Source organism: Solanum verrucosum, unplaced genomic scaffold (genome assembly GCF_900185275.1).
Source record: "Solanum verrucosum unplaced genomic scaffold, falcon-dt-bn FXZP01000009.1, whole genome shotgun sequence".
Classification (NCBI taxonomy): domain Eukaryota; kingdom Viridiplantae; phylum Streptophyta; class Magnoliopsida; order Solanales; family Solanaceae; genus Solanum; species Solanum verrucosum.
The window spans coordinates 5,077,575-5,149,663 of record NW_026020231.1 but is presented as its reverse complement, the minus strand read 5'-3'; the positions used below and the strand labels follow the sequence as shown (position 1 = coordinate 5,149,663).

The window sequence follows — 72,089 nt, the reverse complement described above, 5'->3', positions numbered from 1 at the left end:
TAGAATAAAACATTTCCTATTAAACAATTTTTCATTCACAAAATTCAAACTCAATCAGGAATATTTAATCACGTCATCACATTTTTATAAATAGTAGTTCTCTTTGTGTTTTGCTTATGATGTTCACAAGACCTCCCATTAAAACCCTAGCCATTAATTGAGTCCACTAGTCCATCTTCTTTCCACTTTTTCTTCATTTTTAGCCATCTAACTTCTTCTTCATTGTTAAGCCCTTTTCCACAATTGATAGGATATTCATCTTTGCAAGCCACTAATAACTTAATTCTTCCTTTCCATATATACAAGCCGCCGCCTTTGCATTTCCTACACATTATATTGCATTATATATATATCCTTCAACTTCAAGTCCTAAAAAGTATAGTGGGGGTGGGGAATATTAATATATATATGTGGATTGTCCTGTTTAAGAATTTTAGACTGTCTGGCATTATTATTATTAGGAGAACCACAATAAATGGTCTACCTGAAGGGGTTGTCCTGGAAGTTGCTTTCACAAGTCTAGATAACTATGAACAAAAAAGGGATGATGTATAATGTACCATTTATGGTTGGGTGACAATGAGAGCTTATATTTCCCTATACTTCTAGTGCTTTCATTATTTCCTTTGATAAAGAAGGAAAAGGGGTGGGGAGAAGGTCTTATTCTTTCATCTACTAAGGGGCGGACCCACGTAGAGTCCGTCGGGTGCTCAAGCACCCATTATCCTCATCTCGGAATATATATATATATCTATGTAGAAATAATTAAGAGGTATTTGTATAAAATTAACATAGATCCAACACCTAATGAACAAATGATCCGATTGATCCATTAGCTCTTGGGTGGGTGTTTAAGGCTCTTTTAATGTTGTTGAGTCCGGGTTTGAATCTCACTGTTAACATGTTTTTTTATATTTTTGACTCTGCCACTTTCAGAGCACCCATAACCTTAAAATTCTAGATCCGCCAATAATTACTACCACTCCTTTTTGTACCATATGATACCTAGATTAATTTAAATTTGCATTATATAAGGTATATTCAAGCTAAGGGAGAAACGCTTGTAAACATATTCATGTGAAACATTAGCTTTTACACATGCTTTGTATAAATATTAAAAAAAACCATTAAGTACTTATAGATATTTGATCGTAAGTACAATTATTATTATATATAAACTAATTGAGGTCACCATAAGAAGTTATAAACTTCAAATCTGGGTCCCCCTCCAACTCCTACCAAAGGTTTGCATTCTCATGGGCTTAACCTCGAGATCTTTTAGAGTGAATGAATTTTATTCATTCCCAACTCAAGGGTGGAGCAAGAAAATTTCTATTAGAAATTAAGATTTTTCGCTATGCGAATCAATGAAAAATTTATATGATAAAATATGATTTGATAATATATTCTCATTGAAATACTGAACAACTTTCTATTTTTTTCCCTCTAAAAATACTACTTATTATTTTTTTCTCACTAATTCAATCAAAATATTTATAAAAATAGACATACATTTTTCAATAAGAAATTTGAATGGTAAAATATTGACTTTTTTGTAGTGGGTCATCTACGAGTTTGACCTAAGAGTCCAAACTCTGCATTTGTTTTACTAAAATAACAATAATATCACCAAACATGCACAAAACCTAAATCAATATCTTATTACTAACACTTGATATTACTATAGTAAAATTTAAAATCTATAAAAATTCAAATTCTGACTGCGCAACATACATTTTCTTGTGTAGCTTTTTTATTTTCTTTTGGAATTTCAGAATAACTCGCAGTTGCTATAACTTTTGTCCTTCAGGCGAGCATTTTGTGCGCGTTGGGTAAACCCCACTGTATAATAGCCTACAAACCACACAGAAAATGCAAACCGCACTAGACAAGCCTTATGCGACGGGTTCGACTCAGAAGACATTGAGGGGATGATCACAGTCCACCCTCCAAACTAAGTGAACCATCCCGAAGGAGTTGTCTTTGATTTATTTGTACATAATTCAGAATTCTTAAAATAAAAATAAAAAATAGTTATGGTGTACTGTTCCTTAATTTGTCTTACCTCTTACAGGCTGGATACAGTGCACCTTTGCACTGTGAAACTATAGCAGATGAACCAATTTCTATTCCTAGTAAAAATCTGTAACGGGATTGGTTTTCAGGACAATGATTTCTTACTTTGTCTCCTCATATAATTTTTTTTTTTTAAATTCTTTTTTTCTTCGAAGTTACATATTATTGATCCCTCATTTTCACAAAAATTTTCTTTATTTTTTTATATATATGTAGACGTATGTACTTGTTTTTACAGTGCAACTAGCCAATGGCCATGTTACTTTCCACGCGCATGCTAATGCTATCTTGTCGTCTTGACTCTTTAATTTCAATCTCAAATCCAAAAAAATTAACGACCAAAAAGTTGTCGACTCTAAAAAGATGAGTAAAATTTGAGTATATTTTATTTTTCTAAATTTTACTTATAAAATCATACTGAATATGTTATTACGTTAAGAATGAACAATGACATTTAAATTGGATCTGATTTATTTTAGGTTTGTTTTCTGGGAAACAATTTCGTATATTTCCTTGGAAGAGTAGTTTTACAAAACAGTTGTGGTTGGATTAGTTTTCTTTTCAAAATCAATCGTGTTATAAATTTAATTCAATCTTATGGCGGTTTATTAATAAAAAATACTTGAATTTTCGTTAGAAATGAAAATTCTTGACTTTTTAAAAAAGAATAAAAAAAATATGTGATATTTTCTAGTAATAAATTTTACTCCTGCTATAATATTTCAACTTATAGATTACAAAATTATTATGAAATTTTTACAGTTAAAAGTTTAAAAACTAGACTTTTTTAACAAAGAGAAAAATGAATAGTCGACTAGTCCTATAGACAATTAGACATAAAAGAAGTTTTAAGCTTTGAGGGGTGGTTTGGGGCAAAGCATAAGGTATAATAGTCCCAAAGTAGAATTATTTTATCATGCGTTTGGTTGGAGGTATATATTAGGCAATCCTTTATCCCATATACATGGTGGAATAACTTATCCCAGAATAATTTATGCTAAAATAGTAAATTCTAAAATAACTTTTTCCTAACCAAACAACCTCGAATTAGCCACATTAGTTTTCTTACCAAAGGAGCAATTTCTCTTGTCGCTGCTTTTAATTAAGGTTTGAGTTTTTCACTAGTAGTATCTTCGTTCTGCCAACAAAGAAGTCATTTCTTACTATATTTTTCATTTCCTCCCTACCCAGCCGAGCCGCCTCTCTTCACTATTTAATGTTCCACCTCGGAAATCAACTACGACGTTAATTTTGGTGAAGGTTTCGTCAGTTGAGCTAGTTTTCTCAAGCAATTTGATTTAATCTAACTCAACTGACTCACATGAATTTTAATATTTATCAAGATGATTGGTTGATAAAAAATAATTTTCTTTGAAAGTAACATTTCTCTTTTGTTTTCTTGTGCTATGGTACGATTGAACTGAAGAAGAAGGACCACTTTGCACAAAAATATTACAAATACAGCTATGGTTGTGATAATTTTGCAGCATAATGGACAAACTGAAGTTTAATCATTGTTACCTTAGCTTTTCCCTTTATACAGTAATTTTTTGTTTCTTCTTTTGCTTTTGTTTGGACGTCTAAATAGCAACGATATGCTTTGACCAAAAAAAATAATGTTCTGATGACTTGAGAGCTTTTAAAACGACATTACTTATTGGGGGATAACTTTTACTTTCAAAAACGTTTTTTTTTTTTTGGTTTCCCATCCGGTGTTTGGAGCTCCAACTAAATCCAGATCGCGCACTGCATGGCCCATTCGGGGGCGGCGCAACAGGATTTTCTTCATACCCAAGGCACGAACTCGAGACCTCTGGTTAAGGGTAAAACACTCCTACCAGTGCACCACAACCCATGTTGGTCTTTCAAAAACGGTTAATGTATATATATAATACAATATAATTTGATTTCTCCATCGTTTGATTATTTAATAAAAATTTGTCGGCTAAAGTGTTTTTTTTATTCTAATTTTGTAATATATAAGTTTTAGAGAACTCTTTCCTTGTCCAACATAAATCCGGTAAGAATTACATCATCTAACGTAAATTGTGTTAATTTAGGTATATATGGCATAACTTGTGATTTCTGAACTTAATTTATGTCTTTGTTTGTATAAGAGTCCATTTGAATTGGCATAAAAAAAAAGTAGAAAGTCAAACTTAAATGACTTTTAAGTCAAAAAAAAAAAAAGGGGAGATCCATTTTTGGTTTTAAACTTATTTTAAGTTATTTCTAACATTGTCAAACATTTTCAAAAATTAAAAATGACTTAAAAATAGATTTGACCAACTTTTAAATCAATCTAAACAGACTCTGAGCTATGTTGGAATTAAATGGCCCAACTTATTATGCCTCGTAAGATATAAACTTGTGTCATATTATGATACATAAATATAAATTTATGTCAACTGATTTTTATTTTTTTGCTATAAGAATATTTTCGACCACTTTTTTGTTACTTAAACTACTTTGAGGAAAAAAATAATTAAAAACCGCAAATAATAACAAAATTAAATTAAATATTACCCCAAAATATGAGCATTCATGCAAATGACTCATCCATTTCCTCCATGTCTAACAATAGCAATCAGTGCCAGGTCTGCAATGCTAGTCCAGTCTATTAATTCGGCCCATGTTGAATGTAATGGGCCAATAGATAGGTAAAAGGCCCAAAAGAGAAGTGATGGAAATATGTGAAACAATTTCATTTTCCTTGTGAGAACAGGGAGCTCACATAAGGAGGTAAATTTTCGTGAATTGTTCGTAAATATTTAGGAAAAATTATCTAAATGCATATCTTATTTTATCATAATCTCTAAAATTTCCTATCATTTAAAAAAAATATACAAAATCTTCTCACGGATACATTACTCTCCTTTCACTGATACATTCATATCCCACTCTCAAATACACTCCTCCCTTCTCTGATACATCCCTCACCTCTCGTATACATTTCTCACCTATGTATCTGGATGTCTGTTGATGTATTCGAAAGTCCAGTGATGTATTTGGATGTCTTCTCCCATCTCTGATACTCCCTCCCCTCTCGGATACATCTCTCACCTATGTATTTGGGATGTCTGCTGATGTATTCGAAAGTTCAGTGATGTATCTAGATGTCATAAAACCTCTCTAATACGTTCCTCCCCTCTTTGATACATCCCTACCTATATATTCGGATGTCTACTAATGTATATGGAAGTCCAATGATGTATCCGAAAGTTCAATAATTTATCCGTAAGTTCAATGATGTATTCAAAATCCATAAATTTTAAGGGATTTTTTAATTAAAAAATAATGTAATTAATTTTTAACGCTATGCGATTTATTTAAATTATACAAATATTAATTAAGTTGAAATTAGAAAGTAGTAATAAATTGTGCAGAAACCATACTTACAGGTCAAAAGTAATAATGTTGTATCATAAAATTATTATAGCTAATTTGTTTCATCCATCTATGCTTATGTTATAAATTTAGTATTCGGCTTGATAAATATTACTGGTCAAACATCTATTTTTTTAAATTTACATGTGTACTAAATAAGGTATTAGTAATACACTCTATCAAATGACCTCTTAAAGTAAAAGACAACAATTTTTTCAATATCTTTAAAAGAAAATTATTCGTCAGAAAACATTTCTGTTACACCAAACATATCCACCTCAATCACTTTTCTGATAACCATATCCAATTAGCATATCTGCAATATAATAATCTTCTTTTTACTATTTCTCATAATGTTTTTTTGTGAGTTTTTTTTTTAGGATAAACGTGTCACCCTAGTATTTAATATTTTTCAAAGGATTGAGATATTTAGGCTCAAATCAAGTAGAACATCTTCTCCAGATTCCTCCCACAAAAAAATCTAGATTTTAAACTCTTGGTGGAGACAGAAAAATGTCTTTTCTTGGAAAGTAGTAAGAATTATTTCTGAGGTGGATATGTTTTTGTTTACACACTTGGAAATAGGATGTAGACATCCTACTACATGCACACTAATATATTACTTGGGATCCCCACCCCACTTCTCAGCCACTAGGAATTTCAAATATACTTTTTTTTTTTTTTTTTGCATTTGTTTCATATATTATATAATCATTCACTAACATGTAGACTCTAACTTGACATACAACAAAGACTAATACAAACTAAAGTAAATAACCTTCTATAATAGATTATTTTAATGATCCAAATATGTGATCTATAGGTTACAAATAGGAGTGGTATGGTAGGTATATACTGAATATCATATCGAAACATAATTTTTTTATATTGTGGATATTATGGTATTTGGTATGACTTATAAATTTTTTGATATTCAATACGATATTTGGTATTTATAAAATAAATATCGTATACCATATCAAAATCTTATAGTTATACTAGATATAGGACCCCGTGCCAGCACGGGGCCCAAATATATATATATATATTTTTTTTAATTTATGTCATATTATGGAATTTGAGAAGTTATTGAAATTTTTATCTGATTTTAAAAATATTTTAAATTTTTAGCTATTGTGATTTGTAGTACTTTTTTTTAACATAATTTAGAAAAAAAAATTTATTACTCTGTTTGTTCTAATTTATGTGGCACACGCAGAATTTTAAATATTAAGCATTTTTTATATGTGTCTTTAATAGATTAAGTTGTTAATTATTGTATTTTATTGTATATTTTGAACCTAAATTTTTAATAATATATGTTATTTGCCATGTCCCAATTTATGTGGCATTAATTGATAGATTTGTTGGAGTCGAGAGATTTATTTTGTTAATTATTGTAATTTATATTTTTTTTTTTCCGTCAATTTCAAACAATATATGTTGTTAATTGATAGAATACTTTTAATGTAATTTTTAAAAAAAAATATGTGTGACTCTCCATGTCCCAATTTATGTGGCACATGTAAAGTTTTGACAATTAACCAAAATATTAATACATTTAAAAAAATATTTTTAAGTCGTTAAATTTTAAGTAATAAGTAATTTAAATTGTTGTATTATTTATTACAATTTATAATACTTTTAAAGTAGTTAAAATATTGTACAATTTATTATGATTTATAACACTTTTTTTTAAAATTTATGTCATATTATGGAATTTGAGAAGTTATTGAAATTTTTATATGATTTTAAAAATATTTTAAATTGTTAGCTATTGTGATTTGTAGTACTTTTTTTAACATAATTTTGAAAATAATATTTATTAATCTATTTGTTCTAATTTATGTGGCACATGCAGAATTTCAAATATTAACCCTTTTTTATATGTCTCTTTAATATATTAAGTTGTTAATTATTGTATTTTATAGTACATTTTGAACCTAATTTTTTAATAATATATGTTATTTGCGATGTCCCAATTTATGTGGCATTAATTGATAGATTTGTTGGAGTCGAGAGATTTATTTTGTTAATTATTGTAATTTATAATTTGTTTTTCGTCAATTTCGTCGACTATTTTTTTTTATTAATTATTTTTTTATTAATTATTGTAATTTATTGTTTCTTTTTCGTCAATTTCAAACAATATATGTTTATCATATAATCCATTTTATGTGGTACCAATAGAATTTAGAGAGTCAATTAAATTTTGTATATAAGTTTTAAATAATTAAGCTGTTAATTATTGTAATGTATAGTATTACTTATAGTATTTTTAAATATATTTAAATATTATATGTTAGGTTTTTTATCCTAATTTATATGGCATTGATAGAATTTAAAGTGTCAAATAATTGTTAATTATTGTAATAGATAATATGGAGTATTTAAGTCATTTATAGTATAGTATAATTAATATATAATATGTAGTATTTAAGTGTTATATTATGAAATTTGAGAAGTTATTGAAATTTTTATATGATTTTAAAAATATTTTAAATTGTTAGCTATTGTGATTTGTAGTACTTTTTTTTATATAATTTTGAAAATAATATTTATTATTGTATTTGTTCTAATTTATGTGGCACATGCAGAATTTCAAATATTAACCATTTTTTATATGTCTCTTTAATATATTAAGTTGTTAATTATTGTATTTTATAGTACTTTTTTAACCTAATTTTGTAATAATATATGTTATTTGCCATGTCCCAATTTATGTGGCATTAATTGATAGATTTGTTGGAGTCAAGAGATTTATTTTGTTAATTATTGTAATTTATAGTTTCTTTTTCGTCAATTTCAAACAATATATGTTGTTAATTGATAGAATACTTTTAATGTAATTTTTTTAAAAAAATATGTGTGACTATCCATGTCCCAATTTATGTGGCACATGTAAAGTTTTGACAATTAACCAAAATTTTAATACATTTAAAAAAATATTTTAAGTCGTTAAATTTTAAGTAATTTAAATTGTTGTATTATTTATTACAATTTATAATGCTTTTAAAGTAGTTTAAATATTGTACTATTTATTATGATTTATAACACTTTTTTTTTAAATTTATGTCATATTATGGAATTTGAGAAGTTATTGAAATTTTCATATGATTTTAAAAATATTTTAAATTGTTAGCTATTGTGATTTGTAGTACTTTTTTTTAACATAATTTTGAAAGTAATATTTATTACTCTATTTGTTCTAATTTATGTGGCACATGCAGAATTTAAAATATTAACCCTTTTTTATGTCTCTTTAATATATTAAGTTGTTAATTATTGTATTTTTTAGTACATTTTGAACCTAATTTTTTAATACTATATGTTATTTGCCATGTCCCAATTTATGTGGCATTAATTGATAGATTTGTTGGAGTCGAGAGATTTATTTTGTTCATTATTGTAATTTATAGTTTCTTTTTCGTCAATTTCAAACAATATATGTTGTTAAATGATAGGTTTTTTGGAGTGGAATTTTTTTTTATTAATTATTGTAATTTATTGTTTCTTTTTTGTCAATTTCAAACAATATATGTTTATTATATAATCTATTTTATGTGGTACCAATAGAATTTAGAGAGTCAATTAAATTTTTTATATAAGTTTTAAATAATTAAGCTGTTAATTATTGTAATGTATAGTATTACTTATATTATTTTTAAATATATTTAAATATTATATGTTAGGTTTTTTATCCTAATTTATATGGCATTGATAGAATTTAAAGTGTCAAATAATTGTTAATTATTGTAATAGATAACATGGAGAACAATATATGTTTATTATATAATCTATTTTATGTGGTACCAATAGAATTTAGAGACTCAATTAAATTTTTTATATAAGTTTTAAATAATTAAGCTGTTAATTATTGTAATGTATAGTATTACTTATATTATTTTTAAATATATTTAAATATTATATGTTAGGTTTTTTATCCTAATTTATATGGCATTGATAGAAGTTAAAGTGTCAAATAATTGTTAATTATTGTAATAGATAATATGGAGTATTTAAGTCATTTATAGTATAGTAATTAATATATAATATGTAGTATTTAAGTGTTATATTATGGAATTTGAGAAGTTATTGAAATTTTTATATGATTTAAAAATATTTTAAATTCATAACTATATATTTCAATGTACAAGATTTTGATAAAATAAAATCTTTAAAGTTAAATTATAATGTTTTTGAAATTTAAATTATTAAAACATATATAATGATTTTATAGAAAAAATAATATCATATAAAATTAAATGAAAAGGATAATAAATTCAACTTTTACCATGATAAGGTTGAAAAATATTATTTAAGTAGAAGGAGATGGGGCCCACTTTTGGTAGTAAATCCTAGACTCTTCTAATATATAGTAATATATATATATATATATATATATATATATATATATATATATATATATTAATCATTCACTAACATGTAGACTCTAACTTGACAAACACTATGTCAAGTTAAAGTCTACATGTTAATGAATGATTTTTGTGGTGTAAAATTATATAGGGTTATGCATAATTTTAGATAATGTTATTTAAACTTTGCATTTATGACTATTCGATTGTTATTGAAATGTTCTTTTTGTGAAATTATTTAACAAAAGTACTTGTTGATCCAATATGATGGAGAATTGTACTTTTTAATTGATCATATTCATGTTGATCATCGTATTGATCTTGCAAGAATACTTGCTAACTTCTTTCCAAATGAATTGTATGGAGAGTTATAAATATATGTAAGTCAAAGTCAAGCAAATTATGGTTATCAAATATCATATTATAAAATATCGAAATCAAAATTAAATATACCGAATCACACCGAGTTAATTTGATATGATAATGATATTACTTTAGAACAAAATACCAAAATTGTGACATCAAAATTTTTTAAATACCGTACCATGCCACCCCTAACTACAAAGACAATTTTACTGTTTTAATTTGAGACTAATTATGATACGGTGTTTTAAGTGATTTGGATTGTTCAGTAAGTTCTAAATTTCAATACTACCAAATACGGTTGCTATGAACAGTGCGCAAATACGTCACCTTGCTGGAATTGTTAATAATACAAGATTCCCTTTTTGTCTTATTTTATTTTGTTATTTAATAAAAAAAGTTAAAAAAATCTTATTCGACATCTGAAGAAAAAAATAAAACAAAAACAACAGAGCCTACTTAATTATTCGCACAGGGAATAAATACATACTCTTACATTTGGTCTTACAAGTTTATATTAAATAAAATATAGTTTAGGTAAAGAAGTCAAATTTAAATATGCATTACCCAAAATTTTACTTATTATGAGAAGAAGCATTTTGATTCAAATAATTTTTTAAGGAGTATTTTTGGAAATCAAGCAAATGATGTTTGACAAATATATTATTTTATATAATTACTTATTGATATTAGAGAAACACGTGTGTTTGGTCAATATTAATATTATTTAAAAGGAAAATGTTCAAATTTGACCATATGATATTGAAGGCATTATTGAGAATAATAATAATAAAATTATTTGTTATAGAAAAACAAAAATTAAAACCAACTGCAAATTTTTTTTCTTGTGTTAATCACATATTTTTAATTCTTCCCAACAATAAAATAATATGTCCAACTATTAGAATCAGTACTATCTCCGTTTTTATCATTTTCCTTTTTACAGACAAATTAAAAATTATAAATAAGAAGATAATTTTACTTATTTACCTATTAATTTTTTTTGAGAATTTTATAAATAAATATGAATACTTTTAAAAAAGTTAATTACAAAAGTAATATAGGAAATTTTTAACTAATACTTTTTTGATTTAATAAGATGAATAATTAATATTGAACAATTATTTTTAATAATATAATCAATTAATATGAGACAAAGTAAGTATTTTCTCCCAAACTTGATCAAACATGAAAACCATTTAAAGAAGAAATTTTAATATAAATGATTATAAGAGAAAATAATTGATTGTTGGACTGAATTACCAGTAAGGATAAGGTTTTGTCTTGTACTGAACTCTTTTAAAATATAAATTATTCCCTCCGTTTTAAAAAGAATGATCTTTCTTTTTAGTCTGTTTAAAAAAGAATGACTTCTTTCTTTTTCTGATAACATTTTAATTTCAATTTTCCACGCGACATGTTTAAGATCACAAAATTAAATGATAATTTTATGCATTTAACATAACTTTAATTTAGGACTATAAGATTAAAAAATCTTTTTTATTTTCTTAAACTCCGTAACAAGTCAAACTAGGCTTGAAACGGAGAAAGTGGAGTATTTTTTTTTTAATTCGACTGACGACAATACCAAATGCTATGACGTTATTTTAATGGCGTCCGACAAATAAGACTTCCCCCTTTCCGTTTGGCTTCCTCTTCCCGCAACTGCCACTTCTCTCTCTCTCTCTCTCGCTTCTAATACTTCTCAATTCCACCTCTTCCTCTAAAAACCTAATTATCTTCTCTGCAGGTTCACTCCAAATCCTTCATTTACCAAGTTTTTAGTTCGTATACAGCTTGATTTTCACTAGAAATCGTTTCAATTTCAGAGCAGTAGCTGTAATCAGTAGTGCGTGTGAACGGAAAACAACAATGAGCTGGAGGAGAGTCGGAAAGTCTTTTCAGGCACTTTCAGCGCACTTTTTGCTTTTGTGTTTCACCGTTTTGCTTGTTGTCAAGCTCGATCACTTCGCTGTTTTCTCCTGGTGGTGAGTTTTCTGTTTTCCCCAATTTTTTTTTTTTGAGTTTAATTGATGAATTCTGAATAATGATGTTATCATAGTAATTGTCACCATATGGGATCATACTGGGTATGTTGTTTTTGTTGAATGTCAGCATTAGTAGTTGTTTCTCATGCCTTTATTTCCTTGGATGCTGATGTTGATTGTTTAAACAATGAGTAATCTTGTCTAGGAAACTTATTTATTTATGGGTCGGTTAGGGGTGACAAAAACTAGGAATGACAAGGGTCTGTATATGGTAGTAAATAAGCTTGAATTTGGTTTATATGAGTGGTCAATATGAACACCCTTCTCATTGTTTATCGGTTGATTTTAACTTGTTGCACTGTGTAACCCCAAGGTTCATTGTTCCTTGAAATCGGGTTATGCAATCTATGGAGTAGGGGCAGTAAATTTTGCTAAGAGTGTTTTGTGGTTTAATAAATATGTATAAAAAGTAATATTTGACCTGCATACACATTGTAATTTTTGGGCAAAGGGTGTGCAACTGATCACTCGTGAGCTTATGTAGCTAAGCTACTGAGTAGGGGACAAAGATAAATGATGCGTGTTTATAACCCTCCATTAGAGACAGAAAGATCTGTTTTATAGACAAAGGAGCTACTAGTATAGTGACCTTCAGATTTCCTTTCACCATGTTTAGATTTAGAGGTGTTTCACCATGACTTTGACTTGGATATGCAGGGTTGTATTCTTCCCTGTGTGGGTGTTTCATGCAGTTGTTGCCCGAGGAAGATTCTCTCTGCCTGCTCCATCAATTCCCTATGATCGCCATGTATGACTTTATGCAGTAACTTTTTTAAATTTTGATAAGAAAAAGGAAGTCTGTCCAAACAAAATTACTAATCAAATTTCACTTCTGCTTTTATATTCCATCTATTGTGGGTGTTGCCTCCATGTGGATAGTGGGCTCCATGTCATGCTGTTGTTGCGACACCTTTGCTTATTGCATTTGAACTACTTCTCTGTATATATCTCGAGAGCATATATGGTAAGAAAGAAAAACTCCACAATCGTTTGTGATATGATTCCTACAACTTTTCTGTTTCTCGGTTTTATGCTACTAATTCATGGTGCATCTAGGTCCCTATTAGTTTGTTAACCAGAATTGTCCTTTACTTACTCTTCTTTTCTTGTGTTTTTCTGCAGTCTACCATTCAGCGGCTGTGAATTTGAAATTTGTCTTTCTTCCCTTGTTAGCATTTGAAATAATTATTCTCATTGACAATTTCAGGTACTATGCTGACATGTTTTTTGTGGTTTTGACTAATTTGTTTGATTGCTTTACAATGAAAAAACAATCTAGTGGTTCTTGTAGTGCTAGAATTCTTAAAAGAATCTCCAAAATGCCGTTCCTCTTAGAACCTAGATTGTTTATAGCTTTTCATTGATATATTTATGTGTACAGATAAGCATCCATTTCTAAAGATATTTTAGAAAATCATACCATAAAGGCTTCAGAAGTGAACTCTTTGCCTTCTGATAGGGTTAGTGTTAACATTGCTTGCGCCTCCAAGTAGAACTATGCCATTTGTTCAACATATTGGTCACTTCTAATATTTCTTGCCTTTTAGTCCCTTTTCTGCAATATTAGCTGTTAAATCTTTGTGCATGACCTGCTGTATGGAAAGTAATGAAAATAAGGATAACCAATAATGGAATGGAAATAGTAATACACTCGCTTATATTTAATTATAAAAAAATTATGGGATTTGGATGATACATTCACCTTTCGTCTATATCCATGTCTTACTGATGGATAAATAACTTTTAACATTTGGAGCAGAATGTGTAAGGCATTATTACCTGGAGATGAAGAAAGCATGAATGATGAGTTAATATGGGAAACACTTCCGGTAAGTTCATTTATTTGTCCTTGGTGATATAGTAATAGTATAGTTTAGGTTTTCATAGCTGAATTCGTACTTCTCTGATTTTCAATTTCTTGATTTTGTGAATTCATCTTATATTTGATTTGTTCTAGTGTAGGATATGTATCCTGGTCGACCAATAGTTTAAATCATTTGAGATGTGTCTGTACTCCTAGTCATAGTAATCCAACCTATGTTTTAATCCCTTTAGTATCAATCTGAAGCATATAGAACTAAGATCTTTATAACATGAAGTCTCGTGAGATTGAAAGTGTTTTTTGTGAAAAAATTATCTAGCTAAGATTAACAAAATGCATAACTGACCAGTAACTGCATTGTTATTTTCCCTGCTTCTTGACGCCTAAAAGTGTTAGGGGTTGCTCCCAACTATGAGAGTGCATTATTCATCACTTAGTTACAAGGATCAGAAATGAAGAAGCTAAGATAGTGGAGTTTTAATTTAATAAATACAGGAATAACATACCTTTGATCTGTTTCTCTGATCCAATAATGATCATATAACTTATAGAAGTTAAATAAGAAGGCGGTTAATAGTTAAAAAATAAGGCCTTCGATAGTTATCGACACTTAATAAGCGATCGGAAGATTTGTATACCGTAGTTTGTTAATCCTTCACAAAAAGTAGGCATACTATTCTCTTCTGTTCATTGCAAAAAAGACTCGACTTCTTTCTTTTGAAGCAAAATATTCCCTCCAGTAGTTCAAACTATAAACTAATTCTGTTCAAAGAGCTTACCTGTGAGCTAGTTAAATTTGGTCATGCCTTCTGAGTTGGAGGACTGTTATCAATGACTGCATATTGTAATTGATCTGGGTGTGGTTGAATGATTTTATGGTGCGTCATTGCAAAGTTTTATGGTTTGAAACAAGTAACTTAGTATTACTTATCAAAAAGAAAAATAAATTGATACCTATTGGAAAATAATTTGGTTATGGCTATTAAACCGTTGTTCTTGTTTTTTAATAATGTGGAGAATATAGAAGATGGCTTTTCTAAATGACGATCTTATGCTTACTAGCATTTTTGGGTGGCAATCTCCATGGTCTTCTTTGTTGCTGCCACATTGTTCACCCTTCTCAAGTTGTGTGGTATGTACCTCTGTCTCTCTGTGGATTTTATTTATTCATTTTTGTTGGTTTGAAGGGTACAGCCCAAAGAATCTCCACTTCATGTTCTTTCCTTGACCTAGAGATCATCTATTCTTTGACGATTGGGGCTAAGATATACAGATGTACAATTGGATTCCTGGAAGTTTTATGCATTCATTTTGACAAAGAGTGGATGAATTATGTGTGTTTACCTTGAGTTACAGGATTACATTTTAACATGTCCTTAGTCATGTTTAGAGGGAAAGCAGGGGCTTGCAAAATAAACAAGTCGTATTTTTTGTGGTTGATTGCCAGTTTTTTCTAGAAGCCCATGTCAATTCCTCATTTACTCTGTTTAATTTTAAAGTAAATGTCATCAGAAAAATAGAGTAAATGAATAAACTGAAAGAAACCCAAATACAGGCCAAGGTCACTCTGAAAGTGAAGTTACAAAAGAAACTGAATGAAGCACCCATAATTTTTTAGCAGAATGGTACAAAGTCTTCTCAATGTTTAGTTGCTGAATTATCAAGACATCTTGAACACTTTTTTAAGGAGAAGCCTGAAGTAAGGTAAATATTTGAGGTCCACTTTTAATCGTTAGGGAGACACTATAATTTTCAGAGTTGTTACTATTGAACCCAATGTTCTTTCCATAAATGATATTTGCGCTGACAGACCAATTACCAAGATGCGTCAATCATTCTTGCTCCATTGCCTAGGCCTTCACGGGTTTACATTTCCGAAAAGCATAACTGGAGTACCTACTTTTAAGTGTATGACGTGATTAGGGATGCCAGGGAATCTTAAGTTGCCCAGGAGTTCTGTTGGATACAACAAATCTTCATCATCAGTGTCACGATTGCTTTACATACATTGCCTGAGCTAAAATATGTTCTTCCTTCACCTGGTATTGTTTTCATAGTTGTATCATTCAACTCATGCACCATTTCATTTTTGGCATTAGTATGCTCTTTCTTTCAAATATGCTGGGTCATTGTATGGATAAACTGCCTCGACAAATGATCCGATTGGATCGTTGAATGATTTGATGCATATATCAGTAGGCAATTTAACAAACTCCCTGTAACATTAAGCGAAGTGAAACCCTCTGTTACATATTGCTGATTGATATTTTGATATTTTAGATGCTCGTTTAAGTTCATGATTTTCATTTAATTATGGCCAGTAATGGTCTTGAATCCACGAGGTATTTCTTGCATCATTTAGAAATTAGAACATATCCTACTGATATCTGGATACTGAATAGCAGAAATATCCTCTACGAAAAGCAAAGCATTAATAATGATCAGCGTTTTAGAATGGCGTGCTTTTTATGCGATAACTTTTAGGTCTGACAGAATGTGCCCTAAAGAGGTCTCTGGATATTCATTGTCTATGACCATTTCATTGGTTGATGAAATATGAAAATGGAATAGAGGAACTGGAAGACCCTATCATTCGTGTTCCTTCAAGGGCAGTTCTATATCAAGCCTAAATGTTATCCAACATTTTGACTGTTTTATTTATAGTATGCAAGTCTTTTGCTACCTGTCCCTGTCTCTAATACCTATACCTATGCTAACACTATTTCTTTGTTCTAGAAGATGTCGGCGCTCTGGGCTGGTGGGATTTGTTTATAAATTTTGGGTAACTCCTGTTTGTGATGCTCTTAGTCATCCTCCTTCTGATTGGTGGCTTCAGCTAGAACTAACAAAGATCAACATCTGTTTTGGCAGTATTGCTGAGTGCTTTGCATTTCTTGTTTGTACGAAGTGGTCAAATCCAACAATTCATAGAAGTTCTGATGCACGTGGAGCTAGTTCTTCATCTACTACTATCAGACAGCTTGACTGGAATAGTGGCTTAGTGGTTTCCTCAGAGGAAGAACCCCATAGTAGAATATGTGGGCTGCAAGACCTCGGTGGTCACATAATGAAAATTCCAATTATACTTTTCCAAGTCCTCCTCTGCATGCGCCTGGAGGTAAGTTACTCTATGATATAATTATGGCCTTGCTACTGGGCAGAGGAGATGCTTCCGATGTGTTTCTAACAATTGATGCTTCTGAATTTCAGGGAACACCTGCTGGTGCAAGACACATTTCTCTTCCAGTTATATTCTTACCCATATTCCTATTGCAAGGTGCTGGCGTCTTGTTTGCTACATTAAGATTTGTTGAGAAAACTGTTCTTTTATTGCGAAGTGGAGCTGCTGTTGGACAATACCATGTGATTTCTTCAAGAGTACGTGACTGCTTTGCATTTATGCATCATGGTTCCAGGTAAAATCATAAGGAACTAACAAGAGACAGATAAATTATTAAAGGTTTCGTTTCGGTAAAACATGATATACAAAATGAAGGATCATAAAATTATGGGATAACACGATGACTCTTAACTGTTCCATAAATAGTGATTCTTGAAACTGCAATTAAGTGATGGTTGGTATGTGTTGGTATTTTCAATAAGCAGGCTACTTGGTTGGTGGTCCATTGATGAATCAAGTCGAGAGGAACAAGCTCGACTATACCATGATGGATTTCCTGGGTAAGAATGGTTTTTTCTTCTCCTCTGTCTGAGTTCTTTGCATTGTATTTCATTCCTATGAAGAAAGGATAATGTAAATGTAAATGTAAATGCACCAACCTCGCTGGAGATGGAAACATGAAAAGAACATTGATGAGTGCACAATGGTTTTCTTGGTTCCATTACTTTCACATTGTTCACTAATTCAATAAAAGGTTTCAATTGATTTATCAATCTAGACAACACAAAGCATCATTAAAGATTAAATATGAAACAACAGAAAAAATTGACTTAAGAATACAAAAACTCCACAGCCTTCTTTTTTATGGTCTAAAACTTCTGATAAATGGGTGACGACTGCAGACTGTGGACTAACAACAATTGACTTAATAACAAAAATAATAAGTGACCATATTAAACGACTCAATAGCTGGTAAAATTTCCTCCCAACACAATTCCAAATTTAAGTATTCTATTTACCACCTCCCTGATAATTATGAGTTCAAGAACTCTTCTCCTCTTCCGGCTCTGGGAAACATTTAAGATCAAACTTGAGTAGCTCGGCCTGAACAATATTTCTTGTCACTTTGTCCAATTGTAGCTTGATTGCCAGCTACTACTCCAAGTCTCCAACCTGTGTTTATCTAACGGTATTTCTGAGCTGGTGGTGCATGCTCTTATAAATTAATATTTGTTGTTTCTCTCTCTTATCCAATGCTTGTGATTCTTTACGGAGATCTTCAAATGCCTCAAATACATTTGATTTGCCCACATCGGCATGATCGCGCTGGCGATCCTTTAGTTTCAATTCAAGAAATTTATCAATTAATTTTTCTGTACGTGTAGTCTGTGGAGCCATAGGACCACAATTTCCACTTTGTGAAAGAGTATAACACAACTTCTGCTCCGGTACGAGTTGAAATCTCATTCGCTTTCTTGAACAAGTTTTTTTCCTTCTCGCGGAAGTAATAGTGCGTGCATCCTTTGACTTAAATAAACTTCATTTCAATCTTTTGCCTACCCCTCCTAATCCTCTTTTCCATCACAAAATCAAATAATTAAAGAAGAAAATAAGATGTTTTAGCTTATTAAGTCTAGCAATTTTGAGAGGAACTTCTGTGTAGTTTATAGTAGATGCCGCAAGTCTATTTGTCATGTGTATTGTCATGCTAAATTGATGTTTTCATATGTGAGTCTATTTGCCACTTGTATTGTCACATTTATTTTATTTTTCATATTATGTGAATCTAGTAGGAGAGTACCATGAATCCCAACAAAAATTGTCTTATTATTTATTTCACTGCAATTGCAAAGTAATAAAGACGAATTGAATCTAAGGGCTCATTGGGACATGCCATATGAACTCATTATTTGAAATTAAATCATATAAAATTAAAGTTTTGTTTGGACATGCAATTTGAATTTTTTAAATTGTATTTTTTCTTTTAAACATGAAAACCCCACAAGTTGTGAAAATTATCAAATTTTTTCCAATTCTTGTACAATCTTACCAAATGAGCAAATCATAGCTCATAAACAAGATACCGAATTATGCTAAGGCGCCACATTGATAAGTCACTTATTTTCATGATCTTTTTATTAATAATTGTTTGTGATTACAAACTTCCAAATACACATAATCTTATAAACATCCATTAGTCAACAATAATAGTAATTAATCATTCTTTAATATAATCTTTTCATATGGTATGTACAATCTCTTCACGCCGAACAAGAATTTTTTCTGCAAAATTTAAAATGATGGGTCATATATTTACAAAATCTGAACTTATGGGTCAAGTTTTACATTTAAAATTTTTGGAAATCATGATTTGGAATCCCAACTCATTTTTTTGGGAGAATTTGGGATTTGATCCCAAATTGCATGTCCAAATGCTGATGTGAAATCATGATTTCATATCGCATGTCCAAACGCAAGCTAAAGACAAATGAAAAATAACAATGATTTTAATTTATTACATATGTAATATTAATTCGAAAGGGGAGCCTTGGAGCTCCGATAAAGTTGTTTCCATGTGACTTATAGATCTCGAGTTCGAGCCATGAAAGCATCCACTAATGCTTGCATTAGGGTAGGTTATCTACATCACACCCCTTGGAGTGCAACCTTCCCTCAAATCTTGCTAATGCGGGATGTTTATGCATTGAATTTAATGTTTTCATACTATGAGTTTATTTGTCACGTGTATTATCATGTTTATTTTTAGTGTTTCCATATTATGTGAATCTAGTACAAAATTACCACGAGTCCCAACAAAATTATCTTCTTATTTATTCCATTGCAATTGCAAAGTAATAAAGTTGAATTGAATTCAAATACAAATTAAAATAACAATGCTTTTAATTGTTTATTAATATAATGTTAATTCGGAAGGGGAACTTTGAAGCACCGATTAAGTTGTCTTTGTGTGACTTATAAGTCTCATGTTTGAGCTGTGGAAACAACCACTAATGCTTGTATTAGGGTAGGTTATCTAAGTTGTACCCCTTGGGGTGTGGCCCTTCCCCGAACCCTACAATTAATTCTATGGTATGAATGAAAAGAAAACATGTCAAAGAGCTAGTTTTATTTTTCATTTACATGTCCTAATGTGATTCAAGAAAAAAATCTCTACATTACCAGCTCAGTAAAACCTTATAAGATGATTTTACACCTCTAATTAGTCACATTTCTGTTTACTTTTTAACCTTCATGTGCTTAATCGAAGTTGATGAACAAATTACTTCCCTTTTGTGGCATCATCTTTATCATTTTCAATGTTATTTTCAAGATTTTCTTCAAGTAATATCGACAATTGTATACCGAGTAACATTTAATTCACATAGTGCATACATTACAACTCACATAATATTGTGCTTCCTAAAGTACACTTTAGACCTATAATTAAACTATTCCATAAAAATATACATATGCCTTTTATATATTCCATCCGAAATACACAAGGTATGATTTCATACCTGATTCATTTCAATTCTAATTCTTAGATTACCCTTCGGGGTGGGCAATGGCTTGGGCTTGGGACTTCCATGTTGGAGGTCTCAAGTTCGAAACCCCTTACCAGCTAAAGCAAGAGGTTTGCCTTATGGGTCGAGCTCAAGCCCAGTGCGGGTTACCTCTCCTATGTGGTTTGCAAGCTATTGCATAGGAGCGGGGGTTTTACCTTGTGCGCACCCAAAGGGTCGCGACTGCGGGTTTCCCTTGTCATAAAAAAAATTTAAAAAAATTTTTAGATTGGCAACGCCTGATGGCTTAACCAATTTTTAGTTTTTATTCTCTAATCTTTGCTATACACCGATAAGATCAGTCCTAACTTTCAATTGCATCATTAAGGATTACTGCGATGATTTTTAAATTGTCATAACCTGAGCCAAGGGTCTATCAGGTACATCCTCTCTATCTTTACAAGGTAGGGGTAAGATTGCATACACATCTCCCTTCCCGGATCCCACTTCTGGAATTACACTGTGCATATTGTTGTTGTTGAAGAAAGGATAAATTTGTTTATTTACTGTAACAACCTATTAATGTAGCGAACAATTTCTATACAAGTGGTAAACAAAACTGTAGAACATATACAAGAAATATGGTTCTCTATAAAATAATATCATATCATTTATGCTGATGAGAACCTCATGGTGCTCCAAATTTTACTAAAATCGTTCAAAGTTGTCTTGTCCTTCCCTTCCAAAGTCGCCAATAAAAGCCAAATAACTACCTCATAAGTGCTGCATGTTCTTTTTCTTCCCAGCTGAACATTACATCATTTGCTACGGTGGCTTTGACCACTTACCAATAAATTTAGTGTTATCCTCCGTACTTACTATGCAACAAGTTCCAACTAATCTAGATGTTTCTTCTGAGAGTTTGTCTCACGACCCATTCTCTAAACAAAGCCTTGACCGGCATCCGGTGCCTTACTTCACCGAGCGGACTGGCTTGACTGTTCTAGCCTGTACCTTCATATCACATACCCCACATGTGTATAAAAATAAATGACTCAAGTCTTTGTTAGAAACTTCAATACAAACAATTCCTAAAATCATAGAAATAACGTTTGAAATCTATAAATAGTGAAATGTACTTGAAATGATCCCAAGTAACATGATCAACCATAATCCAACTAAAAACACATCTATGAAGCCTCTACTGAAGTGCTAAGAGGAATGCACAGGACACAGATTTCCTGGCTAATCCCCAAAACAAATGTTGGAGAAATGAATGAAATTGTCCAACTGAAAGAGAAGAAATCCGCTGTCAAGGACAGAGCTCACCAAATCAATTTCTGGAATAAAGCAACCTAGCTCGTAGTCTGCTCGTCTATGAAACTTGCGTCTACATTGACATAGGTCAATGTAGGTTCCACAGAGAGAACGTCAGTACACCAGTAGCGGTACTCAATGAGTCTCAACAATTCCCCTCACTAAAGTCGGAACGAGACCTTGAATAAAAACGTATGGTAAGGTTTTTAAGGAACTTCGTCCTAATCAATCGAAATTCAATTAAGGAAATACAAAAAATGGGGTAGTGATTTGTATATAACTTTGTATGACTTTGCTCTTCTATTTTGTATTTCCTTCCTTTCCTTTTCTATTTCTATTTATTTATTTATCATTGCTTCCCTTGAATTCCGTGTTCTATAACGACGAAATATAACATTCGGGCATTTCAGGTGGTTTTCCGTTTATCAGTGGAACTCTACTAAAGCTAAAAAAGAAATCAAGTTTGCTTATCCCTTCATTGTTTTCCTTCTTCACTCTTGTGAAAGATACTTTATGATGAATTATGGTTTGTTTCCTCTCTTATCCTTTCATTTTAATTTTTTTTCCTTCTAAAAAAACAGTCTTCTTTGAGTTGAAAGAATAAACCAGCTTCTTGGATTAGCTAAATAGGGCTCCAGGATGGGTGTTCAATAGGTTTCTATATGAAATGTCGGCCAATGATAAAAGAGATTTATGAAGGATATAATCATTTCTTTGTACTTTCTAGGGGTTTTTGAAGAAGCTTCAATGCTACCATATTTTGCATTAACACGAAAAGGGGAAAAAGTGGAACTATGAGTTAAAGAATTCTGGCTTTCAACTAGTTAGATTGCTAAGCTGTTATAACAGAAAGATCAAGAAGGGTGATCGACAAATTGGCAGCAGACAAACAAATGAACTTTATAAACAACAACATACCTAGTGTAATCCTACATGTGGAGTCTGGGGAGGGCAAGATATATGCGCACCTTACCTCTAACCTTTGTGGGGGTAGAGAGGCTATTTCCAATAGCTCAAAAAGAGAAGTTTTTCGTAGAAAGGTAGCAAGAGAAAAGATAATAACAACATTCCTAGTGTAGTCCAACAAAATGGAGCGTGGGGAGGGTAGCAAGAAACAAATGACGTCAAAATATCAAGATACTGGGCAAATCAAAGCAACAGATAGCAAAAACTCACATTGAAGAATATGAAACTATGCGATTACTAGATGCTACTAGTAATAAGGAGGAGAGGATATGAGGTTAGTCCCTGCCTCTCCCACTTAACAGGTGGCTACACTTGGTTATCTACTAACCTTGTACCCTAATCTTTGTCCTCCATACCTTTCTATCTAGGGTTTTGTCTTCAGTAAGCTGAAGAAGTGTCATTTCCTGTCTAATCACCTCCCCCAGTTCTTTTTTGGTATACCTCTACCTCTCCTAACTCCTGCTGCAATCAACCTCTCACACCTTCTAACCGCCGCGTACCTCCTCTTCACATGCCCAAACCATCTGAACCTCGCTTTCCTCATCTTGTCTGCCACGGATGCCGCACCGAGCCAGTTAAAAAGCACACACTTCTGCACTTTTAGTGAGAAGCGAGGCGCGACGCAGCCCTTGCGCTTTTCTACCCTGAAGTGAGGCATGAGTGAAGAAGCGCACACTTTTGCGATTGAAGCGAGAAGTGAGACAGTGCAGAAAAGCGAGCTTTATTCAGCTGCTCAAGTTTTAAAATTAAATTGCTGCGACTAGTTTTTTCTTTAAAAAAAATACTTCCGCTACTTTTCTTTTCTTTTAGTTTGTCTCCTGCAAGCCTGCAAATTCTCTTCCTATGTTTTCTCTGTTGCTACTCAACTAAACTGCTCGGGTTGGACTACTCTATTTTCGCTTCTTCTTATCTGTGTTCTTCTCATGTTTGTATTCTCTGTTATGCCTGTTTTTTCTCTGATTTGTAATTTTTTTCTTTGTTCTTCTCTGTTTTGCTCGATTCTCACTTCCACATCCATTTGTACTTATCACTGGATACGTCACGTCACTGAACTTGCACTCTAGGTACTATGTTTTAGTCCTGCTACAAATGACCTATATAAGGAGGAAGAAAAAATATGAATTCAGTGATAATTGCAAATGGATTCCTTGTCGCAGGAAGAGAAAAAATAAAATGCGTTAATCGTTTAGTTCTGTTTTGTTTCAGTATTTTTTTTCTTTTAAATACCATAACCAAACCAAATATTGTTTGTTTCTCAAATCTAACACCACATCAACCAAATATAAAACACTTCCTATTTATTCATTGTGAATCTGTTTTTCGTTCTGTCTGATTTTATTTTTTTATTTTTCTTGAACACTCCTACTCATTGAATTACTGTTCATTCAGTTGTTGTAGTTCATCAATGTTATCCAGAGCTTATGGTAGTAGTAACAACCGTTGCTTTATTTTTTTCATGAGCAATTGCTAGATTGTGTATCTCATCCTTTCATCATCACCAACCTATTCTTGATAAATTGGGGGTGAACTTGGCCAAAATGAAGACTGCTATTACTTCGGTGGATTATGAGATTTTATTTCATTATTGTAACTACTTATTGTTTTGCAGGTATAGTACTTTTTGTGGTTATCCACCTGAAATAGTCAAGAAATTGCCCAAGAAGGATCTTGCTGAGGAGGTAAGGTTATCGTACATTTTTAGCATAGTGCTTTTCATTATACATACCACAAAAATTTGATATCGTGTTCATACCGGTAGTGGTTGATAAGTTGCTTTCTAATCATATAATGCATTAAGCTCTTGACATAACTTTTTTACCACACTTTTGTGGATCTTTCTCTTTCTGCTCATTCTATATTTCTTTTATATTGTTTTTTGATTGATAGGTTTGGAGACTTCAAGCAGCTCTGGGTGAGCAAGCAGAAATCACTAAACTGAGCCAGCAGGAATATGAAAGACTTCAAAATGTAAACTTCTTAATTTCACTTAGGCTTTCTCAACTCTGTGATGCAGGAGATAAGATCTTTCATCTGTTTCCAGTATATTGCATGACTGTTGCATGGACTACTCTTTTTTGAAAAGATACTTACACTTTCTACTTAATTATTACTATTACCCACTTGTGGGATTACACTGGGTATGTAGTTGTTGTCGTTGGCTGTGACATCTACTTGTGGTAGGGGTAAGGTATGCATACACCCCGCACTCCCCAAGCACCACTTGTGGGAATATACTGGCGTGTTGTTGTACTGGCTGTGTCATCTTTTTCTGCCCTTTGCATGAAATGCTACTTGTTAGCAGGCATATCGAAATCCTTAAGTTGTGAACAGCTACCACACTCAGTCCCGAGCCAGTTGGTGTGATGCTTAAGTTTTACTTGAAAAAGAACCATAATCCTTGAGCTGTACGTCATCAACATTTTTTCAGTTTATCTTTGACAGTTCAATTCCAGGAGCTCGTGTCTTATCGAAAGATCTCAGAGAAGATATTACATTTCATGTCTGGTAATCTAAATGAATATATATAAATTAATGTAATACCATGATTTAGTTAACTGGCTAGTTTGAGATATGAGCGTACTTGTGTGATTTCATACCATCTAATTTTTTTGATAACTCGAACTCTTTCAGTGGATTTGTTGTTGTTGAACTGTGTCACTTTCTTCTGTACAAAATGTTACATTTGTTTGTGTGAGGAGATTCTTGTATAGCTGATCACATTAACTTAAAGCAATTTTGATGCTGTTCAGGAAAAAGTTCTATGTAGGGTTTGCTTTGAAAGAGAGATTAGTACAGTGCTACTCCCTTGCAGGCATCGCGTCCTTTGCAGGTATTTTGCTCTACCAATATGGGGCCTAGCAATATTAACTACTTGCCAGTCACACAAATGTTCATTCTTTTCTCATGTGGTGTAGTTCCTGCTGTGAGAAATGCGACAAATGCCCCATCTGCCGTGTCTGTATCGAGGAGCGCTTGCCTGTATATGATGTCTAAGTTAAATCCATCAAGCTTCTGCCTTCTTAAATGTCAAATATGATACTTGGAAATGTAGTTTACCGAATTTTGTGCAGTTACTTTGCTTAGACTGAACTAATGTAATTAGGTAGGACACATTTTCAGATTGCAGTTGCTCTTCCAGTAACTGTCATCTTTTGTAAATATGTGTCCTTTCTACTGAAGTAAGTTGTATATATTATCTACTTTTCTCGTTTTCTTTTAAAAAATAGTTCTCTAGTACTTTATTTTCCAGACCTTTTTGTGTTATTCAGTAATCAGAAAATTTGAAGTGATATTCAATATTGTGATGCTGCCTTTTTGGTGAAACCTGAAAACTATGTCCAAGACTAGTTACTTTAGAAAGAAACTTTTTCCAAATATGACTACTAAATCGACTGATTATAGAAATGAATAAAAACATCTATAAACTTTTGCCCAAATTAGAGGCTCAATAGGATAAGAAGCAGTAACTAAAAGATGCCCAAAAGATACTTCAGAAGTTCTAAATAATTTGTGTGCAACCCATGTATGCAGAAAAACTACTTGCTAACTGTTCCGTGCTGACAACAGACATTCTAGCACATTTCACTACTATCACTGGCCATATGCCATAAGGTACTCTTCAAATATATCAATCGGTGTGTGTCATATTCTTTAAAAATTGTGTATTTTTAGAGAATTTTGTGACATCGAAAGTAAAGAGTCGCGCAACTTAGGCCATATATATAAAACAACAGAAATGCACTAATCTTTATTACATATGGGAGGGGAAAAGAAAAACGAAATGCTACGGTGATCAAATTTTAATTGTGTAGATAAAAAGTTTACCAAGTAAACTAATCCTCAATTATTGAAAAAATAACTAGTCACAATAGTTTATAGTGCTCCAATTAAGTCAAAGTTAAAGTTCTTTTTTTTTCTCTAAAAAATATGTGAATGGTCCCCAAAATAATATTAATAATGAAATCTCCAAAATGTTTTTGTAATATTCTGAAGTTGAAAAGATTGTCATATAAATTCAAGTAAGAAAGTAAAATATTACTACTACTTTTTTTCGCCAAAGCAAATGTACAGTTTTTGTACTAATAAGATGCAAAATTGATTTGCACGAAGCTTATTTTGTGAAGGTTATCAGAAAATTTTAAGAAAAAAACTAGGGTTCCAAAAATAAACAATTCTGTATGAATTCTATCAAGTTTTTATATTCACAAGTCTTTCTATTTTCTCCCTAATAATAAAGCAGGTAAAAAGGTGTTTTTTTGGGTCGGGAAAATCCAAACAAACATCCTAGTCCTTCATCTCCATTTTCTGCTTAGGTCGATTTGATAGAGAACTCTGTCCTCTAATATATAACCCAATTCGAAAATTTACATTATTTGTGCAAAAAGACAAGTCTTTTTTCCAGCTGTGAACCCTCTCGTTCTTCACCTAATTGGTTGCCTTGTTGTATCATTCTTGGATAGACCCAATTGTTCTTCTTTTTTTTTGTTTTACCCTTTTGGTGATATATTCCAAACACATTGGATCGAGACCCACTTTTTTTTTTGAAAAAATTACTAAAGATTTCATTTTTTCGATCCATCTACAGTGTTCGCGGGCAGATGTATCTTTGTTGAATTCAGGTGACTGTCTGATGCATATTATATATTCTTTTTTTTCATTTGTTGCTGTTGATTCTTGAATTTAAGACGCTTCTGGGTATGTTGTTCTGTTTTGATTCCATGCTTATTGGATTGAAATATTGTAATTAGATTCTTGGTTTTTCTACTTTTTAAAAAACCCAATTAACCCCAAGCTTTTGTAAATTGGAGTACTTGTTTCCTGAACTTTTACGTGAGTGAAAATCTTCGTTGTCTTGATATTTATGGTCCTAGTAGTCCTGCTTCTGTTGTTACATTTCCGACTTTTTGTGCCAAGTACATATACCCTGGTGTTATTTATTTGGTTTTTCTCCATTTATCAGACTGAGCTCTCTATAGTTTCCTGTCTCACTTTATGAGTTAATGGTTTCATTTCTCAGGTTTAATTAGTTGTACAAGTTTCTGTATTTCCTCTTGGATGAGAGACGAAAAGCCAAATGTTTGTGTGTGTATGTTGAAAATAGGAGTTCTTTGAGTGATGTTGTAGTTTTTGCAGTAGCCGGAAATGAGCAGATCTGCATCATTTTTGGTGAGATCAGAAGCTGATTTAAAAGTAGATGAAAAATCACTACAGCAATGGGTTGTTGGCTTCTGTATTATTAGGTTTGATCTTGAACAGGGACAGCTTATTGAAGAATGTTACCCAGCGGGCTGTCTAACGCATAATGAGGAGCTTGAAGTGGCCTTTAGCTCATTTCCGGATTCGGTTTCTCAGAATCATAACCGATCAAGCATCCATGACTGTATCTTTTTCTTCCGTGTCCGGAGGCAGGGGAATCCTCAAGTGGCACATCTGCCTTCATCCGAGATAGTGGAAGTAAATAAAACACAAGCATCCCAAATGACAGCCAGTGATAAGGTGCTAAAACAAAGGAGTAAAATTCAAACAGGGGCGAACTCAAGATATTTGTACGGGTTTGTGTTTAATAGACAGAGACACGATGAAAGGCTAAAACGGGGTGGTGAGCAAAAGTCCGTGGTAATTCTTTCTCACAACCCATTCTCTAGTGTCTTTCGACCTTTGCTGCAGATCATGGGCCCATTGTACTTTGATATTGGGAAGAAAGCCCTCAATTTCATTGCTTCTTATATATCAATGTGGCCTGTTCCTGTACCTGGTCAGTTAATGGAGCTTCCAATTGGGAATGCTACTCTTAAAGTGAACTTGCCACCTGCCCATTGTATGCCTTTGGATTGTGGAGTACTTTTTGAAGAGTTGGCTTCTCCAATAGCCCCATTTCTTCCTTCCAGTCAATCAGTTCCACAAGGTCTTTTCCATGATGCAGATCTTTTTGGGACATTTAGGGGGCTTTTAATGCAGCTTTGGAAGTTATGGGAATTGTTACTTATTGGAGAACCCATTCTTATCATAGCGCCAACACCACCTCAGTGCTGTGAAGCTGTTGCTGGTCTGGTTAGTCTGGTCGCTCCGCTTCTATGTAGCATTGATTTCAGGCCTTACTTTACTATTCATGATCCCGACTTTGCTCATTTAAACTCCCTTCAAGAAGGTGCTGCTTTTCCTCCAATGATTTTGGGTGTGACAAACCTCTTTTTCTTGAAATCCCTTCGAAGAATTCCACACGTCTTATCAGTTGGAAATCCTGTCATGAATGCAGCTCGACTTCCATTTTCTGCTAGAGCTTCAACCGGTAGAATTCCAGCTGGACCTGAAGGACTTAGTCTTCCCAATCTTTCCTTGAATAGGTTTACACCATCAAATTTTTTGAATGCTATGAAGTTGAGGAGAGATGGTCCACTCTGCCTGATGACTGAGCATAAAGAAGCCTTTTGGAGCAGTTATGCTCCAATTACAAAGCCAGACACTTCAATCTTGAATAGGCTAATTGATGCAGGTATGTCACCCAGGGTAGAGGAATCAATGTCAGTTGTTAATAACGACATACTTCGTCGGCACTTCTTAGAGCTGACAACCAACTTCTTGGCCCCATTCGGCCCGTATTATAGACCAACAACACCTTCTGAAGGATCTTCCCCATATGTTGATCCTCCTCCTCTACCCACATTTAATGCCGAGGACTTCCTCAGTAGCTTGTCAGCAAGGGGTCCTGGAAAGTTTCTGTTGAAGAGGATGAAATCCAACTGGCTGGACCTTTACAGGTAAAGAATGGTCAGTTTTTCTTCTTGCATACTCTTCTTTGAATTTTTATAGGTTTTCTCTTCCACGTTTACTAGCAAACTTTATACATGTAATTAATGGATAATCGCCTGACTCAAAATGAAATGATAACTTGTACTTGTACAGACGGTTCCTGAAAGGGCACAACTTTTTGCCGTGGTTTCAACGAAAGCGTGCTGTTGCTGAACAAGAACAGTATAGGATGTGGAGGCAAGCTAGAATGAGGGCTGACATACAACATTTTATAGCTAGAATGTCTGAGTTGGAGATAGTTGATACTTTCAATGCAATTGAAAGGCATCTTCTTGGAGAATTACAGGCATGTGCTTTCCTAAACTTATGGTGACAGTTCCATTTTCTTCTCTTTGTGTATTCTAACTTTTGAGTAGTTCTTCATCTATGAGGAATGTACACAAAAATATTGAAATGCTCATACTGAATTAGAAAATGAAACCAAGAAATTTGCTCATGAGTTAATAAATGTGATTGTGAGATGGTATTTGATCATTCTATCCTAAGTGACTGAAATATGTACTTATCACCCCCTCCCAGAAAAAGAAAAAAATAGACTGATATATCTAGTTTCTATGGAGAGGCAGAGATTCTTTGTTTATCAGAGGCGGTAGAAAAAAGAGACTGATATAATCTTGCTTTCACTTACTGGGGGTTTGAAATTTTTGTGAATGAACAGTTGACGAGACACCTAAGTTGGGACTGAAGGCTTTGCTACCATTGTTTTCTGACTTGTTGTTTTGCTGAATGATATTAGGCTGAAGCATCAGTTTCTGTATGAGTAAATTTAGAGACTTTTTCAATGATTTTATTCATGTTAAGATTTAATCATAAGCATCTGTGAGAGTTTTCAGTTGTAGGCGGAGAAATAAGGGTTTTATCTATGATGGACGTAGTTGAGATTACCTATATTTGATTTATGCAGATGAAACTCTATGTACATGGCAAGGAGCAACATGTCAATAGAAAATCCCATAATGAAACTGGTTACTAAACTTGGAAGAGAAACAACTCAGCTGTAAATACCAGCGTGTGACCTTGTCATTTCTTAAGGCTACTATATTATTTGATAGCCAGTGCAGAATATGTTCAAACATGACTTTAATCCCGTCGTAGCATCTTTCCCATTTTCCCATATTGTACTATTCCACTAGAAGGATGAAAGTGTGCATTTGGTTGATTGGTCTAAGGAAACAAATTTTGAAGCATTCAAACAGGGAAGGCCATATAACCCCAGTGAACAAGTTATCATGGTAGGCAACCCTATGTTGCTTGATGAAAATAGGGAGGGGTTTGACAAGGTGGAGTGGTAAGGTTGTTTCCTTTTATTCAGTAGGAGAGAAAAGAGGAGGGAAATTAAATGTGAAGGGGTTGGATACCTTTTCATGACACCTTTTCAACTACTCCAAAATGTGATCTAAAGGAGGAAGTATATCACAACATTTCACTTCCTCAGTTCCTTGCAACCACACCAACAACCAGAAAAGCCATCAATACTTTCCTTGGGAAATTAAACCATGCTGTACATCTATGCTGTATTTCCTTGCCACGTTCCTTTTTTTCTTTGGCCAATCTCCAATGATAGATTCACAATTACCATATTTCTTTTGCATATCCTGGACAAGTATCAATTCTGTTGAGAGAGAAATGATATTATTTTGTAATATTATCTCAAAAAAGTATCAATTCTGTTGAGCTGAGATGGTATTGTCGATTATAGTTGCAACATGTTAAGAATTTTGGAAAATACTCACATATTATCCATCGTTTTTGGATTCATAGTCGCTCTTCTTAAGTGAAGCGAAGGGCGACTATCATCCATTATTCATACTCACATGTTCCCCATTATTTTTGGATTCATATTCGCTGAAGATGGCTTTTGTCCAGTTCAATTTTTGCAACTTGAACTGCAAACTACACTTTTTATTGGCTTTGATCTATCTTAATTGGTTAGCAATGTGGCAGAGTTAATTATATTAAAAGATGCAACTGAATAATATGTAGGATAAGGACTTGATCGATATTATATAGATTTTGAGCATGGGGTCTTTTTACTGTTTTTCAAATTTGAGGTGATCTAGTTTTCTGCTCCACATAACCTTCACGGGGCTAGTTATTACCACTCTCTTCTATGCTAATTAGTAATTGTGAATGACAATATATCTTTCTTGGTGGCAATGTTCTGCTGCAGCAGTCCACCACTCTTGAAGCAGGTTCTGATGCCACTAGCAGCAAACTAAGGGAGGATCTTCAGGCAGTGTTTCACGTCCTCCCAAAGGACATGCAGCAGCTTATGCTAATGAACCCTGAGAGGGCAGCACTTGTACGAGATGATGAGCTTCCCTCTAAATCAACCAGATGACAAGAGCTTGTGAGGCTAAGATTTAATCAGACAGCTGAGTTGAGAGTTCTATGGTGCCGCTAGAAGATGTAGAATCAGTCAGGTCCTCTTCTTCGCTGTAAATTCTTGCAGGAGCTGGACTTCTCAATGATCTGCTGCAAGGTCAGTTAAATCTTGCCTCAGATTTCCATTTTGCATTCATGAGATAAATTGATTGTGAACATGATTTTTATCTTTCCTCCAGATTACTTTGGCAAAGAACTATTATCTATCTATTTGAAGCTGTTCCGGTGTACCGAGATCACATTCTTCTCCTGAATTGGTATTTGAATTTTTCCTGAGAATTGATTCTTATATGATGTTTCGGGATGAATAGAAGTCTGTTTAACTTAGTATTGAAAGGGAAAACGATTTCCAGATATATGAGAAACAAGTAATGAGCCCTTTTGTTGTAAAACTCCAGCTTTTTTCTATGTTATTCTCTCTCAATGATGGGGTCCCTCTTTGGTTTCTGTTTCCCCTCAAGGACATCAATGTCATATGGCGCATGATTAGACAAGTCATGCTGTAAATGGAATATCAGTGTTTGCATTTCGTTAGAACACGGGAAGAAGAACCTGTATAAAACATGTCAAAGGATGCTTTTACTTGGCTAAATTTTCTGCACATCACCCTCCCCTTTTCCTCTCATCTTGTTTCCTTGTAAATTGCAGCTTAATTGATTTTCCTGTTAAAGCTCAACCATCTTTCTGCTGTTTCAAAGCTGCGATTTGCGACTATTGTTATATTCGATGTTGCTTTGGACAATCCAAAATTAGTCGCTCCCATGTCGGATCCTTGAAAAATGTACTACTTTTGGAGGATCCACTGCGCATCTATTGGCATATTTTGAAGAGCCCAACTAACATAGGTTATATACTGGTTTTGAGAGTCGCTGATTCAGTTTTTCTATTGACCTTGTGCTCAGTCAGAGATTAGCAGTCTCAGTTATCTTGTCCATTACAAATATGGCATGTCAGATATGAAAAAACATAAGACAGCACTGTTGCTGTGAACCTTTTAGGATTCAAAGGGTCCAAGAAGATTTTTATAAACCTTATCCATTAAAAATAATTGGTGGATGATAGTTGATGAATGAATATATGATATGTCAATCCTTTTAATGGCCATTTAAGTGTGAAATCAAGAATTCCATGTGATTTCATGTGTAAAAGACTGCTGGTAATGCGGTCCTTGTGACTTGTTTATAAATATCAAGGAGACAACTTAAATTATCAAAGAAAGTGAAATTATGGCTTGACAAAGACCCTTTGTTGTTTCAACAACACTCACTAATGACTATAAAGTTCTTTACATCCACAAAATTTTGTCAGCCAAATAAGGCTGGAGATTTTAGAGGGTATGCATATTCTATCCCTATTTTGGAAGGTTGAGACGTTGTTTTTAATAGATTATTGGTTTAAGACAAAACAATTCAAAGAAGTTCGAAGAAGAAAATGGAAAACAATAAAATTATGACAAATAAATAATAATAGAAATTAAAGAATAAAAGCTTAAAAAAATAATAAAATACTACTAATATAAAAGAGACAACATAAAGATCGATAACCTTACGGATAGGGTCTCGAAGAGACGCAAAAATGGACTTTGTCATCTATCTATCATTTTTCATTTATGTGTAATGATTATCTATGACTGACGTCGGATTCATATAAGAAAAACATCTTTTCTCATTAATTTACCTTTATCTTTTTGGCCCTGTATCCTTGAGATAATTATAAAATGTGACAGTTTCTAATTTAATATTTTGTGCTATAATCCAATGAATGATAAGATGGACGGACAATTATATAACATTAGATAAGATTTTTTAAAAAAAAATTACATCAGTCACGAGGGGCTTGCAGCATATATTAAGAACAAAATGAGAAAAAGATATAATTTGATCATATGTTGTGTCAACTTCAATATATATATATGTTCATATCATATGAAACTATAACGAGAAGTGTTACAAAAATAAGAGACGAGATAGATTTAAAACCATGACTAACAATATCTTAAAATTAATACACACCAAAAGCAAAGATTCATATAGTTGATATTTTTGTCCGTTAATTATAAGTTTTGAATCTTGTTAGTACGTTGATGTTGAACGTATTGTTTTTGAGGCGTACTTTGGTCTTATTTTAATACATTATTATAATTAACATTATCATTATAATCAACTCATACAAGAGTGATGCGTAATTATAAATATTATTATTATAAGTTTACAAGCTAACAACCATATATCTTTTCCGTATGAAAATGATGGAAGTGTGACATAGACTTAAGGTTAATATATACAATTATTCAAGACCCCATTGCATATTGAAATATCATAATTCAAATTATTTCCTTTTATGAAAATGAAACTGTGCATATTTATTTTTGTAATATCCAAATTCCAGACATAAACTTTTCTTTTTTATTTTTATTATAAAAATAGAAAAAAGACCTAAACTAGACAACTCGTTGGCGCAACTCCTTTTTTATTTTATTTTATTCAAACTTTTCCTCTCTTTTTTTTTTCTTTTTTCTTATGGCATTTTTGATTGTTTATGTTTACTCACATCTTCTTATTGACAAGATGGGCATAGTTCTACATGAATTAGAGAAGGAGAAAAAGCCACGTAGGTACATGAATAAGAGGTTGAAAGACAAAAAGTGACAAAATTTTGAAAAAAATCATTACTCAAAATTCTTTCCCCACACCCTTGTGGTACTGTCTGAGCAACACTTTCTCAAGTAAACAGAATTACTATTGTATTGATTGGTGAAATAAAAATAATAATTTTAAATAAAATATTAATTATTTTAGTTTACATTTAATCCGTGCATAATATGGTTCGCTTCTTTATGAATTTTTTCTTTGACATCGCGAGTTCAAATTTTATTATATTGTAAAACCTTATGTTTTTATATGGAGGAAAATAAAAGATTTATTACTCATCTTTTGAATTGTGCATAAACTATCTACTCTTTTTTTAAGTCAAAATAATGACCATGTATAAGCAATTAATTTTTGTCCTTTTTTAATTTGTCAAAATAGATAAGTAATTAGGGACAACTAAAAAAGAAAAAGTGAACAAGTAATTAGGGACAAATGGAGTACCTATTTAACCAAAAGTTAAAGCAAATTGACACGTGATTATCATTTTATCATACATTCGTGCTCAATACATAATTAGAAGATCTTTGATTACTTGCAAAGTTGCAATTAAAGTTTTAAATATTTTGACTCCAATCCCACTTCTTCCCACCCACCATTAACCTAATATTACTGAATAAAGTGCACAAGGTCAAAATACTACTCACTAAATAAAGAAAGGATTACATAATATTAAAATTAATACTAAATATTCTTATTTCTAATACATCCTAAATCGTAGGGTGTTTGGCTAGAACAATATTATTATCTCTAATATATCCTAACCCTTATAGGCTCATTTGATTGGAACAAATTATCTCACAATTAATTATTTGAGAATTGTTATCTCATTTTCAATATAAAATAAAGATTATATTAAAATTCTAAAACAATTATTTTTTAAATAAGCTATTCCACAATTTTATCTTAATCAAACATCAAATAAACTCAATCTAAAATTAACTCCTAAAGTCATTAGTACTAGTCCTAGAATCACGAGGGCAAACAGTGCGTGGCCCAAAATTGCTACAAGATTTTGTATGGAGCCTCTTATTGCCATTCACCCATTCAATCATTGCTACTACTAAGATGCCACTTTTTTTTTTTTCATTTTAATGATGAAATAGATACCATTTTTTAAACTTTCATGTTTCTTTATTTATTATTCCACCCTTTTAATCATTGTTTATTCCATAGTTTCCATTCTACTAACTAGGAAAGATTTTACTGCTGTATAAAAGTTGGTAATTTTCTACACTACCTTTCCTTATTTTCTTTCTTTTCCCTTTTCTGTTTGTTCTTTTGCCCACCTTTTTGTCAGCTTATGTATATATATATGGAGATTAATTTCAATGTGTATAAGACCCCCATTATTATATTCATTTTTTAAAATATATAATATTTAGATTATTCGATACTCATTCCGTTTTAAAATTCATCACGTTTCATTTTTTTACTGTCAAATTACTTGAAATTTTAATTTTCAGATATTAATTTAATTTAGATTGATCAAATTAAATACCGAAATGAGTAGTATCTTTAAAATATTTTCATTCATTGGACCTAGAATGTTTATAGTTTTACTTTTATCCTTAATAATCCCCTATATAAAATCTCAACTTTATATCGACTCTTAACTAAAGTGAAAAATTATTCTTGAATTACAATTGGCTTTTCACTTTTTGTAATTTTGTTTGCATGACTTTGTATGAAGGTGACAAATCAGACCATCCCTTCAACCTCACAAGTGGTCCTTCTCCATTAATACATTTGATACCCCCACTTTCTTTTCTTCCCTACTATTATTATTTTCTTTCTTTCTTTCAAACTGAAAAAGAGAAATATTATTAGATGCAATTTTCCCCAAATTGAACGAAAAAAATAAAACAAGAAGAAATTTAGAAATGTCACCTTCAGATTCATCTTCAGTAGTGTGGAGCAGAGAAGAAGAAAAAGCTTTTGAGAATGCCATTGCTCTGCACTGGGTTGAAGATTCTGAACAGCAATGGGAGCAGTTTGCTTCTATGGTCCCCACAAAGACCATTGATGAGCTTAAGGAACATTACCAGCTACTTTTGGAAGATGTTGCAGCCATTGAAGCAGGCCAAGTTCCAATACCCAATTACAAAGGAGAAGAAGCTTCTTCCTCTTCAACTAAAGAAGTTAATCTAGGATATCCTGGGTCAGTGGACGGACGGCGCTCCAATTGTGGTTATTCAAATGGATTTTCAGGTACGACCCATGACCCGATTGGGCATGGTGGAAAAGGGAATTCTAGGTCTGAACAAGAGAGACGAAAAGGCATACCGTGGACTGAAGAAGAACATAGGTAATAATACTCAATTTTAAGGCGAAAAAAAGTTTAAATCTAATGGTAATGAAACCTAATTTTGCCTAATTTTGATTTACAGGTTGTTTTTGCTAGGTTTAGACAAATTTGGGAAAGGAGATTGGAGAAGTATTTCAAGGAATTTTGTTATATCTCGAACACCAACACAAGTAGCTAGTCATGCCCAGAAATACTTTATTCGTTTGAATTCCATGAATAGAGATAGAAGAAGGTCAAGTATTCACGACATTACAAGTATCAATAATGGAGGAGACGTTTCAACTCATCAAGCTCCAATTACAGGCCAACAGGTGAATCCGAATCCATCAAATCCAGCTGCACTTGGACCCTCAGTCAAGCACAGAACCCAACCCAATATGCATAGTATGGGCATGTACGGTGCTCCGATGGGTCACCCCGTCTCTGCACCGCCAAGCCACCTTGCCTCAGCCGTCGGAACACCGGTTATGCTTCCTCATGGACACCATCCTCCTTATGTACTTCCACTTGCATATCCTATACCACCGCCGCCACCACCCATGCACCAGTAAATGAATGGTGCACACATAACTGGATTTTCTTCTTTCTAAATAAATTTCAATAGAGTTAGTATATCATAAATGCTTTTGAGCTTTCTCTGAAAACTGAATTTTGAAAGGCTCATGGGTTGTTTTTAAGTATCAAAATTCTCCCAATTGTTTTCTTTCTTATTGAGAAATTTGTAAATATTAGAGTTTAGTATGTTTGGATGTTTTAAGGGATGCTCAATTGCTCATCAATTCTTTTACATAAAGGTAATAAATATTAAGGGTCGAAAAGTATAAGTATTACTAGTATTTTTTTTATACATAGAAGCAATTATGTATTTTGTAGAATAGTGATGAATCGATAATGAACACAAGTTTTAAAAGTTTTCATTTTATTTTAATGGTATGTGTCCAATAAAACATAAAAATAGTTAAAAGTTATACTATTTAAAAAGAGTTTCTGAGATTATAAAATTATTAAGAACAAAATAATAAACATTTGATCAGAATCCTTCAAAATTATACAATTTGATTTATAAATCATTTTAGTAAATCAAAAGGTATTTATAAGCTAATTTAACCCACTTATAGAAAAGCCAAAGCAATTTTGTGGTTTTTCTTTCCAGTTTGGAGGACTCTTTAGCAGGGAAGAATAGAGGAAGTGTCCTGAACGCAAAATCCACCAATAGGGAACAGTGGCACATGATTGTGGGGAAAAGAACAAATGAAGGTTCTGTGGAGAAAAAGAAGAGAGAGAGGAACCTTCTCTTGGAAATCTATAATACATTTTTTTAAAAAATACGTAATTTTTAAAGTGAAAAATAAATAAATGCTGCAACTTAAATTTGAAGTGTTACTTTTCTATTATCCCAGATATTAGATTTTATTTCCCTAAAAGTAGAAAATTAGTACTATTCAAATCCCAATAATTGAGATTTTAAGACTAGGTTAAAATAACATATGGACCGACGGCGTTTAGCATGTGAGGGTTGCTTTTTAGTTCAGGGGTGGGGGTAGAGGGTCCTGAAGATATTTGTCACCTTTAGCTCTATTGCATTATAAAATTGGACATCCTATTTTATTTCTACATTTCAATTCCACCAACAGCAATGGCAACGACTCCAATTGTTGACAATTACATGAATGGACACAAGACATCCAAGAAGGCAAGTTCTTTCAATCTGTACCACTAAATGGCTGCTTCAGTTTTGTATTTTGTTAATTCACTGTCTTATTTTCTTACAATTCCACACCGATTACTTTTATTTCAAACAGAGGGTCTATCACTCTCTAACTCCATAAAGGTAGGGGGTAAGGTTAGATACAGATACGGTATTTGTTCATCCTACCATTCCCATACCCCACTTTTGAGATTACACTGATATGTTTGTTGTTATTTGATTGCTGCAGGTTCTATTAAACCATAATCACTCATACGCACGTTGATGGATTAGAAATAGAACACTGCAAAATAACTACTATCCGAGTACGTCAAGGGAGAGATTTAGTTAAGAGGTACAATGACTAAACAAAACAAGAAAAAAAGAAACAGTAGTGCAGGCTTACAAAACAACAACACAGTCTAGACCTAATGCCTGTAGCTTACAACGAGAATCAACATCAACAAGAAAAATTACAAGAGGACTTTGTACGCAGCTGCTTGGACAGTATGCGATACAACAGCCTCTTTCGTCCCCATCTCCACCATATTGGTAAACCAGTCCTGCGTCTTTTTTTACTCTGTTCTCCTGCATTACCAGCAAGGATATAGTTCAATACACTAGAAGTCCAATCCTCCACAACACCAATGCAGAATTTTGTGTCTAGGATTCTTTATAAAAAAAGTTAACTGTCCTCAAATCCATTATTACAAGAAATGACCTATTCCCCACACCCGGACTGATGTACCCACTTCTTAGACGAGAAGATCAATTTTCAGCAGATATATAGTCCGAGCATAAAAAATTCATCAGCTAACATGCATAAAGCAAGAGGGCTGAAGCTGGTCTACTGGATCATCTTTTCACTGCCCAGGTGCAGGGAACTCAATTTGGGGTTGAATTTGATCTTTTATCATCATCAAAGTTCAAAATATTTCAGATGTTAAATGGTCAGTCATCTTCATAGTTAGATCAATTTTTACCTCACTTGGCCTGCAGGGTGACTATAGTGTACAAGAAATAGGGACCTCGTATATACGCCCCAAAGAAAATTCAAGAAACTCACTTGTGTCCTGAAAAGCATAGGATCCCCACTCCGAATGCAATTTAGTGAAGTTTGCCTCCAGTGTAGGCCAGAAGTTCATCTGAATCTTTAGAACATCCAAAACACTTCGCAGTCCAGCTTTGGAAGGTACAGTATTTTCTATGTCAATCGTTGGACTTTCACCAAGCAAGACCTAGAAAAGAAAGGACAACATCACACAACATCAGAAAAAACACTCAAACTTCTGCATACCCCAGGAGTTTGAAGGATAAACTAGGGAACAAAAACGTTCAACAGTTTCCACGTCACCACCATTGAATCTGTTCTAGTCATAATAATAATGTAACAGATTATCTGCAACCAAAACGAACTGAAAAAGATACTGGGTGGATAATTCCCCTAGTAGAGAAATGAGTAAGCTTTTATTTTTGACAAATACTTGAAAATTCAGTAATTGCACCAAGAAGGTGTGAATATGTACAGCAATAAGACTATTGAGAACTAAAAAAGCTTGTTCTACATTACTCAGCCAGGATTTCAAATATGCTTTTGATGCAGAGAGCAATTTGTTAGGAAAAGCAAAACAAGAAATAGGTCAAAGCTACTAAAAAAGATGACCATTAATATCAAGACACTAGTGCAGACCAAGAGCCTATACCCATTGCAATAGGCAAGCATAAGTGGCAGCAGTTGAAAAATTCATCACACTGGACTTAGTAGTGATAGTTATGATAGAAGTGAGGTAGGACTAGGGGAATAAAATCTGTCTTGGTTGTTTTACTTGAATCTGTAATCTCCCATGTACTTGAAACTGGAGGTTTACATGCTGATAAAAACACTCCCCTGATACTGCACGTTCTTTTGCCTTATTTCCAACTCTAAGTTTTGAAAGGAGACACTGAAGTTCTTTTTTTTCTTCCAACATTAAGTTATTTTACATGCCCTTTTCATCAGTTCATCCTAGTCCACCATCCATTCACTCTGCGTAAATTAGAGTTACCTTAATCACTGCTGTAGCTGATGATGAAATTGAGCGAAGATTGTAGCTGCAAAACGTAGCCATTCAAACACAAGCAAACATATAAACCTCCAGTTCTCTTTAATTTAAGAGCCAAGACGAAGGAACAAAGAGAAGATACAAACCCGCCTTCCAGAATAACAAGCAATTTTCCACCTGACAATGCACTCAACATCTGAGTCATTGATGCATAACCAGCAGGAGTTACCTGCAAAGACGATCCAAAAGGTAACACAAAGTAGCATAGGCAACATATAAGATGTAAAAATGAGTACATTATTAAACTAGTTGACACTAGAAAAATCCTTACATCACAGCAGCCAAGGGGATCACCCCTAGCAGCATCAAATCCTGCCGAAATGATAGTTAAGTCTGGATTAAAGTCCAAAGCTGCAACAACGTGGAAACAGAGAAGTTGATGAGGTCACTCTTGTTTTTTCCTACTTTCTAAAGAGAACTAGATAATTTCAAGGAGAGGTAAGAATAATCAACCACTAAGAAACAGGCTTTACATGCATAATGCACATAGCGCTGTTGAGCAATATATGAAAAGAATTTGATGAACAAACAGAAGGTCTAGAATTTGATAAATAATTTTACTAATATACACCAAGATGGTATTTAATAGGAAGGTTCAATACAATACGTATATTGCTAAGCCACCAACAATCTAACCACCAATGCAGCATAGTATTTCCTCTCTTACACCAAAAGTACAATAATAAAAGTGAGGTTTGCATCACATGATTGGGTCTTTCCAGACCTTCAAAAGTTCTTATTTTAGCTGAGGAAATGCATAGTGTTGCCATTTTCATGTAACATTCCTCACAAATCTAGTTTATTCATCCTCCTGCCTATGTGAGCTTTAATCACATTTCCGGTCTCAAACCCAAACAAGGGAGAAAGATTTCAGTACGTTGACAACCAATATAAACCTAGTAAATTCGCGGTGATCCTCACACTAAAAATATATTGGGACAATCTCACCAAGGCACATATTACATTCATATCCAATTGTGATGAAAAATGTGCATGGGTTTCATTTATCAATAAGTTCCACTATTTTATTTTGAAACGAAGGAAAACTAAAGGCATTCTGCACAAGTTCATTGTTCTTTCTTGGTGTCCATTTTCTGTATGGACTTAGCTTTTGGCATCCCAGTCATAAACTATTGAAAAAGGAGCAGAACATGCCTACATTCCTCTGCAATCAGGGAGATATTACTTTGGCTTATGCAAGAGATATATATAACCGCAGCTAAGATCTCCACTTAATCACTGCTTCCAAGTATCCTCACTTTATTTTTGTACAAGTTTATTCACTGCTTCATTTTAGTAAAGCTTTGTTTCTTTTTTAAGTTCTTCACAGAGAAATAAAATACCTACCTATGGGAAGCACAACTTGCTCAAATGCAAAAATGTAGTCATTGTCACTCACTCCCCCACGGCTCCAAGGAATATTCACACAGTACCCTTCTGCACCCATTGAACCAACCTGTGGAAAAGGAAAATAAACTATGGCATCCCAATGCATCTCAAATGAATGTAATTAGAAACAAAATTCATGAAAATCGTGATTTGTGGACGCCCTTTACATAGACAAAAATGAATTAAATCTCAACCTAACCAAACCACCAGTAAAGGTTAGTTTAATAATAAATGAGTACCTCATCTGCAGCTCCTGTACCAGGGTAGAATCTTCCACCCTCATGTCTGTGCAATGATATATACAAAACCTGCTCAGTAATAGAACCACAACATTCAGTTGTAAAGAACTTCTCCCAACCAAACAACAAATGAGCCGTGTTCGGGGAATTCGTTATAACACACTCCGTGGTCCACGTATACACGTAATGTGATAAACAATCTCATTTTAGGATGTGTCAAATTGTTTGGAAATACAATTCTCCCAAGTAAATTCATATTAACTTTTATAATTCAAATACAAACCATGATATATATGTTTCACTTATCATTTAACTATGCAGGATTTTCAATACTTCAATTACCCCTTTCGTTAAAAAAAAATTGCGGCAACAACAATGTACCCTATAAAATCCCACATGTGGGCCCTGGGAAGGGTAGAGCGTACGCAGACCATATCTGTACCTCGTGGAAGTAGAGAATTTGTTTCTGAAAGACCCTTGGGTATACTGCTAATCCTGTATGAAAGGAGTAACAGGTACAATGTGCCAAACTTCCCACAAGCCTATCTAGCTAGCAAGCAAGCAAGACAACACTTCACTGCCTACTAATCGTCAACCCTAATCCGCAACCTCCAAATCTTCCTAGCTGTACTGATCTACCAATCAGACTCACATGGTGAATGACTCTGTAGTAAACCGCCCCGGCATGAGTCCAAACTGGCTTTTGGAAATAAACGCACTCCTTACCTCATCTCCACCACTTTCACCCAAACTTTCATAGTGTGGCTTAACGGTATGAACTCGCTCTACCTGTGCACTTCCAAAATTCCATCGGGATCTCGCCTTGACCCAGCCTCTCTTAGCCTACTCATCCTATAAATAGCACCCTTAACCTCAACCTTTATACATCAGCAATACCCGTAGTACCACCGACTCTCAGAGTGCTCTAAACCACCTGGCACAATGTCTCTATCCCAGTCTTCATTCAAAATTTTATGGATCCGTCTAATGGATGCCTCTTCAACCAATACGTTGTCTTCCTAGTCTTAGACGCACTTCATTTGGTCTAGGTCTCGAGCACTCATCTCTCCGGCCTTAGGTAACCTATACAAATTCTTATCTCCGCCTTTGTCGTCGTTTTTGCTTTTGTTAAGAATATAACGATAAATTTATTAGCCTATTTTTCTAATCAAAATATGTACATAACTAGGACAAAGACGGTATCAAAGGAAAGTAAGGGGATCTTCAGTAGAGTTTGTTTAACTCTACAGTTATATACTGCAACATAAACATATCCTAAATCAGAAAAAAACATGAGATGGTACAAAAGGCAAGACCGGGAGTTCCCCCTTCTTCTTTTTTTAATAATTATGAGACCAGGATTTCCCTTATAATATGAAGATCCATCTCAGTGTTCTGCAGAAAGATTGATCATAACGCAACACTTAGTTTAGCAATTCATTGCTTACTGATTTGCTTCTCTCAAATATTTCTTGTGTGCCATTCCCATGATGCACATCCTACAAGGTGTGAGAAAAGAAATAAAAAATTAGGTCACAACTTTTGCATTTCTCATGTATTACATGAGTTAAATATCCCATGATAACAGAACTATCAAGCAATCAAGGATAAACATAGAGCACTGGTAAATACCCAATCAACTATTAACACCTTCTTTGCACCAGCCGCCTGAGCTGCTGATGCAGCAATTGCTGCATTGTTGTGGAGACAGAAGCCCATGGCCTGTTTCACACCAGCATGGTGGCCAGGAGGACGAACCTGACTCAACATTTAAGAAGAAAATATCAGTGTGGTTTTTCCTTCTTATATGGAATGCATAATCAAATGCAAATTCTTACCAGAGCAAAACCATTTTTGACACGTCCAGAGTAAATTGCTGAAGCAAGGTCAGCACATAAACCTGCTGCAAGCCTGGCAGCACATGCTGAATGTTCATTTGCATATGTATCAGGTGTGAAATAACTGCCATTTTAAAAAGCTCTTGATCAAGATAAATACTAAGGTTTTCTATTACACGTGGGTAGTCCCAGTACAATAATGTCCTTAAACAAAACCAAAACCAAAACCAATAAGAATGAAAAGCAAATGATACCTGATCGAAAAAAATGGAAAGTAAATAATCAATATTCTCAAACCTGGCATGCATACGCTTGGTGTTATCAACGGCTTCAATATTTTCCTCGGAGTGTACCTAAAGGTCCAAATATATAAGAATTAATACATAAGAAATCTAAAAAAAATTCTAGAAGTAAAGGATATCACCTCCTCTGTCTTTTTGTATATAATACTAGTAAAAATAGTTGGCCATCACTGTTGAAGGAAACCTGAGTTTTAGGAGTCCTTAATGATCAAATAAACCATAATTTTATCGTAGATATCTTGGCTTTCCTTCACTTAAAGGAAGATAGGACACTATTTTTTGTCGGTTAAAGGTAGATAGGACACATAACCAACCTTTAGAATTGAAAAAAAAAAAAGATAATCAGCTAGTCACCTCTGAATAGCAGCATCTAGAAAATTTGAGAAAATATGTGTGCAAAAGTCTAGCATCTTCTCTGATTGCATTACCTATGGGTCTCAGAGAAGACACTAGTACAAAATTTCAAGTAATGCTGTATACAGCACATAGCACACCCAATAATCCACTAAACAACTAAAATTTGAGAGCAACTCACCATCTGGAGTTCTTCCCTTGTGATTTCTCTTGCAGGAATGGGATAGCACTTCCCTGGGAATATACCTTAACATGTCAAGAAAACACGAAAGATTAGACAATCATTTTTCAACGAACAGACATCATAGATTTTAGACAGTATAAACCACTTAAATCTTCTACAACTTCACATAAAGTGTGGATGCCCATATCACAATACTAGGCTATACCACTGCAATGTTCTCTAAGGCCCGGAGATAAAGAGAATTGAAGAAAACCTGCTGTTGCAAGGCTAGCTGCAATGGTTCGAAGACGATCTGGTCTCTCAGGATGTGGATGAGACTTCATTACAACCTTTTCAATCAAAAGAGAACCGATAAATAATATCGTCATCAATAACAGGAAACTGGTATTCAATAACTAATATCCAAAACAAAATGCAAGAACAATTCAATTCTTTTTTTAAAATTTTTTATTCATTATTACGACTAGAGAAGGCACAAGGACAATCAATAAAAGACTAACACAGAAGATAATAAATTGAAGAAATACCATACTTCTGTGTGAAGCAACATCCTCTCATCAAACCCTACAGCAGTGGAGGATGATAAAGAACTTTGCTTGCACGAATCTACAGTAGAAGAAAAATCAATATACTAGTTATGCCAAAACAAACAAAAAGAGAAAGGTCATAAACCATTTAGCGCAATACACAAATAAACATAGTAAAAACTGGCAATAGACATGCACCATAGGAAAAGAAGAAAGACGTGTTCTATGAGTAAGAGCAATTAGAAGTAGTATGTCTGTTTTGTCCACTTTCTTCATCCCCCTCTATCAAAATGATCAAAAAGGAAGGCGAGCTTGCTTCTTATTCCCGTGTTTGATCTCTTCCATCTCTGCCTGGCTCGTTGTCACCTATGTTGAAGAAAGGTTTGGAACCCTGTAGAGAATGAAGAGGGGCCAAGGATCTTCCTCTCAACAGTGCTTTTCGAGGCTCCACTCTCCCCCCTGAATAAGTAAGGCCCCGTTAAGCCTGGGCGAAGATGGGGATAAAGAGTAAGGATTGAAGCCCCCTTAGCTCTGCCAGGCACTGGACAGGGGTTAGCTCTGTAAATGTGTAGAGCCAAGTGTAGTGTGGTGTAGTAGTAGGCACTTCTAGGCCCCTTCCCGGCTACACATTAATAAGGACTATACTTTGCGATTCAATAAATGACCTACGACTGTTCATCCACCAAACATTTGTGTGACCCAAAATTATCAGATATAAGAAATAAAATGTCATTTGTTTATGTTGTGCTAAGATTTTTACTCCTTACCTTCACATATTCCCCTCAATTGACTATCGATGAACCTTGGCTTTGGCTTTCACGTGACTAGATATTTTTTCAAATTTAGATACGTATCTGCTTTGAGTCAACGAATATACATTATACGTAGTTTTTGTTTGGTAAATAAGAACTTCTCTAAGTATTAGCACTAAGCCAGTGCAACAGGAGTAATTACTAAGTCATCATATATTGATAGTACCAAACTTAGTTATACATGGGTGAACCAACTACATTATTCTAGAGGCATTTCGAAACAATGACTCCTGGCTATGAGATTATGATATAAGCTAACTCTTAGATTTTGTACTTCCATTCTACGTTTCCAGATATTTGACTTTTTTCTTGCTGCCATGGGTTATCTGAAAAGGGGGTAAACCAAATGGAACCAACAAACAGCGGTACAACATTGTGTAGGAGACGACACAAAAGGTGAGGGCTCAACCATAAGATAGCAGATATATAATAGACTTCAACTTCCAAAACATTATGCCTTCCACAGATAAACTATTTCACAGCTAACATGATCAATTCACGGCATCCACAGCTATATTCTTTGTGACTGTCCTAGAGGCTACGAAAGTTGCAAATTCTTTTGTATGGGCGTATTTCACATACCGGGATAAAACTTCAACTATACACGATACCGTTCATTACACGAGGAAGTCATTTATTAATCAATCAAAATCGCAAATATAATATTCTGTTATGCAAAATTACTACCAACCTTCAGAATCTTCAGTTACAGGCAACTCATCTTGGTTGACATCCTCTAAAGGCAGATATGGAGATGCAAAAAATCCATGACTGAGTATCCCAGATTCTCTGTGTTCTCCACATACCTGCATAGGCAATATTCTTTTAATAAACCATGGAATATATAATGTCAACAGTAAGTGAAAACTTCAGAATTAATTTAGCTTAGAAAACAGAAGGAGACTGGGCAGGCTGAATGAGCACAAAGAAACAGCCAAAAAGATAAACAACTTACTTCACAATTGCCAACATCCTCGACATTGATCATTGTACAATTGACACAGAACCACTTCAGAACTTCTATTTGCTTTTCTGATGGTTCCCAGTCACTGTCATCATCATCCTCGTCAAAATTATACCGAGCATTATACATATCTTCCAAGGTCATATCACTTTCGTGCTTAGCACTTTTCTGAAGTTGACAACAAAGTTATAATAAGGAATCATCAGATGCACACCTTCAAAATCAGTGAAATATACAAAATGAACTAATAGCAGCTCCCTCACAGTTATAGCAGCTGGATCAGCGTTCAAACCGGAGATCCCATCTGAGTCTCTAGTACAAAGTTGTGACACCTCCACAGATTGTCCATCATTATGACAAGTATAATCACAAACAACTGCGGAGCCAACCCCGTCTAATCTTCCATTTAAATCTTGACATAGAACAACTTCCGATTGATTTGGAAGATTGGTTTCAGTCTTTCCACCAGTTAAATAGCTCATGTTAGATGATTCTGAGATCTCATTGCCTTCAGAACTAGTAACACATTTTTGCACTAAGATCATTTCTCCACAATGATCACAATCATCTATGTCAAATATCAAATACTAATTAGTAGCCATAAAGTTTGGACAAAAACTTCTGATTTTACGAACTGCAAAGGCCAAAGCAGTCCTCTCTTCCTCTATTACACTTTAGTGTGTCCTTCACTATAACACTAATGTGACGCTACAAAGTGTTCTATAAATATCACTGTTACCTATCTAAAAAATAAGTGTTTAATACGTTTGTTTAATTCCAAAAGCTAGATCTATGTAGAGATAAGGGTTGAAATTGTGGTAGGTTCAAAATCATAGAAATATCTGAAAGAGAAGAGAACTGAGATAAACACTTCTTCTTTTTCTTGATAAGTTATATCCAAAGCAAGTATGTTGCATATGGATGTAGTAAAAGCTGTAGAGATTGAAGTATTATTTTAATTTTTGGTTCCTTATTGATTATTAAGATTGAGTTGATAGACATGTGTCACTGTATGAGCAATAGAGCGCGTGAGATGAATGAGCAACTAGATTCCAAAGCCAGACCAAAGAATATAAAAATTAATGCACGAATAGAAAGGACCACATGCAGGTTTTTAGGTAAACGGAGGGCTGCTAAAATAGAGGCGCATACAAGAGAACCAGCTGGACAAACAATTTTCTTTTCCAAATAAAACCATAGAAAACCAACATTCTGTCTGTATAGGTTCCTTAGCCTGCTGCCAAAACCAAAAATGCACATCCACTTCATTCTGAAAGCGTTACTTTACACCTTAATGTTCTTTATCCTCATACCACATGCCTTCTTGCCAGTTATCAATGCTATTTACTTCACCAAATGGAAGCCTTTTTATTTACATATATATTATGAATAATATACTACGAATGAAAAGGAAACAAACTAAATAGCTTGTTTTACTTTTCAGTTATGCGCACGCACATTTTCTCCTAATATTTAGATAACCGCGTATGTTTTATCCTAATGTGATTCAAGAAAAAAAAGATGACTTTATACCTCTAGTTAGTTACATGTATTGCCACTTTCTTTTTTTAATGACAAGGGAAACCCACAGCCCCTACCCTTTGGGTGCACACAAGGTAAACATGATCAGCTTTATTGAAGTTGTTAGAACTAATTACTTTCCTTTTTAGACATCTTTAACATTCTCAATGTTATTTTCAAGATTTCCTTCAAGTAATATCAGCAATTGAATGCCCAGTAACACTAAATTCACATAATACATACATTCAACTCACATAATATTGTGCTCCTAACAACCGAACTATATGGTATTCACTTTAGACCTATAGTTAGATTATTCCAATAAAATAGGAATAATTTCATAAACCTCCTCCAGGTTAGACTTCATAACACCACCCTACCTTATGGTTTACAATATTATGCTCACCTCTTTTTTTGACTTTTTGAAACAATTATTTAATTTAATGATTGCAAAATCAAATTACTAAAAATATGACCAATTTGTCGTTTTCTATATTCTTTTAATTAACTAATAACTAATAACTGAATTTCTATAGATAAAAAAAGAAAACTAATATGAAGCTCATAATTCTTTTTCCGCAACATTTGTATTGGATAAAACTCCATGTTTTTCCTTTATGAATATTTCCTCCACCTCATATCCAATCAAAATAAGTAGCACAACCAAGAAGTAAAAGAAGACAAACACATAAACAAAAATCAACAACATGAAGCAACAGAGAAAGGATAGATTGGTGCACATAAAAGTCACAACTAATGGAAGATTTTAATCAACAATACCTTTAGCAATTGAGACTTTTCTAGTTGTTTCAATTTGCAACAAACATCACCATTGACTAATGCTAAAGAGTTGAAAGGACATCAATGGATTTCTTTGGTTTCAAACTAGAAAAGATAGAAAGCACACTACTAATCGCTAATTTTATGTAGTTGAACTTGCCGTTAGAAATTTAAATATATTAGCGAATCTAATAACTTTCTTTAGTTGACAAGCATAAAATTTAGAATTATGGCACTGACTTCAACGAAGATGCAGACTGAAGTTGTTGAGAGAAAAGAATTGCATAGGAAGGATATGGTATTAGTTTTCTTTCTGTTCTATAGTAATTTTATTAGTAAACTAAAAGAGTGTAAGAAAGGAAAAGTTGGTAAGATTGTGAAACTATCCCTAAAAATGCTTAGGCCTTCTGTAAATTACATCCAAAATGAACAAGGTACGATTTAACCCCTGTTCCAACTCAATACGAATCTTTAGATAGACAACGCCTGGAGACTTAACCAATTCTTGGTTCTAAGAGGCTTGACTACTTCTTAGCTCTAAGGAAATGCCAAAGTTTAATAACAAACAAATCTACGATTTTAGCTTTTACTAATCTAGTAGAACCGGGAAAGGAAGCATCTCCCAAGTTAGCCAGTGCAATGTAGTTGCAGGAAGGGGAGAAATACCAACTATGAGGTCAAAATATATGCACCAGTAACGGTAACAGCTATGATGAAGATAAATACCTGTTGTAATCAGACCAAAGGCATGTGATTTGGAGCTGAAGAACTGTAAATTTGTGTCTCGTCTCAGCGTTTCTGTGACGGAGGACGAGAGAGGGTTTGTTCGGCGAGGAAGATGAACAGTTCACTGGAGCGACGTTTTCCTTTATGACGTAATAAATTGGAAGGCTATTTTCTAGGGCATTTTCCGTTTTGTTTTATTTCAAGAAAAAAAAAAGGACATGGGTTCGAATCGGCCCATTGTTTAACTAAAAAAAAACTAGAAAATACACTTCGCCTCGCGAACTTCATAAGAGGGACTAGATAGCCAAGCCAGTGCTAATTGGTTCAAGAATATATTATATTTTTTATTTATTAAATACAATTTATAACACTTTTTAACGTAATTTGCAAATATGTAAATTATTGCAAATAACTTTACTTTCTTTTTTTCAATTTATGTGACACGTATATAATATTTAGAGAGTCAATCAAAAAAAAATTTGACCGTATATTTTTATATCTCATGGGTTCAATTACTTCTTCTATTCTTATTTATGTGATAGATAGAATTTAAAAGGTCAATAGGAATGTTCTTTAACAGCAAATTTTTAATTTTTAAAATTATTTATGTTTTAACTTATAGTTAAGTTATAATATTGGGCCGTAACTTAAAAATATAATTATTGGGAATGTCTTATTAATTCAAATAAACACATATCAATGATGACGTGTGCGATTCTGGAGCTCCTACTATTGTATAAGGCATTCAAATAGACTAAAATTATGACGAAATTATCAAATTATATATGTAAGCATGTGGGGTGAACTGGGTCTTATCAGCTCCTATATTTTTTTTATAGTATTGTATATCTTTTTCACTAATTATCTGATATTAAACCAAATTATGTGCATAAACACATTTATATTAGACACAAAAAAGAATTTTAATGTCATCTAAATTTTCGTCGTCTCTCAAGTCTCAATTTGTTTATAAGTGGTTGGATTTTTTTCACTTCATTATGTATAGCACATTTTCTCTTCTTTTTACATTGAAATATTATTTGCATTTAATATACACAAGGGCATAGACTCCGTTATTTATTGTGTATGAGACGTGAAACGATGAGGACCGATTTGGATCTAAAAGAATCAAATAATTAAGTTCAAGGTGTTAAGATCCTTGCTTAATATATAGGGTAAATAATAACAAAAAATAATAATTTTAGCAAGTAATGAAACACTAGCATAGTTTTAGGCTTAAGTCATATGCAACCCCTTAAAGTTGTCCGCATATTTCACTTAGACACTTTAAATTAGACTTGTACCTATTGAACACTTTGACCTTAAGAAATATATACCTATTTAACATAAAATGACATTCAGTTAAAATATTAAGATGCGTGTATTTGTAACGCTTGTACATAATAAACATACCAATAAAATAATGACACGTGGCATTGGGTCCAACTTTTTAAAAAGATCTATTTAAATAATCCAAAATGTTTTTTTAAGAAAATAAAATTTATTCTTTTGAATTACCCTCCCCCACCCTGCGTCTTCTTCTTCAAAACCCATATCCCCTCTTCCATCGCCCTTCTATCGGCGCCGACGCGGGCACCGGCAGCCCAGCAAACCATCATCCGACCTCTTCCTTCTCCTCCATTAATCAACTCACATCTTTTATTTCCTCCATCGAATCTTACTCCTTTCATCAGCGTCGGCAATACACCATCCACCCAAGCTAAATACCTATTCTTTTTCATTTTAATAGCATCAAAACCTTCTATTTATTGTCTTTATCTTCTTCCCATCTATAATTATTTATCACAATTATAACAGATAATAACAAACTTTTATCTGAAAAAATTAATTCATATTTATTTCACCGGATTAAATAGAGTTTTGCTGGAATATTGAATATACAGATCTACATAAAAAATAATAAAAAGGGAAAAAGCAGAAGAAGAATTGGAGATGGTGAGAGAAATAGATAGGTGGAGGGGGTGGGGTGTGTGTAGAAAAGATTATGGAAATGGTAGGTGAGAATGGGAAAGAGAGCGGGGAAGAAGACTTCCTTTTCAAAAGAAATTATTTTTTAACTTTTTTATTAATTTTTGTATATAAGTTAGTAAAAAAAGAAAAAAAATATTATTTTCAATAGTTTTATGCGTCCAAAGAGAGTGTAGTACATGTTTTTTGACATGTCAGCATTTTGTGTCTAATAGGAATGACTTTTAAACAAATAAAATTTTCAATAGGAACAAAGATAAGTTGAGGTGTTCAAATGAAATATGTGGACAACTTTAAGGGGCCACATATGACTTAAGCCATAGTTTTAAGTATGTAATTGACAATTTCACTATATTTTAGTTGTATTTCCTTTGTGAAAACACAATATTGAAAAAAAAATACCAAACTAAAAAGGTCGTACTTCTCACCTACTATTAAAAATCCATTCATGTATGTTCTTGGTGTTACAAAAGTGGCTTGAATATGTCCTTGCTCTTTAACTCCATCCTTTTTAACTAAAATGACATATCAACTCATCTCACCAACTTTTATTCATCACTATCTAAAGTCACACCCAATTCCTGGGTGTTTTCGGTTTTCATGGAAAATACTTTCTTCAGAAACAAGTGAATTTCTTACTCAGTTCTCAAGAATGAAGACACCAATTTATATCGGTTCCACTTAGAGAATTCAAAGAACAAGATGCTTTTCTTCAGAGGAAATAAATTAAGCTGTCAATCTCAGGATACTTTTCAATCTAGAAATAGAGGGTATAAACTTCGTAAGTGATCCTGAATGAATAGTCAAAATGAGGAGCATGATGTTTGTAATCTAATTAGAAGGGGAGAGTAAGTGGTTTGTAGACACCCAAACTGCATAATCAAAGCGTCAGTGGTGGAAATCTGCACCATTTATACCTCCATTTCCCAATAAGATGCTTGTTCTCACAGTTTTTATAATAACAAACACATCGGTAGGTACACTTTGACAACCATGTTTTTTGCTCTCAGGCGGCATCACACAACAACAACGGGAGTCTGCACAAGTAATCTCCAAATTATCTGCACATAGTACACAGACAACAGTCATCCATCTCTTAATATAATCAATGAATTGCATTCTAAAGCAAGATCTTCCATAAATAATTCATGAATCCAGGGGATTATATAGATTTGTAATTGGCAAGGAAAAACCAAATAGAGCACATGGAGAATCACATTGTCTTTTGCTGCCAATAAGCTTCCCCGTAGACATCTATAACTACACAATAAGGATAATTTTGTCTAGTATTTGGTAATATTCGCTCTTAAAATCTGATAAGCTGTGAACTAGATTTGACATCAAATATCCTACTACTAGAGTCCCAATCACCTAACCAAGCTTAATTTACCCGACAAGTATAAACACAGTGGGAACTGAACAATCATGTAATATTCAACATCATTCTCAGGTGGATACTACATGTTATTTTCAAGTCTTCTGCAAGTATTTTTCCCTAATCACTCTTTTAAGTTAATGCCTCTTAAAATACATCTCGAGTTTTGATAATGGTAAAATTTAAAAAATGAAATATTATTCACAAGAAAAGAAAGACCCTTGATTTTTTTTTTTGAAAAGGTATTAGTTCCATTTCACTAGCAGTGTATTTTCCCGCCTACACCATGCCTTTATTTATGCCCCTTTCAAATGGGATAGAAGATTGATAAAGTGAGAGAGTTTCAATGGCAACGCAGCAGGGAAAAAAGACTTTCAGTTTAGTGAAATAGAGCACAATCATTGAAAGGAAGGAAGAGGAAAGTCTACTCAGGCTTAATAGAGAGATCTCATTGTAGCTCAAGAAAGAATTAGAATGAACGGCGCAAGGAGAGTAGTTCTTACTTCGAACTTTGGCCTTTTAACACAGAATGCGGTGGTGATGTTAGAAAGCTACCGTTTTGGCATGACAACTGGCTTAGTCATTCCCCTTCAAGAGACAGACTCTGTAACGACCCATTAGGTCGTTTTTAGTACTAGAGTTTCTTATTTCATAAATGACTTCCGATATATTCTAAATGGGTATTTCTGACTATTCGTAACTACAATTATATAATTAATGGGGTAATTCTAATAAAATAGCATTGAAATTAGTAGTGGACCACTTTCACTATTTTTATAATTAATCATGTATAATAATTAGGGTCGTAATAATTTGTAGAAAAGAAAAGAGAGAAACTTAGCGACCGGGAGAGGAAAAGAACGAGAATTTGGTAAATCAATACGCCCCTAAATCTTCGTTTTATGTATATGGGTTGGATAATATTAATATATTAGATAGGAGAGAAGGTAATTGCCGATGTGGATTTGAATTGATGCACTGCAATGTGTTACTACTATGTCTTTGATCAATATGTTGACGGCTATCAGTTGAATGATGATTGCCATTAGATAATTCAATCATTTGGATTGAGTTATGTAGTATATCATTCATTGTAAATAGTTTAGGTTTGGCAGACCGTGTTTCTGTAACTAGGTGATTTCAATATTATTATCATATTATAAATTAAAGTTTTGATATATTGAGATAGATAATTAAATATTAAGGGTATTGTATTATATGAATTCCATTAAAGTTATGTTATTTGGACGAATTGAGACTTAACCCTAGGCTTGAATATTTAGGAACGAATGAGACTTGATATATTAGTTGGTATCAAAATTTAAGAATTTGATTATAGATTTGGATGAGTTTTTGAGTCTAGGCTAAATATATAGTAATATGGATGTCTACGGACTCATTTGCTTATGAATATTGTATACTTGATAGATTAGAAATGTTCTGAGGCATCAAGGAAAGAAAAAAATTGGGGAATTAGCTTGCTTTACTTCGATAAAGGTAGGTTATGGTTTATTCTATGTGATAGAGAGACTCTTAATAGTGATTGATAGTCATCGAGTAATTCTGTGAAATTTTCTATGTACGTAATTGTTGTGGTTTAGATGATTCATGTGTTGTTTGTGATTGATGTGTAATCCCAAGACCGCGAAATCCATAATCTTGAACTTATTTTATTGAAGTGATGCCTTGAATAAAGAAGGCTTGGTAAAAGTGTTAAGTGATGAAAATAATGATGAGTTAACTATCGTGACACCTCAGGGCACCCGATCCAACAACATAGTTAACTCATCATTTTTTCATCACTTTCCACTTCATTAACACTATTTAGCCAAATCTTCTTTATTCAAGGCATCACTTTAATAGAATAAGTTCAATCTTATGGATTTCATGGTCTTGAGATTACAGATTAATCACAAACAACACATGATCATCCAAACCACAACAATTAAGTATATAGAAAATTTCATAGAATTACTCAATGACTATCAATCACTATTAAGAGTCTCTCTATCACATAGAATAAATCATAACCTACATTCACTGAAGAACCGAAGTCAAGCAAGCTAATTCCCCAATGCTTTTCCTTTCCTCAATGCATCAGAATGTTTCGAATCTATCAAGTATACAATATTCATAGGTAAACGAGTTCGTAGACATCCAAATTACTATATATCTAGCCTAAACTAAAAACTCACCCAAATCCATAATCAAATTTCTAGATTTTGATATCAACTAATATATCAAGTCTCATTCGTTCATAAATATTCAAGCCTAGGGTTAAGTCTCAATTCATCCAAATAACATAACTCTAATGGAATTCATATAATACAACAGATATCTCACTATATCAAAACTTATTTTATAATATGATAACAAAAATAATAATATTTAAAAATTGAAATCACCTAGTTACAGAAACACGGTCTGCCTAACCTAAACTATTTATAAAGAATGGTAAAGTACTTTTCTACAGATTATTTACTACCCTAATTATTATACATGACGAATTATAAAAGTGGTGAAAGTGACCCACTACTAATTTCAATGCTATTTTCTTTTGACCACAAACTAAATTAATTATTATAATCACCCCATTAATTATATAATTGTAGTTACGAATAGTCCAAAATATAAGTATTATTTTATGTTGATTAGAATGTGGAATAAAAATATATGCATTAGCTAGCACGCCCTTAATGTTGAATAATACAATCTTACCAGTTTCAAAATTAAAAAAAATGTGCATTAGCGCTGTAGATAGTAACTATTTAATGACAACAATATTCTTTCAAAGTAATTAATTAATTAATGTATAATAATCTCTAAACTATTAATCACCGAAAAACAATCCCTTCATTAATAATTTACCTTATAAACAATTCATGCATTATAATCTCCACAAAAAAATATTTATACCACAGTGGACGTTGAGATTGCAAATGTATGAAACTACTGGTTAGCCAAGCTGGAAATTTGTCAATTTGGACGATCAAAATGGATTGAATCAATAAATGAGTCATTGTCCAATCTAACCCAAAAATTTGTTGGATTAAGATGGGTTAGATAAAAATATGATAAAAAATGGGTCTTAACAAAACCTGCCCAACTCCTACCATTATTTAATTTGATTGTATATTTTTTTAATCAAGCAAAGAGTTTCATTAATAAAACAAAGGTCAACTCGTCATATATAAGAGTTATACCAAAAAAGGAGAACCTACAAATAAAAATATAAGGGATCGTTTGATAGGGTGTATAAGAACAATGATGAATAGAGTGTATTAGTAACGTTTGAATTAGTTATGCTAAGATTATTTTTTATGCAATATTTGATTTTGTGTATTAAAAATAAAATGCATTCCAAAATAATACTTCTTATTTAAACTTTAACTATCTCCACCTGCAACTTAATTGTCAGCTTCTACTCCTTACATATGTTCATCTAGAGGTATTTGTGAGGCATGGTGTATAATTTTATACATTAGAATTCATTTTTTTCTTGCTCGTCCAATGCTTGTAATTCATTATAGAGATCTTTCAATGCCTCAAAAGCCATTTGATTTGCCCTAAGCATATTCACGATGGTCAATAATTTTCTCTTTACTTGTGGAACCATAGGAACATGGTTTTCCACTTAGTGAAAAGAGCATAACACCAGCATCTGCTCTGGCCCGAGTTGCAAGTTTATATACATTATGGAACAAGGTATTTTGTTCTTTTTGAAAAACTAAAAATGTTGCTTTCCTAAACTTAATCAACGTTGTTTCAATCTTTTGCTTACTATTTCTAGTCCTATTTTCTATTGCAAAAAAAATAATTAAAAAAGAAAAAAAGATGTTTTTTTAAGAATAGTTCAGGACTAGTTCAACAAAAAATATCTTATTTTCTTCTTTAATTATTTCCTTTTACGTTGGAAAACATGACAAAAAGGGATAAGCAAAAGACTAAAATAAAGTTGATAAGAGTCTCAGTAAGCACACAATGTTAGTTTGTCAAAAAGAATAAAATATTGTATTCCACAAGCAAATAAGATTGCAGCTCAAACTGGAGCGGAAGCTGGTGATATGCTCTTTTCACCAAGTGAAAAGTCATTTTCCTATGGTTCCACAAGTATAGAAGAAATAATTGAAAAAAATTCAAAATGAAACTAGAGGATCGCCAACGCGATTATGCTTAGAGAAAATCAAATGGCTTCGAGGCATTTGAAGATCTTCGTAAAGAATAACAAGCACCAAACGAGAAAGAATGAAGCGAATACTAATGTTCAAGATTATGAATCTTGGTTCAGAAACACCTCCAAATAAACACATGGAGGAGCAGAAGTTGACAATAAAGCTGCAGGTTGAGAAACTTAAAAAAAAAAGTGTTATTATGACCGAGCATCCCAAGTTTGATTTAAATTTTGCCCCTAAGATGGAAGAGTATGAGAGTTCTTGAACTCATAATTATTATGAAGTTGGTAATTAGAGTTCTTGAAACTGGAGTTACACTTGGAGAAGAGTTTACCAGCGATCGAGCTTTCTAAGATAGTACATTCTTTCTTTTGTTATTAAGTCACATGTTGTTGGTCTTCAATCATCAATTTGTACGAGGTTTAAAACAACAAAATAGAAGGTTATGGAGTACTTATATATTTATGACAAATTTTTGTTTGTTTCCTCTTTAGTATTTAATGATGTTTTGTGTTGTCTAGATTAGTAAATTAATGAAGCCTCTTACTGAACTAGTGAATAATGTGGAAGTGATGGATCAACGAGAGCACTCATTAATGTTCTTCAATGTTCCAACTCTAGGGAGATTGGTGCATTACATTTAACACCAAAACTAGCTCTCGGTGGGTGAGATGGTGGAATCTGTTGTAATATGAGTTTATAAGACATCCATTAACAATAGTATTATTTTATGTTGATTAGAATGTGAAATAAAAATATGTGCATTAGCAATGTAGATAATAACTATTCAAACACAAAAATATTTTTTCAAAGTAATTAATTAATGTATAAAAATTTCTAAACAATTAATCACCGAATAACAATCCCTCCATAATTAAGTTACTTCATAAACAATCCATGCATTACAATCTCCACATAAAAATATCTCTACCATAGTGGACGTTGAGGTTGCAATTGTATGAAAATACTGGTTAGCCAAGCTGGCAAATTGGACAGAATTTGGCAGGTTAAAATGGATTGAATCAATAAATGATTCTTTGTCCAATCTAACCCAAAAATTTGTTGGATTGATATGGGCTAGATAAATATATGATAAACAATGGGTCATAATACAACCCGCCCAACTCTTACCATTATTTAATTTGTTCATTCAAGCAAAGAGTTCCATAATAAAACAAATGTCAACTTGTTGTATACAAGAGTTATACCAAAAAAATTGACTTGGTAAAAAAAGAACTTCATAACCTTCAATTTTGTGGTCTAAAATCTCGTATAAATGGATGAGTCGATAACAAAAACAAAGATTGACCAAATTAGGAGATTGGTAAGGTATCCTCCAATTTCAAAATCCATGATAATTATAAGCTTAAAAGCTCTCCTCTTTTGGTTCAAAGACAACAATTAAATCAAATTTGATATGCTCGGACAAAATAGCACATCTTTATTTCTTCTTTATCATTCTCCACCTACAACTTAATGGCCAACTTCTACTCCTCCATGTATTTATCATGAGGTGTTTCTCAGCCAGGGTGTATAATCTTATACATAAGTAATCATTTCTCTCATTAAATGTTTGTAATTCTTTACAAAGATCTTCTAGTGCCTCAAAGCCATTTGATTTGCCCTAAGCATTAATCATGTTGGCGAGCCTCTACTTACACTTTTAAAAACTTATAAATTATTTTTCTATACTTGTGAAAGCATAAGAACGTGGTTTTCCACAAGTATAGAATAAATAATTGATAAATTTTTCAAAATGAAACAAGAGAATCGCCAACGTGATTATGTTGAGGGCAAATCAAATGACTTTGAGGCATTGGATCTCCATAAAGATTTAGAAGCATGGAACAAGAAAGAAAACGAACGAATACTTATGTATAAGGTTATGCACCTCGACTCAGAAATACCTTAAATAAACACACGGAGGAGCAGAAGCCGGCAATAAAGTTGCGGGTAGGGAAAGTTCTAGAAGAAACAAAAACTGCTACTTTGATCGAGCATGTCAAGTTTGATTTCAATGTTGCCCATGAGCCAGATGAGGAGGAGTAATTATCATGGAGTTGGTAATTGGAATGTAGGTATTAACTACTTAAATGCAAAACCACGCCACTAAAATAAGTAATTCATGTATAACAATTCGTATAAATGGATGAGTTAGTAATAAAAACAAAGATTGACCTAATTAGAAGATTCGATCATTGGTAAGGTATCCTCCAATTTCAAGAACATCAACTACCAAATCAATGTTAATTATAAGCTGAACAACTCTCTTCTTCTGGCTCAAAGACAACAATTAAATCAAATTTGAGATGCTCGACCAAAATAGCACCACCTTATTTCTTCTTTATCATTCTCTACCTGCAACTTAATGGCCACCTTCTACTCCTCCATGTATTTATCATGAGGTGTTTCTGAGCCAGGGTGTATAATCTTATACATTAGTATTCATTTTTTACATTAAAGGTTTGTAATTCTTTACAAAGATCTTCTGTGCCTCAAAGCCATCTGATTTACCATAAGCATAATCATGTTGGAGATCCTTTACTTTCACTTTTAAAAATTTATCAATTATTTCTTCTATACTTGTGGAAAACATGGGTTTTCCACAAGTATAGAAGAAATAATTGATAAATTTTTCAAAATAAAACTAGAGAATTGTCAACGTGATTATGTTGAGGGAAAATCAAATGGTTTTGAGGCATTGGAAGATCTCCATAAAGATTTAGAAGCATGGAACGAGAAAGAAAACAAACGAATACTAATATGTAAGGTTATGCACCTCGGCTCAAATATACCTCCAGATAAACGCGTGGAGGAGCAAAAGCTAGCAATAAAGTTGCGGGTAGGGGAAGTTCTAGAGGAAACAAAAAGTGCTACTTTGATCGAGCATTTCAAGTTTGATTTAAATGTTGCCCCTGAGCCAGAAAAGGGGGAGAGTTCTTGAACTCATAATTATCATGGAGTTGGTAATTGGAGTTCTTGAAATTGGAGTTATGCTTGGAGAAGACTTAACCAGTGATTGAATCTTTTAATATGATCAATTCTTTTCTTTGTTTTAAGTCGGTTGTTAATAATATTCAATCATCCACTTATACGAAGGTTTAGACCACAAAATAGAAGGTTTTGGAGTTCTTATGAAATTAAGTATGTTTTTTTGTTTGTTTCATCTTTAATATTTATGATATTATGAGTTGTCTAAATTAGTTGAAGCCTTTTCTAAACTAGTGAACAATGAAAGTGATGGATCAAAGAGAACACTCATTCACTCATTAAGGTTCTATCATGGTTCCAACTCTAGGGAGATTGGTGCATATACATGTTACACCTGAGCTAGCTCTCTATGAGATGGTGGAATCTTTTGTATTGGGATTATAAAACATCCATTAACGGTTAGTATTATTTTGTTGATTAGAATTGGAATAAGAATATATGCATTAGCAATGTAGATAGTAACTATTTAAAGACAAAAACATTCTTTCAAAGTAATTAATTAATTAATGTAAAACAATCTCTAAACTATTAATCACGAAATAACAATCTCTTTATTATTAATTTACCTCATAAGCAATCCATGCATTACAATCTCCATATAAAAAATTATCTCTACCATAGTGGACGTTAAGCTTGCAAATGTATGAAACTACTAGTTAGCTAAACTGGCATATTGTTAATTTGGACTAAATTTAGCCGGTCAAGATGGATTGAATCAATTAAATGGGTCAGTGTCCAATCCAACCAAAAAATTTACTGTATTGTGATGGGTTGGATAAAAATATGATAAATAATGGGTCATAACACAACCTGCCAAACTATTACCATTAAAGTAATTTGTTTGTTTATTTTTTATTTTTTTTAATCAAGCAAAAAGTTCCATTGATAAAACAAGGTCAACTTGTCGTATACAAGAGTTATGCCAAAAAAGAGGAACCTACAAACAAAAATATAAAGGGTCGTTTGATATGGGGTACAAGAATAATGATGAGTAGAGTGTATTAGTAATGCTTGCATTAGTTATGACTTATGCATGCATTATTTTTCTTCTAATGCACTCTAACATCTTTCTCGGTCTTTCTAACCAACCTTTATAATTGAAATAAAATTAAACAACTAGTCACTTCCGAAGCATTTCAAAATAATGACTCCTGACTATGAGATTATATTATATAAGCAATCTCTTAAATGTTGGACTTCCAATCTACATATCCAGATATTTGACCTTTTCTAGCTGTCATGGGTTATCTGAAAAGGGGTAAACCAAATGGAACAAAGAAACAGGGGTACCACATTGGGTAGGAGACAACACAAAAGGTGAGGATTTAACCATAAGATAGCAGATACATAATAATGGACTTCAACTTCCAAAACATTATGCCTTGCACCAGTATACTAATGTCAAAACTAACATGATCAATTGACAGTCATCCACACTGATATTCCTTGTGACTATCCTAGGGGTAAAGGAAGTTTTTCATATTGGCATATTTCGCATAACGGGATATAACTTCAACTATACAAGATAAAGTTCATTGCCTGAAAAAGTCATTTATTAATCAATCAAAATTCAAAAGCGCAAATATAATCTCTAGTTATGTAAAATTACTACCAACCTTCAGATTTCCAGTTACATCAACTAATCTTGGTTGACATCTTCTACAGGCAGATATGGAGATGCAAAAAAAATCATGCCTAAGTAACCCAGATTCACTGTGTTCTCCGCATACCTAAATAGGCAGTATTCTATTAATAAACCGTGGAATAGATAATGTCAACAATAAGTGAAATGTTCCGAATTAATTAAGCTTAGAAAACAGAAGGGGATTGGGCATGCTAAACGAGCACAAAGAGAATAGCTGAAAAGATAAACAACTTACTTCACAATTGCCAACATCCTCGACATTGATCATGATACAATTGACACAAGCACTGCAGAACTTCTATTTGCCTTTCTGATGGTTCTCGGTCACTGTCGTCATCATCATCCTTAAAAATTATACTAAGCATTGTACATATCCTCCGAGTTCTTACACTTTCGCACTTAGCACTTTTCTGAAGTTGATAACAGAGTTACAGCAAGGTATAATCAGATGCACACCTTCAAAATCAGTGAAATATACAAAATGAACAAATAGCAGCTCCCTCAATGCTGTAGCATCTTGATCAGCTTTCAAACCAGAGATCCCATCTTAGTCTCTTGTACAAAGTTGTAACACCTCCAAAATCGTCCATCATTATGACAGGTATAATCACAAACATCTGCTGAGCCAACCCCATCCAAACTTCCATTTAAATCTTGACAAAAAATAACTTCCAATTGATTTGGAAGATTGGTTTCAGATTTTCCACCAGTTAAATTGCTCATTTTAGATGCTTCTGAGACCTCATTGCCTTCAAAATTAGTGACACATTTTTGCACTGAGATCATATCTCCACAACGATCACAATCACCTGTGACAATTATCAAATACTAATTAGTAGCCACGAAGTTTAGACAAAAACTTCTAATTTTACAGACTGCAAATGCCAAAGCAGTCATCTTTCCTGTATTACACTTTAATGTGTCATTCCCTATAACACTAATGTGCTGCTACAAAGTGTTCTATAAATATCACTGTTATCTTTATCAAAATAAGTGTTTAATACGTTTGTGTTTAATTCCACACCCTCGGGTGCACTTGGAATGTACTTTCTCAAATTTGACTTATTCTTTCTCTGGCTCCTATTTTAGTGTAAACTCAATTCCTAAATTAGCAATGTAGGTTTTAACTACTTAAATGCAAAACCACTCCACTAAAATAAGTAATTAATGTATAACAATTCGTATAAATGGATGAGATAATAATAAAAACAAAGATTGACCAAATTTGAAGATTCGATCATTGGTAAGGTATTCTCCAATTTCAAGAACACCAACTACCAAATCTATGTTAATTATAAGTTGAACAGCTCTCCTCTTCTGGCTCAAAGACTACAATTAAATCAAATTTGAGATGTTCGACCAAAATAGCACCTCCTTATTTCTTCTTTATCATTCTCCACCTGCAACTTAATGGCCAGCTTCTACTGCTCCATATATTGCTCCTCCATATATTTATCATGAGGTGTTTCTGAACCAGAGTGTATAATCTAATACATTAGTATTCGTTTTTCTCATTAAATGTTTGTAATTCTTCACAAAGATCTCCAGTGCCTCAAAGCCATCTAATTTGCCCTAAGCATAATCATGTTGGCGATCCTCTACTTTCACTTTGAAAATTTATCAATTATTTCTTCTATATACTTGTGAAAAACACATGGTTTTCGTGTTTTCCACAAGTATAGAAGAAATAATTGATAAATTTTTCAAAATGAAACTAGAGAATCGTCAACGTGATTATGTTGAGGGAAAATCAAATGGCTTTAAGGCATTGGAAGATCTCCATAAAGATTTAAAAGCATGGAACGAGAAAGAAAACAAACGAATACTAATGTATAAGGTTATGCACCCCGGCTCTGAAATACTCCAGATAAACACATGGAGGAGCAAAAGTTGGCAATAAAGTTGCGGGTAGGGGAATTCTAGAAGAAACAAAAAGTGCTACTTTAATCGAGCATTTCAAGTTTGATTTAAATGTTGCCCCTGAACCAGAAAAAAGGGAGAGTTCTTGAAATAATTATCATGGAGTTGGTAATTGGATTTCTTGAAATTGGAGTTATGCTTGGAGAAGACTTAACCAATGATCGAATCTTTTAATATGATCAATTCTTGTCTTTGTTATTAAGTCAGTTGTCGTTAATTTTCAGTCATTCAGTTATACGAAGGTTTAGACCACAAAATAGAAGGTTTTGGAGTTTTTATGAAATCAAGTAAGTTTTTTTGTTTGTTTCATCTTTAATATTTATGATATTATGAGTTGTCTAAATTAGTTGAAGCCTTTTCTAAACTAGTGAACAATGAAAGTGATGGGTCAAAGAGAACACTCATTCACTCATTAAGGTTCTATCATGGTTCCAACTCTAGGGAGATTGGTGCATATACATGTTACACCTGAGCTAGCTCTCTATGAGATGGTGGAATCTTTTGTATTGGGATTATAAAACATCCATTAACGGTTAGTATTATTTTGTTGATTAGAATGTGGAATAAAAATATATGCATTAGCAATGTAGATAGTAACTATTTAAAGACAAAAACATTCTTTCAAAGTAATTAATTAATGTATAACAACCTCTAAACTATTAATCACTCAATAACAATCTCTTTATTATTAATTTACCTCATAAGCAATCCATGCATTACAATCTCCACATAAAAAATTATCTCTACCATAGTGGACGTTGAGCTTGCAAATGTATGAAACTACTAGTTAGCTAAAATGGCAAATTGTTAATTTGGACTAAATTTGGCCGGTCAAAATGGATTGAATCAATTAAATGGGTCAATGTCCAATCCAACCAAAAAATTTATTGGATTGCGATAGGTTGGATAAAAATATGATGAATAATGGGTAGTTACCATTATAAAAATAAAATGATAAATAATGGGTCATAACACAACCTGCCCAACTATTACAATTATGTAATTTGTTTGTTTATTTTTTACTTTTTTTAATCAAGCAAAAAGTTTCATTGATAAAACAAGGTCAACTTGTCGTATACAAGAGTTATACCAAAAAAGAGGAACCTACAAACAAAAATATAAAGGGTCATTTGATATGGGGTATAAGAATAATGATGAGTAGAGTGTATTAGTAATGCTTGCATTATTTTTTTTCTAATGCACTCTAACATCTTTCTCGGTCTTTCTAACCAACCTTTACAATTGAAATAAAATAAACAACTAGTCACTTCCAGAAGTATTTCAAAACAATGACTCCTGACTATGAGATTATATTTATAAGCTAACTCTTAGATTTTGGACTTCCATTCTACATATCCAGATATTTGACCTTTCTTAGCAGTCATGGGTTATCTGAAAAGGGGGTAAACCAAATGGAACCAAGAAATAGGGGTACCACATTGGAGAGGAGACAACACAAAAGGTGAGGGCTCAACCATAAGATAGCAGATACATAATGGACTTGAACTTCCAAAACATTATGCCTTGCACCAGTAAACTAATGTCAAAACTAACATGATCAATTGACAATCATCCACACTGATATTCCTTGTGACTATCCTAGGGGCAAGGGAAGTCTTCCATATTGGCATATTTCGCATAACGGGATAAAACTTCAACTATACAAGATAAAGTTCATTGCACAAAAAAATCATTTATTAATCAATCAAAAGCGCAAATATAATGTCCTGTTATGTAAATTACTACCAACCTCCAGATTTCCAGTTACAGCAACTCATCTTGGTTGACATCTTCTACAGGCAGATATGGAGATGCAAAAAAATCCATGCCTGAGTATCCCAGATTCATTGTGTTCTCCGCATACCTGAATAGGCAGTATTCTATTAATAAACCGTGGAATATATAATGTCAACAATAAGTGAAAACTTCCGAATTAATTTAGCTTAAAAAACAGAAGGGAACTGGGCATGCTAAACGAGCACAAAGAGAATAGCCGAAAAGATAAACAACTTACTTCACAATTGTCAACATCCTCGACATTGATCACGGTACGATTGACACATAACCACTGCAGAACTTCTATTTGCCTTTCTGATGGTTCTCGGTCACTGTCATCATCATCCTCGTTAAAATTATACTAAGCATTGTACATATCCTCCAAGGTCTTACACTTTCGCACTTAGCACTTTTCTGAAGTTGATAACAAAGTTACAGCAAGGTATAATCAGATGCACACCTTCAAAATCAGTGAAATATACAAAATGAACGAATATCAGCACCCTGAGTGCTGTAGCAGCTTGATCAGTGTTCAAACCGGAGATCCCATCTTAGTATCTTGTACAAAGTTGTGACACCTCCCCAAATCGTCCATCATTATGACAAGTATAATCACAAACATCTGCTGAGCCAACCCCATCCAAACTTCCATTTAAATCTTGACAAAAAATAACTTTCAATTGATTTGGAAGATTGGTTTCAGTTTTTTCACCAGTTAAAATGCTCATTTTAGATGCTTCTGAGACCTCATTGCCTTCAAAATTAATAACACATTTTTGCACTGAGATCATATCTCCACAACGATCACAATCACCTGTAACAATTATCAAATACTAATTAGTAGCCACGAAGTTTAGACAAAAACTTCTAATTTTACAGACTGCAAAGGCAAAAGCAGTCATCTTTCCTGTATTACACTTTAGTGTGTCATTCCCTATAACACTAATGTGATGCTACAAAGTGTTCTATAAATATCACTGTTACCTTTATCAAAATAAGTGTTTAATACGTTTGTGTTTAATTCCACACCCTTGGGTGCCCTTGGAATGTACTTTCTCAAATTCGACTTACTCATTTTCTGGCTCCTATTTTGTGTAAACTCAATTACTAAATTAGCAATGTAGGTATTAACTACTTAAATGCAAGACCACTCCACTAAAATAAGTAATTCATGTATAACAATTGTTAAAATGTTTATGACCACATGCATCCAAAGGTGTGGCCTTGTGGTCAATGAAGTGGTTGAAAACCATGAGGTCTCAGGTTGAAAACTACAAAAAAACACTAGGTCATTCTTCTCATTTGTCCTAGCCTTGGTCGACAAAGTTACCTGGTACTTGTTGTTTGTGGGAGGTGGCAAGTATCTCGTGAAATTAGTCGAGGTGCACAAAAGTTAACCCGGACACCACACTCATCAAAAAAAATATTTTATTAGCAACCACATAACAACCCCTTTATTCTATGGATTACAATCTCTGCATAACTAATATTTCCATTTATAGTGGTGCATATTTGTGACACTCATTTAATATTTTCATATTATGTAAATATGTTGTGAGATTACCATGAATAATGGTATCTTTTATTTTTTTGATAAGGAACTAATGGTATCTTTTATTTATTGCATTGCAGTTGCATAGTAATAGAGCCGACTGTAATCTAAAGATAAATGAAAATAGCAATTCTTTGATTACTTGGCATATATAATGTTGTTGAAATAGGTAACTTTGTAATATATCACAAAACAGTAACAGGTTGTACTAAAACCATTTACAAATGTTACCTTTTCTACTTTTTTTCAGTCTATGTTGTGTCTAAAGATCAATTGTAGATACAGTGTCGAATAATTGATTACACCAAAAAACATAACAATAATATGCAGTTTAAATCTATATTTATTAAGATATAGTAGGTATTTTTCCCAGTAAGGTAACAACTACGACGGAGATGAATACCTGTTGTAATCAGACCAAATGCGTCCGCGCGATTTGGATCACTTGCTGCAATGGAATTGGAATAGTCTCAAACACAAAACGAAGAAATTTCTGCTAATTGTGTCGCGTCTCACCGTGTTTGTGTACTGTGGACTGTGGACTGGTGGACTGATGGACTGTCGACGGTGGGAGTTTGCTAGCCGAGGTAGATGAACAGGTCCCTGGAGCGGCGTTTTCCTTTATGACGTAATTAATTGGAAAGAAATTTTCTAGGGTTTTTTCGTTTTATTATTTTATTTCATGACAGAAAAATGGACATGGATTTGGAATGGGCCCACTGTTTTTCCTAAAAATCACTTTGCCTCGCGACCTTCCTCCTTGTATGAAGCCCTTGTCAATACAAGCCCATCATATATTATTGTTTTTATTTTAATTTATATGATACAAATAAAATTTTGAAAGTCAATTAAATTTTTTATTTGTTGGCAAGTATAAAAAATTCACAAATACATAAATTATTATGAATGTATTTTTAATTATTGGAATGTCTTTACTTCCTCCTTTTCAATTTATGAAATTTGGAGAGTTAGTATTTTTTTTAACATACTTTTTTTTTACAGCACGTACTCAATGTATGATACTCTTTCTATCCCAATTAATGCTATACAGTATACATATATAATTTTGATAGTCAATACAATTTTCTTTGATCGTAACTTTTATTATTTTATAAATTATTTTAAATTGTTAATTAAAGTGAGTTATAGTAATTTTAACGTAATTTGCAAATATAAAAAGTATTGGAAATGTCTATTCAATTTTTGGAAATGTCTTTACTACCTTGTCAAAGATTACGTGGCTCATATGATATTTGAAGAGTCAATTAATTTTTTTTTATCGTAATTATCTATATGTCACGGATCCAATATATTTTACTCTCTTTATCTCTTTCCAAAGATTCTTATTTAAATTAAGAATTTTATTTTGTAGCAACCCTTTCTCTGCAAGTAAAGTCCGTACTACATTAGAGCCGTCAAATAGGCTTAGCCCATGGGGACCGCCTCACCCAACCCTTTATTAGGGTAGGGTTGGGATAGAAATTTTTCAAGTCGATTTAAAACTAGGGCTTATAATCCCGTTCCGTATAAGCCCTTGACCCTTGAGGCTTGATCGGGGACGGGTCAGGATCGGCTCATGGGCCAAAGCTATTCATTTAAGGGTATCTTATAGAAAGTTCACTAGTGTATAAACTAATTACTTAGATGCATGCTATGTTGTAATAGTATGAATTTTACCAGATTTTGGTGTGTCCAAATACATGTATCTCAGTATATATGGACTCAAAATTAGGTATAATTTTTCTATATACACTTTATCCAAGTGGATTCACATGTGTCTAGGATACATTGACAAATCCCACTCCCTCGCCTCCCTCCGATATCGTTCATTACTCTCTTATCACGCTCACGTATCTGGGATACATCACACCAAATACATGCATCTCGCGAATCTAATATCCTAGATACATGCTAATCACATTAGATTTTTTGCTAGTGATATTGAAACAACAACATTGTTTGTCATATTTGATTTGAAAATCTTCTCATTTCTTGATGTCATAGAATTTTAAGTTTGAAAAAAAAAGAAAAAAGGGCTAGACTGCCCCAGCCCGCGACCCTTCTAGGGTAAGGTTGGGTTGGGCTAGGTTGAACATTTCCAAGCCCTTCCAAATGAAAAAAATCGATCCACCCTAGCCCCTCAAATTCCTTGACCCGCGAGACTTGGACCAGGTGGGACTGAGCTAACCCTTTTTGACAACTCTAACTACATCATTATCTTCGACATGAACTTCATTTGGGATAGTTGGGCGTGTAACCACGAACTTATTCCTACAAATGTTAACACGCTAACGTTAATTAGCAATTAACTTCAGCTAGAATTTGCCAACAAAAATAAGTTGGCCCTTCTGATAAATATCTAACGAATTTGCGTTCTAAGTGATTTGTCATTGTTTAGTGCTGGTAGATTGCGATTTAGAACGTGATTTCTCGCTGTTGGCACAAACTCAATATTATAAAATTGCAATTTGGAATATGATTTCTCGTTGTTTGGTACTCGATTGTAACACAAATCCAATATTGTAAAAGTTGGAATTATTATATTTAATTAATTTAAAAGCCCATTTGACTTAACTTTAAAAAAAGAAGCTCTTTGAAAATAGTTTTTAGAAAGTTAAACTTAAGTAGCTTTTGAGTTGAAAAATGGAAGTGGATGAATACCTACTTTTAAATTTTTTTAAGTCATTTAAAATTTATTTCAAGTTATTTTTACTTTATCAAACACTCCCAAAAATTTAAAATGATCTAAAAGTAGATTTGACCACCTTTTTAGTCAATTCAAACTCTTAAGCAAACGTTTAGATTGGTGGACTTTTGGTCTTTAAATGCTTTTTATTTATATTATTCCACATTTATTGACTTACACAAACTTGTAGAGGTAAATGTTTACTTTCTCGGCAACTCATGATGAGTCGGGCATGGTTCAAGTGACACAACAGCGTGCAACATTAGTCGCATTGTTTAGGTCAGTAACCAAACTTTATCAACTTTCATTGTCTCACAAGGTTAAACCAAAAATAAATATTAATCATAATTATGCTTCCCCTGCTTTACTAACTTTAGGAGCAGAGCACTAATATTAGTGGAGAAATTGATGCATGTAAGTGATTGCCAAATCAGATAACAAAAACATCAGATATTAATTGTTGCATATTATATACCTACATTACGTACAAAATATCACGCTCTGGAATGTAGTGTGGCTACCAGATGTACTTTTAATATATCCATCGAAGTATCATGCTTTTGGATGCGAAGTGTAACATTCACTGATTCACATACATGCGAGGGTAAATAATATACATACATAGAAGCCAAACCTGATGTATTCTTCGTGAATCTTCGACAAAAAAAAGTAGAATTAAGGTCATTTAAGCGTGAAGCGGTAATATATTTCAGTAGGAAGCACAATCATTCCACCTTTCTTTACCCAGATGTAAATCCAGCTCTCATTCACATTACACCAAGAAGGTCAAAAGTATATATTTAGCAACAGTAGTTGGAAAGCAGAATAGCAAAATCCAATCAATAAACAACATCAAACCACTTCCTACAATACAATAACAAATCTCCTAATTGGTATGGAAGTGTTCTATACAAAAAGCTCTTGATATTCTCCTCGTAATTTAATAGTTTCTCAGGGCAAACCTCAAGGAAATCCTAAAGCAAATTATGAATCCTTAAAGCTTTAGTACTCATAAAAATAAAAAAAAGGACCGACTTATATCCATATACTGAGGAAAGGTCTCGATTTTGTAACTTTTAACATACAATGTATGAATATTCATTATCTTTCCGAATTTTATTCAACTCCTCATTAGTCCCAATAAATGTAGGCATCAAGTCTCTAGCGGAGCATTCCAAGTTCCGAAATTTTTCACATAGTAATTAAGAAGGGAGTACAAAGGCAGGACAAAACCAGCAATCAACTTGTAACCATTCTTAGGGTTGGTTCATTATTTTATTCCTTGTTCAATTTGGACCAATGATAATACATCCTTATCAATGTAGGATTCTCATCTACCAATGCCAACATAAAAAAGATATCCACCTATTCAATTTCTAAGCCCTAAATACCAAGACATTGGCAACAAATTAGGTTAGCAGTATTAAC

At 33.0% G+C, this 72,089-nt stretch overlaps 4 protein-coding genes across 9 annotated transcripts; 3 read left to right on the top strand and 1 right to left on the bottom strand.

Annotated features, from left to right (window-relative positions):
- Positions 1 to 11,781: 11,781 nt before the first annotated feature.
- On the top strand, positions 11,782 to 26,171 carry LOC125832141 (uncharacterized). Of its 2 annotated transcripts, none has more exons than XM_049511288.1 (14): positions 11,782 to 12,190; positions 12,908 to 12,998; positions 13,130 to 13,214; positions 13,373 to 13,457; positions 14,010 to 14,079; positions 15,135 to 15,204; positions 16,812 to 16,854; positions 16,944 to 17,190; positions 17,283 to 17,488; positions 17,679 to 17,753; positions 24,589 to 24,658; positions 24,867 to 24,947; positions 25,730 to 25,809; positions 25,895 to 26,171. In XM_049511288.1, exons 1-14 carry the CDS (start codon positions 12,075 to 12,077, stop codon positions 25,971 to 25,973), a joined length of 1,398 nt encoding a protein of 465 aa, XP_049367245.1. In that variant the 5' UTR covers positions 11,782 to 12,074; the 3' UTR covers positions 25,974 to 26,171. The 2 variants fall into 2 exon arrangements, with proteins under 2 accessions (XP_049367245.1, XP_049367244.1); XM_049511287.1 differs by having other exon boundaries at positions 11,800 to 12,190; positions 16,809 to 16,854.
- Positions 26,172 to 27,103: 932 nt separating this feature from the next.
- On the top strand, positions 27,104 to 32,749 carry LOC125832133 (uncharacterized). Of its 2 annotated transcripts, XM_049511274.1 has the most exons (5): positions 27,106 to 27,598; positions 27,997 to 29,737; positions 29,883 to 30,075; positions 31,960 to 32,271; positions 32,354 to 32,749. In XM_049511274.1, the coding sequence occupies exons 2-4, from the start codon at positions 28,122 to 28,124 to the stop codon at positions 32,128 to 32,130; spliced, it is 1,980 nt and encodes a 659-aa protein (XP_049367231.1). In that variant the 5' UTR covers positions 27,106 to 27,598; positions 27,997 to 28,121; the 3' UTR covers positions 32,131 to 32,271; positions 32,354 to 32,749. The 2 variants fall into 2 exon arrangements, with proteins under 2 accessions (XP_049367232.1, XP_049367231.1); XM_049511275.1 differs by lacking the exons at positions 31,960 to 32,271; positions 32,354 to 32,749 and having other exon boundaries at positions 27,104 to 27,598; positions 27,997 to 29,747.
- Positions 32,750 to 36,522: 3,773 nt separating this feature from the next.
- Positions 36,523 to 37,909, top strand: LOC125832151 (transcription factor MYBS1). Its single transcript, XM_049511300.1, has 2 exons — positions 36,523 to 37,130; positions 37,213 to 37,909. The coding sequence occupies exons 1-2, from the start codon at positions 36,706 to 36,708 to the stop codon at positions 37,679 to 37,681; spliced, it is 894 nt and encodes a 297-aa protein (XP_049367257.1). The 5' UTR covers positions 36,523 to 36,705; the 3' UTR covers positions 37,682 to 37,909.
- Positions 37,910 to 39,144: 1,235 nt separating this feature from the next.
- LOC125832137 (histone deacetylase 15) lies at positions 39,145 to 68,419 on the bottom strand. 4 transcript variants are annotated; one of them, XM_049511281.1, is made up of 18 exons: positions 68,379 to 68,419; positions 47,792 to 48,096; positions 47,520 to 47,696; positions 47,256 to 47,370; positions 45,758 to 45,831; positions 45,479 to 45,554; positions 45,223 to 45,287; positions 44,683 to 44,738; positions 44,386 to 44,509; positions 44,180 to 44,305; positions 43,996 to 44,046; positions 42,548 to 42,616; positions 42,267 to 42,375; positions 41,191 to 41,270; positions 41,006 to 41,088; positions 40,863 to 40,908; positions 39,884 to 40,055; positions 39,145 to 39,405 (listed from the first exon to the last, which is right to left on the bottom strand). In XM_049511281.1, exons 2-18 carry the CDS (start codon positions 48,071 to 48,073, stop codon positions 39,278 to 39,280), a joined length of 1,833 nt encoding a protein of 610 aa, XP_049367238.1. In that variant the 5' UTR covers positions 48,074 to 48,096; positions 68,379 to 68,419; the 3' UTR covers positions 39,145 to 39,277. The 4 variants fall into 4 exon arrangements, with proteins under 4 accessions (XP_049367238.1, XP_049367237.1, XP_049367239.1 ...); XM_049511280.1 differs by lacking the exon at positions 68,379 to 68,419 and adding an exon at positions 50,556 to 50,573; XM_049511282.1 differs by lacking the exons at positions 47,792 to 48,096; positions 68,379 to 68,419 and adding an exon at positions 50,556 to 50,577.
- Positions 68,420 to 72,089: the final 3,670 nt, after the last annotated feature.

Bases quoted from the DNA above. Each gene is read 5' to 3' on its own strand.
- LOC125832151 (XM_049511300.1), top strand. From the start codon at position 36,706: ATGTCACCTTCAGATTCATCTTCAGTAGTGTGGAGCAGAGAAGAAGAA. The intron at 37,131-37,212 runs GTAATAATACTC...TTTGATTTACAG, and splicing joins TGGACTGAAGAAGAACATAG to GTTGTTTTTGCTAGGTTTAG.
- LOC125832133 (XM_049511274.1), top strand. From the start codon at position 28,122: ATGAGCAGATCTGCATCATTTTTGGTGAGATCAGAAGCTGATTTAAAA. The intron at 29,738-29,882 runs GTAAAGAATGGT...GTACTTGTACAG, and splicing joins AACTGGCTGGACCTTTACAG to ACGGTTCCTGAAAGGGCACA. The intron at 30,076-31,959 runs GCATGTGCTTTC...GTTCTGCTGCAG, and splicing joins ATCTTCTTGGAGAATTACAG to CAGTCCACCACTCTTGAAGC.
- LOC125832137 (XM_049511281.1), bottom strand. From the start codon at position 48,073: ATGATCTTAGTGCAAAAATGTGTTACTAGTTCTGAAGGCAATGAGATC. The intron at 45,288-45,478 runs GTTTTCTTCAAT...TGACATGTTAAG, and splicing joins AGCTAGCCTTGCAACAGCAG to GTATATTCCCAGGGAAGTGC. The intron at 44,739-45,222 runs GTGAGTTGCTCT...TTGGACCTTTAG, and splicing joins CAAGGGAAGAACTCCAGATG to GTACACTCCGAGGAAAATAT.
- LOC125832141 (XM_049511287.1), top strand. From the start codon at position 12,075: ATGAGCTGGAGGAGAGTCGGAAAGTCTTTTCAGGCACTTTCAGCGCAC. The intron at 24,948-25,729 runs GTAAACTTCTTA...GATGCTGTTCAG, and splicing joins AATATGAAAGACTTCAAAAT to GAAAAAGTTCTATGTAGGGT. The intron at 25,810-25,894 runs GTATTTTGCTCT...CATGTGGTGTAG, and splicing joins AGGCATCGCGTCCTTTGCAG to TTCCTGCTGTGAGAAATGCG.